We start from the raw sequence: 72,089 nt of genomic DNA, 5'->3' as shown, positions 1-72,089 counted from the left end.
ATTCTCTGAGTCACTTGGGATTTATATCTGGTGATCACTATGAAGAATCCGAAGGATCCAAAAACCAAAGTCTTGCCCTCAACTACGAGGGGAGGTAAGGAACTGCCATCTAGCTCTACACTTGATTCACCTTCGGTTATGAGTAAGGTTGCGACATCACCTCCTACTAGAAATCTTGATATGTAGCCTATGCTTGATGATGCTTATGATGCTACTGCTAGAGATGCTATGCTTGATACTATGCCTGATTCTATGCCTGATACTGCTAGAGATACTATGCCTGATACTGCTAGAGATGCTATGCTTGATACTGCCTTGCCTGATAATGCTAGAGATGCTATTTTGCCTGATGATGCTATGCTTGATACTGCCTTGCCTAATGATGCTAGAGATGCTATTTCGCCTGATGTGCCAGTAGGGGTATTCCTTGATGCTCATATTGCTAGAGTTACTGCCAATGCTCGTGATGCTTCTGAAACTGCCGATACTATTGAGATAGAACCTGCTTTTGCTCTTGCTAGATCTACATCTCCTAGATATGAATTGCCTGATATACCTGAGGGTTACGTTATGGAGGGAGAGATAGCTGAGGAGTTTCTTGCGTGTAAGGATGCCTATGATGCTGAGAAATTACTTCTCAAGTGGAAGGAAAAATCTCTAAAAGCTAGGATGAAATATGACCCAAAGTTTGCCACTTCACCTATCTTTATCACCGGTAAGGATTATGAATTCTCTGTCGATCCTGAGATAATATCTCTAGTCGAATCTGATCCTTTCCACGGTTATGAGTCTGAGACGGTCGTAGCCCATCTTACCAAACTACACGATATAGCCACCCTTTTCACTAGTGAGGAGAAGATTCGCCACTACTATATCCTTAAGTTGTTTCCTTTCTCTCTAAAGGATGACGCTAAAGCCTGGTTCGCTTCTCTTGCTCCTGGATGTGTGAGTAGTCCCCAGGATATGGTCTATTAGTTGTGTGAGAAATATTTCCCTGCCCATCAGAAGCAAGCTTCCCTGCAGGAAATATACAACTTTGCTCAACTCAAAGAAGAGAGTCCCCCACAAGCTTGGGGAAGGCTCGTCCATCTACAGAATGCTCTGCCTGATCACCCTCTTAAGAAGAACGAGATACTTGATATATTCTATAACGGACTTACCGATGCTTCTAGAGACCACCTAGATAATTGTGTCGGTTGTGTTTTTAGGGAACGAACCGTAAAACAAGCTGAGATTCTACTGAATAACATCTTGATCAACGATAATGCTTGGACTATTCCCGAACCACCTCCTAAGCCAACTCCGAAGAAAAGAGGTATCCTATTCCACAGTCCCGAAGATATGCAAGAAGCCAAGAAATCTATGCAAGAGAAAGGCATTAGATCCGAAGATGTCAAAAATCTACCACCTATCGAAGAGATCCATGGTCTCGATAACCCGATACAGGTAGTGGTAGTTAATTCTTTGTGTAGGTTTGATGAGAGTGATATTCCTTTTGATAAACCAGCTAGCCTATGCTTTGATGAATTTGACAACTTTGTTGCCAAACAACAGAGTTTCAACGATTATGTTAGCAGACATTTGGAACAAAGCACTTGTATGCTTAGCCATTTAAGTGCTTGTGTAGACAGAAATGTCAATGATCTGAAGCTCCTGAGTAAACATGCCTCTATGATTACTACTCAGGTAGAACAAGTACTTAAAGCTCAGAATGACCTTCTCAATGAATTAAATGACAACTCTATCAGAGTCATTACTAGAGGAGGCAAAATGACTCAGGAACCTTTGTATCTTGAAGGTCATCCTAAGAGAATTGATCAAGATTCTCAAGGAATTAATGCAGATGCACCCAGTCATCGTAAGGAGAAGAAGAAGGATGATAGAAACCTGCATGTTAGTTCACCAAATACTGTCACACTTGAAGAGCCAAATGATATTTGTGCGTCTGATACAGAAACACAATCTGGTGATGAACATGAACCTGGTGAAAATATGGAAAGTGATGTTCATAATAATGCCCAACCTACCAATGATGAGGATGTGGAGATTGAACCTACGGTTAATCCTGATAACCCACAACCTTAGAGATACTATAAGAATGACTTCACTGCTAGGAAGCATGGTAAAGAAAGGGAGCCATGGGTTCAGAGACCTATGCCCTTTCCTACGAAACCATCCAAGAAAAAGGATGATGAGGATTTTGAGCGCTTTATTGAAATAATAAGACCCGTCTTTCTGCAGACGCGGTTAGTTGGTATGCTCAAAATGTCTCCATATGACAAGTACATGAAAGATATCGTGACCAATAAACTGAAGATACCAGATCTTGAGATCTCCACCATGCTTGCCAATTACAGTTTCAAGGGTGGAACTCCAAAGAAACTTCGTGATCCTAGAGTGCCCACTATACCTTGCTCCATTAAAGGAAACTATGTAAGAACTGCGTTATGTGACCTTGGAGCCGGAGTTAGTGTTATGCCTCTCTCTCTTTATCGTAGACTTGAACTGGATAAGTTGACACCTACTGAAATCTCTCTGCAAATGGCCGACAAATCAACTACTTTCCTTGTCGTCATTTGCGAGGATGTGCCTGTTGTGGTTGCTAACACCACTATCTTAACAGACTTTGTTATCTTGGATATTCCCGAGGACGATGCCATGGCGGTCACCCTTGGAAGAACCTTTTTAAACACTTCAGGGGCTGTTATATATTGCAACAAAGGCAATGTCACTTTCCATGTCAACAGTAATGAGCATATCGTGCACTTTCCAAAGAAACGATATCAAGTACATTGCATCAATACTATCGAAAAAACTTCATCGATTCTTATTGGGAGCTTTGAATGCCCTATTCCTCGTGTCAAGATGAAGTATGAATTTGTTGTTGGGGAGATTCATATCCCCATTGAGGTGACTTAGTGGCTATTCAAAAATTCTCGGTTCTCTCTTGCGATTCGAGAAAGTTTTGTCATGAGGATTTGATCAACCCCATTGACGTATTTCTTTCGAAAACCATGAAATGGATGAATGGAAGAGTCACATACCTCTGTTTTAAGCTTTCACTTTATGTTGCTTAGAAGAAAAATGATAGGTTTAGTTTAGTTTTTCCTGTTTTCTGTTTTAGTGTCTCGGAGAAAAACACCTCGAAAATAAAAGTTCTCCGATGGTCCAGAAAATCTACTATGATTGTTTCTAGAATTTTTGAAAAATACTAGGACACAGAGCTAGCCTGGGGGCCACCCCAGTGGGCCACAAGCCCTGTCACCGCGGGCTACCCCCCCTGGCGGCGGGGAGCAAGCTTGTGGGGCCCATAGGGCCCACTCCAGTGGGCCACAAGCCCTGTCACCGCGGGCTACCCCCTGGCTGCGGGGAGCAAGCTTGTGGGGCCCACAGGGGCCCCCTCCACTCATTCCAGCTCCCATCCACTTCCTCTTCGTCTAGAAAAAATAGTTTCGCAGCTCAAACCCGTGTTTGTTGCTCATTTGGCTGTGATTTTCGATTTCCTTGCTCAAAGCATCATTCTCTGAACCGTTTTGGGGAAATTGCTCCTTGGTAAGTGACTCCTCCATTGGTCCAATTCGTTTTTCTCTAGTGCTTTATCCTTCGCGTATTCTTGCTACCTTGGTGACCTTGTTCTTGAGCTTGAAATGTTGATTTTAGCTGGTCCCAAGTAGTTTTAGCGCGTGATACGGTCTCTAGGCACTAGTAGGAGTAGTTGCTACGAGTTGGGTTAGTCCTTACTCACTTTTCTTTCGAAGTCACTAAAAATTTCAGAATTTTTCAGAGCTAGAAAAGGAAAAAGATGAGGAGGTTCTTGAGAGGATCTTCAAGCCGTAACCCCGAGGAGGATGAGAAGAACCTCCCCAAGTACGTGGTTCCTCGAGCCACAGAAGTTCGAGCGTGCGAGTGGCCAAGTGATCAATTTTTGTGCGCCGTCGGGCTTTATGAAGACTTTTATTACTTGGTGGAGAACGCAGGTCTTACCGCGTTGGTTGAAGATAAGTGCTCACAATACCTCCTCCTGACCAATATTTTCGTCCAAAGCTTCAAATTTTACCCGAGGAAGAATCTTCCCATGGTTGAGTTCATGTTGTATGATATCCCCTAGTGCATGACACTACAGGATTTTTGCAATGCATGCAAATTACCTTACGTTGGGAATATTCATGATCCTCGTCCACGGGACTTGGAGGACTTCATAGGTACTATTGCTGTTGGGGAGGAGAGAGGAGTGTCTCGCGCTAGAATTGCTAACATACATTTTCCTGTGCTTCATTACTTCTCATTATTTGTGGGGAATTGTTTGATTGGCCGTGGGGAGGGTGGATCACTGAGCTCTCCAAACCTTGCGGTTTTGCGCGAAGGCCTTCATAGCACTAACACTTATAGCCTAGGTGCTATAGTTGCTCAGCGGTTGAACACAAACCGTTCCAAAGGTGTCGTCTATGGAGGTATCTATGCTACTCATCTCGCTAGACACTTTGAGATACCCATTAGACTTTGCTAGGAAGAATAGATGCTTCTTCCTTAGAAATATCTGGATTATGACAGCATGCTTCGCCATTATTTTCTGGATAGAGATGCTAGTAGACGGATGATTTATAACCTGGTATTTAGTCAGGGTACTCGAGAGACTATTACTTTGCCCGCTCCTTCTTTGTTCGATCTTCATGCAGGCAGGTACACTATTATGCCCTTGGACATCTACGCATATTGGGGCTTAGCCCAACCACAGGTGCCCGTGCCCGAGCCGCCAGTCGAGTACCGGACACCAGTTTATCAGTGGGAGCCAGAGGAGCTCACACAGCAGTGGCATCCACAGTCTGCTCCGGAGTATCCCGGAGCTGGTTATTTCCCGCCTTGGGAGTAGACCAAGCTAGTCCAAGAGCCTAAGCCTGGGGGGTACGTGTTCTCACCGACTTTACATTCATGCTTATGATTTTACTTTGTTCGTCGGTGTTCACAGTTTGCCACTGTATTATCCATGCTAGTTTATTTTCGTTTTCTTGTTTTGTGTCCTTTTGAGAAAACCCAAAAAGATTTTCCTTTCTTCTTTTGCTTGTTGGGAGTTTTCCCATGTAAATAGTTTTCTTTTTTTCTTTGGGTCAAGGTAGAATATATTAGTTACAATGTTTAGTGGCTTTTGTATGCATTCCTGTTTAGCTTTCAAAGAGCCATATTACTTTGTCTTCTCCTTTGTGTTTGCCTACAGATTCAGCTCAGTCCATTGCACGACCACGCTTATTATGGTTCACATCGTTCGATTGTGCAAGTGAAAGGCAATAATGATGATATAGGATGAAGTGACTGAGACTAGAAAATATGGTATGAACTCTATCTATTTTGTTTTTGTAAATATGACTAGCTTATCGTCCCGGATTCAGCTTTGTTGTGAGAGAACCATGTTTGCAATGACAACTTAGAGATCATAGTTTCTGATGCCATGCTTATTTAGCTAGGAGCTTATAATGGTTTGTCTTGAATGCCAACATAGATTTTGAGATGACTATGATGTAGTATGATATGATGGTATTGTCCTTTGAATGATTCAAGTGGCTTGACTTGGCGCATGTTCATGCATGTAGTTGAAACAAAATCAACATAGCCACTATGATGTTCGTGTTCATGGTGATTTATATCATGTTCATGCTTGCATTCCATGTTAGTCAAACTCATTTCATCTTGATGACTGTTGTCGCTCTCTAGTTGGTCGCTTCCCAATCATTTGGTAGACTTCACATGTACTAAGCGGAATACTGCTTGTGCATCCACTTCCATAAACCCAAAAGTTTTTCCATGAGAGTCCACCATGCCTACCTATGTGCGGTATTTACCTGCCGTTCCAAGTAAATTTGCATCTGCCACTCTCTAAATCTTCAAGAAATAATCTGTTTTGCATGCCCGAACCGCTCATGTGGTGACAGGGAGCTATTGATATCTTCCATGTTAGGCGTGTTATCCTAGACATGTGTTTATTCACTCTCATTCACGACAAAGCGGTCGGTAATTGGAATGCCCAGTTCCACACTTAAATCGGAAACACAACTGTAAAACAAGACTCCCCCCGGATTGATGTTAGTATGGACGGTACCCGAGGATTCGGCTAGCCGTGGAGTGTGATTGATTGGTGGTGGGGGAGTTAAAACTTTACTTTTCTGTTTGGAAACCGCCTATAGCATGAGTAGCATGGAAGATATTGAGAAATCTTGGTCATTGCTTTGACAATGACAGCATGCCACCCAGAATTATTATCTCTGTTTTCAAAGCTTGAGCTCTGGCACCTCTGCAAATCAATGCTTCCCTCAGAGAAGGGCATGTCTATTTATTTTCCTGTTGAGTCATCCTCTTCTTATATAAGCACCAATTAGAGAGCACCTCTATCATTTTTATGCTTTGCTTTTGATTGATATTGAGTATGACTATGACTGGATCTTCGTTGCTATGAATTACAATGTTTAGTCAGCCCTTGATCTTTGAAAGTGATCTGCATTTATGTTTTGCGGTCTCAGAAAAAGTTAGCAAGATACCACCTATTCATATTGCTTCATGCTTGTTTTGATTGAATTGTTGGTATCTGAAACTCATTATTATTTGCGCCCTAGCTGATTATGCCATTGATATTAGTTTACCGTGAGACCTTTGTGTCACTTGCTTATGTCGTTAACTTGTGATCTTGCTGAAATTCTGGTTACGAGTTAGACATAGTTGCAACAACAAGATAAAAAATGTTTTTCAAAGTTTTTTTCTTTCTCTCTCAGTTTGTCAACTGAGTTGCTTGAGGACAAGCAAGGTTTTAAGCTTGGGGGAGTTGATACGTCTCCATCGTATGTACTTTTCCAAACTCTTTTGCCCTTGTTTTCGACTCTAATTTGCATGATTTGAATGGAACTAACCCAGACTATCGCCGTTTTCAACAGAAGTTCTCGGAACGTCCTGAAAATTTACGGAGAATTTTCCTGGAAAATATGAAAAGTACATGCGCGAAGATCCATCGGAGGGGATGGGCCAGTGGGCCACAAGCCCTGTTGCCGCGGCCACCCCCCTGGCCGCGGCAACCAAGCTTTGGGGCCCACGTGGCTCTGCCGCCCCCAAACTTAGCTCTATAAATTCACTTTCTCCCAGAAAAAAATAAGAAGTGAATATTTCGTCGCGTTTGTGATACGGAGGCGCCGCCACATCCTGTTCTTCATCTGGAGGACAGATCTGGAGTTCGTTTCGGGCTCTGGAGAGGGGAAATCGTCGCCATCGTCATCAACAACCTTCTTCCCTCTCCAATTCCATGAAGCTCTTCATCGTTCGTGAGTAATATATTCGTAGGCTTGCTGGGCGGTGATGAGTAGGATGATATCTATCATGTAATCGAGTTAATTTTTGACGGGGATTGATCCCTAGTATCCACTATGTTCTGAGATTGATGTTGCTACTACTTTGCCATGCTTAATGCTTGTCACTAGGGCCCGAGTGCCATGATTTCAGATCTGAAATTATTATGTTGTCACCAATATATGTGTCTTTTAGATCAGATCTTGCAAGTTGTAGTTACCTACTATGTGTTATGACCCGACAACCCCGGAGTGACAATAACCAGAACCACTCCCGGTGATGACCATAGTCTGAGGAGTTCATGTGTTCACCAAGTGCTAATGCGTTGTTCCGGTTCTTTATTAAAAGGAGAACCTTAAAATCCTATAGTATCCTTTTGGACCCCGCTGCCACGGGAGGGATGGACAATAGATGTCATGCAAGTTCTTTTCCCTAAGCACGTATGACTACACACGGAATGCATGCCTACATCACATTGACGAACGGGAGCTAGCCACATATTTCTCTGTGTTATAATTGTTGCATGATGAATATCATCCCAATGAATCACCAACCCATTGCCTACGAGTTTGTCCCACAGCTGCTGTTACTTGTTTTGCTCTGCTGCTGCTACTTGTTTTTCTCTGTTATTGTTAGTGTTGTTACTTGCTCTGCACTGCTGGTGTTACTGTTGTTGCTACTTGCTACTGTTGTTACTACTGTCGCTTGCTCTACTACTACTTGCTACTGTTGCTACTTGCTACTGCTGTCGCTACTGCTGTTCCTTGCCACTGCTGTTACTCGTTACACTGCTGCTACCTGCTACAATTCTAGTTCGCTCGTCATTGACGGGAAAAGACAATTTCCGTCAACGGGCAAGTTCTGGCGCCATTGATACGACAGTTAGGAATAGTCTGTCATCAACAGATTGTTTCTGACACCGTTGTTATCATACTACTTTGCTGCTGATACTTTGCTTGCAGATATTAATCTTTCAGGTGTGATTGAATCTGACACATTCAGCTGTTAATACTCGAGAGTATCCCCTCAGCTCCTGACCGGCGTACCAACAAATTTGGGTCGAATACTCTACCCTCGAAAACTGTCGCGAACCCAAGCGTTGGTGGGCCATTGCAAGACAATTGCTAACTGTTGAGCAACTGGGAGCAGTTCTGGCTCTGTTGTCGCGAAGGCATCAACTCAGGGACTCGTCATCAACATTATTCTAGTGTCGTTGCCAGGGACTGCTAAGCAGACTGCGTTTAAAATCCTTCTGTGAAAAGGGTCAAAAACACGGAAAAAATAGGAACTGGCACTTGGAACTTAGTTAATAAGTTAGTCCCAAAAAAGATATAAAAGGCATACAAAACGTCCAAAGTTTGACAAGATAATAGCATGAAACCAACAAAAATTATAGATATGTTGGAGACGTATCAAGCATCCCCAAGCTTAACTCCTGCTCGTCCTCGAGTAGGGAAGTGATGCAGACTGAATTTTTGATGTGGAATGCTACCTAGCATAGCTGTCCTTTGTAACTTCTTTCATGTGACATGAATGTTCAGATCCGTAAGATTCAAAACAATAATACTTCAAGCAAACTGGCAAACTAATCATGAACTTTCAAAATAACAAGGGCAAAGAAAGTTATCCTTACAAAATCATATAATCTGGCCATGCTCCATCATCCTCACACAACTAATTTAAATCATGCACAACCCCAATATTGGCCAAGTAATTGTTTTCGCACTCTTACTTTCTCAAACTTTTTATAACAGTCACGCAGTACATGAGCGTGACCCATGGATATAGCACTATAGGTGGAATAAAGTGTGGTGGTGGTTGTGAGACAAAAAAGGAGGAGATGGTCACATTGACTCGGCGTATCAAAGGGCTATGGAGATGCCCATTAATAGATATCAATGTGACTGAGTAAGGATTGTATACAAAGTATGCACTAGAGCTTTAACTATGTGAAAGTTCAAAAGGAGAACTAGTGGGTGTGCATCCAACTTGCTTGCTCACGAAGACCTAGGACAATTTTGAGGAAGCCCATCATTGGAATATACAAGCCAAGTTATATAATAAAGATTCCCACTAGCATATGGTGGTGACAAAACGAGAAGCTCTCAATCCTGAAGAACATGGTGCTATTATGAAGCACAAGTGTGGGAAAAGATAGTAGCATTGTCCCTTCTCTCTTTTCTCTCTTTTTTTTATTTGGGCTCTTGGCCTTTTTTTTTGGGCTCTTTGGCCTCTCTTTTTTCCTCACATGCGACAACGCTCCAATAATGATGATCATCACACTTTTATTTACTCACAGCTCAAAGCTTAGAACGATGATGACTCTATATAGGAAATGCCTCCGGTAGTGTACCGGGATGTGCAACGATCTAGCTTGGCGTATGACGTTGAAACATTTCGCTACCTATCTTACGATCATGCAATGGAAATATGAGAGTGACGGCATAAGTCATGAGACGGAACGGTGGAAGTTGCATGGCAATATATCTCGGAATGGCTATGAAAATGCCATACTAGGTAGGTATGGTGGCTGTTTTGAGGGAGGCATATGGTGGGTTTATGCACCGGCGAGAATTGCGCGGTACTAGAGAGGATATCAATGGTGGAAGGTGAAAGTGCATCTATACCATGGACTCACATTAGTCATGAACAAATCACATACTTGTTGCGAAAGTTTTTATTAGTAATCGAAACAAATTGCTAAACGCATACTCCTAGGGGAAGGGTTGGTAGGTGTTAACCATCGCGCGATCCCGACCTCAACACAAAGGATGAAAATCAATTGATCAATTATGCTCAGACTTCCTAACATAGCGGTTCACCATACGTGCGTGCTACGGGAATCACTAACTCCAACGCAAGTATTTCTAGATTCACAACACCCTACTAACATAACTCTTAATATTACCAAATCCATGTCTCAAAACTAGGAATCAAGACTTCTCTTTCTACTCAATGCACGTGAAGATGGAGGTTTTTGTATCCTCTTTGGGTACCTATCACCTTTTGGACTTCTTTCATAGCATAAGCAAACTACCAAGTCACGCACCGGCGTGCTCTAAAAGATGTAAGTGAAGCACGTAGAGAAAAATTATCTAGCTCAAAGGATATAGGTGAAGCACGGTGAGCATTCTAGCAAAATCACGATGAGTGCATGTCTCTCTCGCAAAAAGGTGTACAGCAAGGATGATTGTGACACAACAAAAATAAAAGACTCCTATGATACAAGACGCTCCAAGAAAAACACATATCATGTGGTAAATAAAAATATAGCTCCAAGTAATATTACCGATGGATTGAAGACGAAAGAGGGGATGCCTTCCCGGGGGATCCCAAGCTTAGGCTTTTTGGTGTCCTTGAATTTGGCTTGGGATTCCTTGGGCATCCCCAAGCTTGAGCTCTTTCCACTCTTTATCCTTTTTTCCATGAGAACGTCATCCAAAACATGAAAACTTCACAACACAAAACTTAAACAGAAACTCGTGATAACATTAGCACAAGAAAACAAACTACCACCTCTTTAGGTACTGTAGAAATCTTGATTTCTATTTATATTGTTGTTAGGCTACTGTATTCTCACTTTTCCATGGCTAGTACCCCCCGATACTATCCATAGTTTCGTCAAAACAAGCAACCAACTCAACAAAAATAGAATCTATAAAAAACAGACCAGTCTGTAGCAATCTGTATACTTCGTATACCTATGGTACCTCAACAATTCTGAACTATTACGACTGCCTGGGCAAAAGGAATATAAACCAGCAGAAAAAAGAATCAACTCAAAAGATCTTCCTGAATAAAAATGAAAAATAATCTCGTGAGCGAAAAGTTTCTATCTTTTTCCAGCAGGATCAAACAACCATCACCAAGACTAGTCATAAAGGTTTTGCTTGGCTCAAACACAAAAAGAAACACAAAAGACACAATCATAACCGAATTATGATGGTGTGGACGTAACCAAACAGAAAGAAAAAGATAAATTCATTGGGTTGTCTCCCAACAAGCGCTATTGTTTAACGCCCTTAGCTAGGGATTGATAATTAAATGATGCTCACACAAAAGACAAGAATTGAAGCACAACGAGAGCATCATAAAGAATGTGAAAATCACATCTAATTCTAACATAATTCCTATGCATAGGCATTTTATAGGAAAACAAATTGTCAAGACAACCAATAGTTGCCATATGGAAGGAGGAAGAAAGAGACAATAGCAATCTCCACATAACGAGAGGTAATTTGGTAACACGAAAGTTTCTACCACAATATTTTCCTCTCTCATAGCAATTATATGTAGGATCATAATCAAATTCAACAAAATAGCTACCACAAAGGATATTCTTTTCATTATCCACATGCATGCAAAGTTGACGCTCTTCAAAAATAGTGGGATTATCATCAACTAAAGTCATTACTTCTCCAAACCCACTTACCAATATTATTGCAAATATCATTGCAACAAGTAGTGGACATAACAGAACTAGCATCCCCAAGCTTAGGGTTTTGCATATTTTTTGCATGATTGTCATTAATAGAATTTATAATAAAATAATTGTAATGATGCTTTTCATTCTAGGAGCCCTCGTGAATCATTTCATAAATATCTTCATCACGATTTTTAGATTCACGCATCTCAAGCAAAACTCCATATAGAAAGTCAAGTGCACTCAACTCACTAGCAATTGGTTCCAGATAACTGAATCTCTTAAAGAGATTAGCAAGTGGGTGAGGATCCATATCACTAGATTTTCAGCAAGCGAAGATGCAAGCATATTGAAGGCACATAGCACACAACCAAAGGAAAGGCAAACGAAAAAGGCAAACAAAAAAAGGCAAAAAATTTTTGTAAATTTTTGTTTTTTCAGAAGTGGGGGAGAGGAAAACGAGACGCAAAAAAGTAAATGCAAGAGATGAGTTTGCGACACTTACTTGGACGAGTCCTTGACTTGATCCTCCCCGGCAACGGTGCCAGAAATCCTTCTGCTACGGCGACAGAAACCTTCTGTCGTCTCTTGAGGTTGCGTTGGTTTTTCCCTTGAAGAGAAAAAGGCGATGCCACACAGGAGAAGTAAGTATTTCCCTCAGTTTGAGAAGCAAGGTATCAATCCAGTAGGAGAATCGCGTCAAGTCCAAAGTACCTGCACAAACACAAAAGAGCTTGCACCCAACACTATAAAGGGGTTGTCAAACCCATCAAGATTGATTGCAAAGTGAGATCTGAAGGCGGAAAGTGCAACGAAGTAAAAGTGTAAGGCTGAAAATATAGTGTGGAGTAGACCCGGGGGCCATAGTGTTCACTAGAGGCTTCTCTCAAAATAGCAAATATTACGGTGGGTGAACAAATTACTGTCGAGCAATTGATAGAACCGCGCAAAGTCATGACGATATCTAAGATAATGATCATACATATAGGCATCACGTCCGAGACAAGTAGACCGATACTTTTTGCATCTAGTACTATTACTCCACACATCGACCGCTATCTAGCATGGATCTAGTGTATTGAGTTCATGGCGAACAGAGTAACGCCTTAAGCAAGATGACATGATGTAGAGGGATAATCTCAAACCTATGATGAAAACCCCATCTTTTTAAACTTGATGGCAACAACACGATGCATGCCACGCTACCCCGTCTGACGCTGGCTGAGGTCACCGCACGGTATGAACCCAAAACCAAGCACTTCTCCCATTGCAAGAATCATATATCAAGCTAGCCAAACAAAACCCACAACTCGAAGAGAATTACAAGGATACGAAATCATGCATAAGAGAGATCAGAAGAAACTCAAATAAGATTCATAGATAATCTGATCATAAATCCACAATTCATTGGATCTTGACAAACACAACGCAAAAGAAGATTACATCGGATAGATCTCCATGAAGATCATGGAGAACTTTGTATTGAAGATCCCAGAGAGAGAAGAAGCCATCTAGCATGGATAGCTACTAGCATCATCGAAGAGGTCATGGTGTTGATGAAGAAGCCCTCCGTATTCGAATCCCCCTCCGACAGGGCACCAGAACGTGCCCCAGATGGGATCTTTCGGAGACAGAAGCTTGCTGCGGTGGAAAAGTAATTTCGATGATCTCCTGATTTTTTCTGGGATTTTAGGGAATATATAGGTGAAAGACCTAGGGCAGGGGAGCCACGGGGAGCTCACAAGCCTGCTAGGCCCGCCGCCCCCTAGGCCGGGCCTCGTGAGCTTGTGACCTGCTCCGAGGTCCCCTGCCTTGGTTCTCAAGTCCCCCGCGTGTCTTCTGTTATGGAAAAAATCATTCCGCAGATTTTATTCCGTTTGGACTCCGTTTAAAATCCTTCTTTGAAAAGGGTAAAAAACACAGAAAAAACAGGAACTGGCACTTGGCACGGAGCTAATACGTTAATCCCAAAAAAGATATATAAGGCATACAACACGTCCAAAGTTTGACAAGATAATAGCATGAAACCATAAAAATTATAGATACGTTGGAGACGTATCACTCCTCCACGAGCCCGTTGTCGCCGTCATTGTCGCTCACGAGCCCATCGTCGCCCCGAGCCCATCATTGTCGCCGTCTCTCCCGAGCCCGTCGTCGTCGCCGTCACCCCCGAGCCCATCGTAATCGACACTGTCCCTGAACCCATCATCATCCCCGAGCCCATCGTCGTCGCCGTCGTCCTCGAGCCCATAGTCGTCGCCGTCCCCCCCCCCCCCCCCGCCCATCGCCGTCCTCGTCGTCGCTCATCGCCGCCCGTCGTTGCGGTCGCCTCCGAGCCCATCGTCGTCGTCGTCGTTGCCCATTGTCGCCGTCGTTGTCACCCCCGAGCCCATCGCTATCGTCGTCGTTGCCCGTCATCCGTCCTCGTTCCGAAGCCCACCGTCGTCGCCCGTCGACGCACCGGTAGCACGTCCATCGATCTCTCCATCTCCCTATTTGCGAATCCATGTGTGTGAGAAGACGTTGTCTAATTGTGAATCCATGTGCGTGTATTACAGTCATATTAGAATATGTTGGGTACATTTTTGAACTCCCCAATGTGACACAAGTTATTAAAATTGTAAAAATATTTAGATTAGATTCAGTTTCAATAGCAAATAAAGTTACGAAAATATTTAGATTAGATTAAGTTACAAATTAAGTTTTTATGTTAATATTTGGGATTATGTATAAAGGGCTTCCCCCACTTTGAAATATTTGCAGAAACAATGGATATTCCAAGAGACATGGAAAAAGAAGAAAGATGGGGGATATAATCCATGGCGACGGTAGTAATGTCGATTTTTTGCTGCGCGAACTCGGTGTCTACCGAATCCAGGAGGAAGGACATTATCATGATGGCTTCGCTGATCGAACAATGGAGGAGGAAGGACATTATCATGATGGCTTCGGTGACTAGCGTATCCCGGAGGAGGGAGACCATGATGACGGTTCCGGTGACCGAACGAAGGAGGGAGCTATTGAAAATCCCGGATCGAGCCAAACTTCGGCAATGAGACGAGGCCCGACGAGAAGGTTGGGCAAGCATGAAAAGTTCACAATCACAGAACTGTCGAACGATGGGCAACCGATTGAACCCAAGCGGACCAGGGACGCATTTTCTGCTAAGTGCGGAGCTATTGTGAGGGACAACATCCCGATTAGCATGAAGCAATGGAACAAGCCTAAGGGCGACAACATCCCTGAAGGTGATTATGTCACCGATAGGCTGAAAGATGATCTTTGGACCGCGTTGAAGGAAAATTTCACCCTACCGCGAGAGGAGGATCCGAATAAGCCAGTTATAGAGCCACTGGTCAAGGTGTGTGCTCTTAAGAAGATGGCAGAACTATTCAGGAGGTGGAAGAAAGAGTTGAAATCAGAGTATGTCGAGAAAGGGAAGACTCCAGAATTCGTCGGCCGATTTGAGAAGATTAGAGATCATTGGCCCGCATTTGTGGCCTACGAGTCATCAGACACAAACAACAACAATGCTGCAAAGAAGCAGTATCACCATCATACGGGGTCATATGGCTACCTCAAAGGCCGTCCGGTGTGGGATAAAGCTGAGAAGGACCTGATTGCTAAAGGGGCCAACCACAGACATGGAACTGGCCCGACCGTTCAAGGAATTGGTTCTTCGGAGTTGGGGGAACTTTGGACCCTGCAACAGGGGAGTTTCGCTGGACGGACGAGCAACTTGCAACACCCATCAATAAGCTTCCGCAGTGTATCACCGTAGCGCAGGAAGGGCGTTCTTTCCCGAAAGAGAGAAGGATGAGCTGACTGAGGCCCTAGGGAATGTTGAGCACCCTACACGAACACGAGGCACACCGGGCTCCGTTTTGTGGAAGGTTGGGTTTCCCAGTGCATCCGATTACAGAAGCTGAGCGAGAAAGAGGAAAACGGAGCTGAGCGACATGAGGAACTTCAAAGCCCGCTACTTGTCGACCAACCATCTCAGCGGCAAGAAACTACCCTAGAATTTACCCCGCCATCTCAGCGGAGAAGCAGCGTGGGTTCCACGGAGCTTGTTCGGCCTGACTTCACGGCTCATAGCTACCCCGTAGATACTATGACGGAGTCTCACCCTTGCGAGCTTTTGACGAAATGTCGAAACCTCATTTTCAAGGCTTCTATCAGCGTTGTTGCACCTCCTCAATCCAATGGAACTTTTCACCCCCGTCCGATTCCACGTGGTTTTACTCTTGTGACGGTGGATGAAGTAAATAAGGATTTTGAGCAGCTCGATCTTGACCACCCTACACGTGAAGATGAGAATAATAAGTTAGTTAATGCTTTGAGGAGTACATCTCTATGGCCGAAGGAGTACATCAATCTTCCAAACTGGACGCCTCCTCCTCCTCCTCCGGCGAGTGATCTGGGCACTCCTCATCCTCCTCCGGCGACTGATCAGGGCACTCCTCATCCTTCTCCAGCAAATGATCAGGGCACTACGGCTCCTCCGACGCATGAGGGCACTTCGCCTTCTTCTTCGGCTCCTCCTCCGGCGCATGAGGGCACTCCGCCTCCTTTTTCGAGACCTCCTCCGGCACGTTGGACCAGTCCGCCTCCTTCTTCGGCTCCTCCTCCGGTGCGTTGGAGCACTCCACCTCATTATTCGTCTCCTCCTCCAGGGCGTCGGAGCAGTCCTCCTCCTTCAGCTCCTCCTCCGGCGCGTCGGAGCACTCCCCCTCCTTCTTCGCCTCCTCCTCTAGCGCGTAGGAGCAGTCCACCTCGTTCTTCGGCTCTTCCTCCGGCGTGTCGGAGCACTCCACCTCCTTCTTCGGCTCCTCCTTCAGCGCGTCGGAGCAGTCCTCCTCCTTTGGCTCCTCCTCAGGCGCGTCGCAGCAGTCCGCCTCCTCCACAACAGCGGAAGACAAACATCGTCGTCGCTCCACCGAAAATTAAACAATTAAGAAAGATGCCGCCTCCTCCTCCTTTTCTCAAGCGGAAGACAGACACCGCCCCCGCTCTAGCGGCTAGCAGTGATGCAATGTTAGCAAAACGAAGAAGTGGAAAAACAATGCCCTAGCTCGGCCAACAGAAGAAGCAATCGTGCCGCCCCGCTCAAGGTGTCTAGCGATATCGTTGTCGCTAATGATTCGGGGTTGATGCCCGGTACAAATCCTTGTGATTACGTGAGCGATTCAGTAATTTTTAAGATGGCTGAGGTAACAAATGAAGAATAAAATAAATTCATGCTCGGAAAGCCTCTAGTCAAACCTGGTGATCCTCCTCTAACACCGAGGATGCACGAATTGCATGAGTGGTACATGAACATCTTCATGGAGAAAACATCTATGTATATGAGAGTGGAAAAAGATCATGAATTTATTAGAGCTGCAGTGCTGCTTGTTGAATTTGAGGAGTTATTTCAGTTATACAATGACCTCGCCCTCGATGAACAACTCCTGACTTCCTAATGTTTGTAAGTATTACTTCTATAGTTAAGTCTCTAGCTCAGCTCGTTCATTGCATGTATCTATAATTATTCTCACTATATATATTATGCAGATTGAAGATCGTCGAATTAAAAGAAGCAGGAATCTTCGACGTTGGGTTCATTAGCCCAGAATCGGTAAATGTATTGTCGATACGAAATGGAACCAAAGAGACCGAGGTTAAGTTGCTAAATTAGTTTCTTGTAAATCAAAGAAAAAGGGAAATACTCTTTCCTTACAACTTCAGGTGAGTGTTGTTGTCTTTTCTGTATAATCGGTTTCGCTTACTCAAGGTTAATTAGTAAATGTATTCTGCTATCCATTAAGCTTGACGCGGCAAAAGTAAGTGTCTTAGACTCGAGACATAAAGATCCCGAGGATTATGCTCACGTGACTGAAATGCTCAATAAGTAAGTTCAATCAATACCGGTACCATATCGGAATGCAACTTTCATTAATTTCCTGATATCAAGTAATCATTTTCTTTGCCTGGCAGGATTTGGAAGAAGTTCACCAATAAGGTTCGCGGTATACCCAAAGAGTTGCAATTTACGCACCCCAAGTAAGTAGTACTAGCTACCTAGTTCCGCGCATATCTAATATTGATTCAAATTTTCATCAATATATCATTACCATGCTTGCTTATCAGTTTGATTGAACTTTATATATTCTCGTAAAGTGCTTGTACCAGGTAGGTGGGACTGAAAAATGTGCATACTACGTATGCTAGTTAATTCGCTTCTCGACCACTCGGCGGGGCATCTGTGATGAACAATTTGAAGTACGTAAATAATATTCACAATTTCATTTTATATATTACCATCAATTCTGTTGAGTTTTATTCATATATATGCATGTATTGACCCCTTCCTTTAAGTTATATCTGAAGAAGCGGGATGAACCCCTATAAGATGATGGCATAACACTAATTAAAGAGGAATTGGCAGGATTCCTTCTTGACCACGTCATACCTAGTCACGGAGAATACCATGTGAGCTATTTCTGATTGGCTCTTAGGTAGATGATGTTAGGCATTGTAAAAGATGTTATATTGTGAAAGATGTTAAGTATTGTAAATGGTTTCCTTCATTTTCTTATTAGCTAGCGTCATGTTCTCTCTATATGTATAGTAGCTAGCGTCGACCAATCAAGGATAAAGAGAGGACACTTCTCTCTATTAGCTAACTAACCCAATATGAAACCACTAAATTAACCCTCCAACCACGCCCCCCCTCCCAAAAAAATCCCTGCTCTGGGAAGATGCTCACGCGTCGATGCCATCTTTTCCTGGTTGGTGTGACCAACCGGTACTAAAGAACCTCCTGCCGGGGCTCGCTGCAGCGGCCACGTTGAGAACATTCGGTCCCGGTTCGTAAGAGAACCGGGACTAAAGGTTTTGGGCTTTAGTCCCAACCATTTAGTCCCGGTTCAAGAACCGGGGCTAATGGGCCTCTGGAACCGGGACAAATGGGCCATTTTCTACTAGTGGTGACTGCTCGGTTGTCAGGTGAGGTGACGTGGGCGGCAATGCGCCTGCCGGCCCACCTCCCGGCACCCGAGGGGCTCGCAAAGCTCGTGTTCCCATGACGCTTGGTGGCCGCGGTTTGCCTATAAATCTGTCCCGCCCCTGGCAAGGGGGAGGCACTTCGATCTTGAGCTTCCTCTTTTCTTCGTTTGCTCCGCTGATAAAAACCTCTTCTCCCCTTTGTTTCTTTGTCTTCCATGGCGTCTCTAGGAGGAGATTGATACATCTCCATCGTATCTACTTTTCCAAACTCTTTTGCCCTTGTTTTGGACTATAATTTGCATGATTTGAATGGAACTAACCTGGACTGACGCTGTTTTCAGCAGAATTGCCTTGGTGTTATTTTTGTGGAGAAATCAAAGTTCTCCAAACGTCCTAAAAATTTACGGGGAGCAGTTTTGGGAAATATCAAAAATATCTGCGCCAAGTTCCACCTCAGGGGGTGGGCCAGTGGGCCACAAGCCCCTGCTCCGCCACCACCACCCGAGTGGCGGTGGGCAGGCTTGTGGGGCCCACAGGCACCTACCGCCCCCAACTCCAGCTCTATAAGTTGCCTTTCGTATCAGAAAAAAGAAAAAAGAGAAGATTTCGTCGCGTTTTCGATACGGAGGCGCCGCCACCACCTGTTCTTCATCTGGAGGGCAGATCTAGAGTCCGTCTTGGGCTCCAGAGAAGGGAAATCGTCGCCATCGTAATCATCAACCTTCTTCCCTCTCCAATGCCATGAAGCTCTTCGTCGTTCATGAGTAATCTATTCGTAGGCTCGCTGGGCGGTGATGAGTAGGATGAGATCTATCATGTAATCGAGTTAGTTTTGATGGGGATTGATCCCTAGTATCCACTATGTTCTGAGATTGATGTTGCTACTACTTTGCCTTGCTTAATGCTTGTCACTAGGGCCCGAGTGCCATGATTTCAGATCTGAAATTATTATGTTGTCACCAATATATGTGTGTTTTAGATCTGATCTTAAAAGTTGTAGTTACCTACTATGTGTTATGATCCGGCAACTCCGGAGTGACAATAACCGGAACCACTCCCGGTGATGACCATAGTTTGAGGAGTTCATGTGTTCACCAAGTGCTAATGCGTTTGCCCGGTTCTTTATTAAAAGGAGAACCTTAATATCCCGTAGTTTCCTTTTGGACCCCGCTGCCACGGGAGGGATGGACAATAGATGTCATGCAAGTTCTTTTCCCTAAGCACGTATGACGACACACGGAATACTTGCCTACATCACATTGACTAACGGGAACTAGCCACTTATCTCTTCGTGTTATAGCTGTTGCATGATGAATATCATCCAAAAAAATCACCGACCCATTGCCTACGAGTTTTTCCTACTGCTACTATTACTTGTCTTGCTCTGCTGCTGCTACTACTGTTGCTACTGTTGTTACTTGTCTTGCTCTGCTGCCGCTACTACTGTTGCTACTGTTGTTACTTGTTTTGCTCTGCTGCTGCTACTACTGTTGCTACTTGCTACTGCTGTCACGACTACTGTTCCTTGCCACTGCTATTGCTCGTTACACCACCGTTACTCGCTACTTTGTTGTTACTACTATGCTTGCAGATACAAATCTTTCAGGTGTGGTTGAATCCGACAAATTCAGCTGCTAATACTCGAGAGTATACTCTCACCTCCTGACTGGCTTATCAACAAATTGGGTCGAATACTCTACCCTCGAAAACTGTTAAGAACCCACGCGTTGGTGGGCCATCAACAACATTCTTATACTCTCATTACTGGGGAGTGCTTTCAGCATTCTTCTGGTGCCGTTGCAGGAGAAGGTTTGTTGTCATGAGGATTCGTCTAGCTAACGCCAGAGATTGCAGAATCAACATTTTTCTGGCGCCGTTGTCGGGGAGGTATTGCTATATTCTCTGAGTCACTTGGGATTTATATCTGCTAATCACTATGAAGAATCTGAAGGATCCTAAGACCAAAGTCTTCGCCTAAACTACGAGGGGAGGTAAGGAATTGCCATCTAGCTGTGCACTTGATTCTCCTTCAGTTATGAGTAAGTTGGCGACATCACCTCCTGCTAGAAATCTTGATATGTCGCATGTGCTTGATGATGCTTGTGATACTACTGCTAGAGATGCTATGATTGATACTAGGTCTGATACTGCTAGAGATGCTATGCTTGATACTATGTCTGATGATACTATGCCTGATGATGCTATGCTTGATACTGCTTTGCCTGATGATGCTAGAAATGCTATTTTGCCTGATGATGCTATGCTTGATACTGCCAGAGATACTCCTTTGCCTGATGTGCCACTAGAAGTGTTCCTTGATGCTCATATTGCTAGATTACTGCCAATGCTCGTGATGCTTCTGATACTGCCGATACTATTGAGATAGAACCTGCTTTTGCTCCTACTAGATCTAGCTCTCCTAGATATGAATTGCCTGATATACCTGAGGGTTACGTTATGGAGGGAGAGATAGCTGAGGATTTTCTTGCGTGCAAGGATGCCTATGACGCTGAGAAATTACTTCTCAAGTGGAAGGAAAAATCTCGGGAAGCTAGGATGAAAAATGACCCAAAGTTTGCCACTTCGCCTATCTTTGTCACCAATAAGGATTATGAATTCTCTGTCGACCCTGAGATAATCTCTCTAGTCGAATCTGATCCTTTTCATGGTTATGAGTCTGAGACAGTCATAGCCCATCTTGCCAAACTATCCGAAATAGCCAACCTCTTCACTAATGAGGAGAAGATCCGCCACTACTATATCCTTAAGCTGTTTCCTTTCTCTCTAAAGGATGATGCTAAAGCTTGGTTCACCTCTCTTGCTCCTGGATGTGTGCGTAGTCCCCAGGAGATGGTCTATTACCTCTGCGAGAAATATTTCCCTTCCCATAAGAAGCAAGCTGCCTTGCAGGAAATATACAACTTTGCTCAACTCCAAGAAGAGAGTCTTCCACAAGCTTGGGGGAGGCTCGTCCAGCTACAGAATGCTTTGCCTGATCACCCTCTTAAGAAGAACGAGATACTTGATATCCTCTACAACGGACTTACCAATGCCTCTAGAGACTACGTAGATAGTTGTGCCGGTTGTGTTTTTAGGGAACGAATTGTAGAACAAGCTGAGACCCTACTGAATCACATCTTGATCAATTATAATGCTTGGCATATTCCCGAACCACCTCCTAAGCCAACTCCTAAGCAAAGAGGTATTATATTCCTCATTCCCGAAGATATGCAAGATGCCAAGAAATCGATGCAAGAGAAAGGCATTAGATCTGAAGATGTCAAAAATCTACCACCTATCGAAGAGATCCACGGTCTCGGTAACCCGATACAGGTAGTGGAAGTGAATTCTCTGCGTAGGTTTGACGAGAGTGATATTCCTTTTGATAAACCTGCTAGCCTATGCTTTGATGAATTTGACAACTTTGTTGCCAAACAACAGAGTTTCAATGATTATGTTAGCAGACATTTGGAACAAAGTACTTGTATGCTTAGCCATTTATGTGCTTGCGTAGACAGAAATGTCAACGATCTGAAGCTTCTGAGTAAACATGCCTCTATGATTACTACTCAGGTAGAACAAGTACTTAAAGCTTAGAATGACCTGCTCAATGAATTAAATGAAAACTCTGTCAAAGTCATTACTAGAGGAGGCAAAATTACTCAGGAACCTTTGTATCCTGAAGGTCATCCTAAGGAGAAGAAGGATGATAGAAACCTACATGCCAGTTCACCAAATACTGTCACACCTGAAGAACCTAATGATATTTCTGCGTCTTATGCAGAAACACAATCCGGTGATGAACATGAACCTGGTGACAATATGGACAGTGATGTTAATAATAATGCTCAACCTAACCATGATGAGGATGTGGAGATTGAACCTATGGTTAAACCGGATAATCCACCACCTAAGTGATACGACAAGAATGACTTAACTGCTAGGAAGCATGGTAAAGAAAGAGAGCCATGGGTTCATAGACCTATGCCCTTTCCTCCTAAGCCATCCAAGAAAAAGGATGATGAGGATTTTGAGGGCTTCGTTGAGATGATAAGACCCGTCTATCTGCAGATGCGGTTAACTGATATGCTCAAGATGTCTCCGTATGCCAAGTACATTAAAGATATCGTGAGTAATAAACGGAAGATACCAGATCTTGTGATCTCCACCATGCTTGCCAACTACACTTTCAAAGGTGGAACTCCTATGAAACTTGGTGATCCCGGAGTGCCCACTATACCTTGCTCCATTAAAGGAAACTACATAAGAACTGCCTTATGTGACCTTGGAGTGGGTGTTAGTGTTATGCCGCTCTCTCTTTATCGTAGACTTGAATTGGATAAGTTGACACCCACTGAAATTTCTCTGCAAATGGCTGACAAATCAACTGCTTTCCCTACCGGCATTTGCGAGGATGTGACCGTTGTGGTTGCTAATACCACTATCTTAACAGACTTTGTTATCTTGGATATTCTCGAGGACGATGCCATGGATATCATCCTCGGAAGACCCTTTTTAAACACTTCAGGGGCTGTTATAGATTGCAATAAAGGCAATGTCACTTTCCATCTCAATGGTAATGAGCACACAGTGCACTTTCCGAAGAAACGATATCCAGTACATTTCATCAATGCTATCGAAAAGACTTCATCGATTCTCATTGGGAGCTTCGAATGCCCTATTCCTCGTGTCAAGATGAAGTATGATTTGCTTGTTGGGGAGATTCATATCCTCATTGAGGTGACTTAGTGGCTATTCGAAAATTCTCCGTTCTCTCTTGCGATTCGAGAAAGTTTTGTCATAAGGACTTGATCAACCCCATTGATGGATTTCTTTCAATGACCATGAGACAGATGAATCAGAGAGTCACATACCTCTGTTTTGAGTTTTCCTTTTCTGTTGCTTAGAAGAAAAATGATAGAATTAGTTTAGTTTTCCCTGTTTCCTGTTTTAGCGTCTCGGAGAAAAATACCTCAAAAATAAAAGTTCTCTGATGGTCTTGAAAATTTAGTATAATTTTTTTCTCAAATTTTTGAAAATTTCAGGGCCTGAGAGCTGGCCTCGGGGCCTGACCAGTGGGCCACAAGCCCCCCCACTGCCACCTACCCCCCTGGTGGTGGTGTGCAAGCTTGTGGGGCCCACAGGCACCCCCTCCACTCATTCCAGCTCCCAGCCTCTTCTTCCACCTCCAGAAAATTTTGTTTCGCAGCTCAAACCCGTGATCTTGCTCATTTGTCTGTGATTTTCAATCTCCTTGCTGAAAGCACCATACTACGAACTGTTTTGGGGAAATTACTCCTTGGTAAGTGACTCCTCCATTGGTGCAATTAGTTTTTGTTCTAGTGCTTTATCCTTCACGAATTCTTGCTACCTTGGTGACCCTGTTCTTGAGCTAGAAAAGTTGATTTTAGCTGGTCCCAAGTAGTTTTAGCGCGTGATACAGTCTCTAGGCACTAGTAGGAGTAGTTGCTACAAGGTATGGTTGGTCCTCATTCACTTTTCTCTAGAACTTCAAAAATTTCAGCAAAAGGAAATTATGTTCAGAAGGAAGTTTCATGGTGGTTCCTCAAGTAAGAAGAGTCCCCGTCTCTCTTTTCGGGAGCCCGAAACTTTTCAACTAAGGTACGCGCCGGTGCAACCATGTGAATGGCCTTCCGATGAGTACATGATCGAAGCAGGCTTCAGGGATGAGTTTGTTGCACTAGTCCGCAATGTCGAGTTAGAAGGATTCCTCTCAGATAAATGTGAACAGTATGTTATGCTCACTTCCTCCTTCGTGCGTAGATTTGAATTCTCAGTTGGCCGTAAATCATCCATACTGTTTGACCTGTACGATAAATCCTATACCGTGGATCTAGAGGATTTCAATAGGATCTGCAAGATACCTGATTGGGGTAGTGTTAATGATCCTCCTAAGTCTTCGGTCAGAGACTTTGTCTCCAGTATAACTATTGGAGAAACCAGAGATATCACGCAAGCCACCATAGGAAGCATCCATTTCCCTGCCTTGCACTACCTTGCCCTCTTCATAGGTAGATACATTAACGGCAAGGGTGCACATTGTCACCTATGCGCTTCCGACCTTAGTATCCTTAAGAGCGTAGTAACAGGTTACATGAGCTTCAATATGGGAGCTATTATAGCAAGGAGGCTGAATAAAAATGCTAGTGAGGGGGATTTATTTGGTGGAGTTTATGCTACATGCTTAGCAAATTTTCTTGGGGTATTCATCCGTCCACAAGACCCTCCTCTCCGTACAACCTAACTTGATCGTGTCGCTCTAACACGCTACCAGTTCCTTGAGAGAGATCATGGATCTCTTCAATACCGCTTGATATTTAACCGGCGGTGTGTTTTCCATATTACCCTTCCATCTCCTGCTTTCTCTGACTTTCAGGTTAAACGAAGATACTACATAACCATAGGAGAGGCAGAGGAGTATGAGAGGGAGGCGACGGCTGCTCGACTTTGTGAGGCAGCTATTCAGGCAGTGACTGCAGCACTCCCGTATAACACCCATTATGACTTTGGGTTTTGCCAGGATCATCCATGGGAGTAGACCAAGCTAGGCCAAATCCTAAGCTTGGGGGAGTACGTGTTCTCACAGACTTTACATTCATGCTTATGCTTTCACTTTGTTAGCCGGTGTTTACACTTTGCCACTGTATTATCCATGCTAGTTTCTTTTCGCTTTCTTGTTTTCTTATTTTGTGTCCTTTTGAGAAATCCCAAAAACATTTTTCTTTCTTATTTTGCTTGTTGGGACCTTTCCCGTGTAAATAGCTTTCTTTTTCTTTGTATCAAGGTAGAATATATTGGTTAAAATGCTTAGTGGTTCTTACATGCTTACCTGTTTAGCTGTCAAACATCCATATTATTTTGTCTTCTCCTTTGTGTTTGCCTACAGATTCAGGTTAGTCCAATGCGCTTATTATCGTTTTAATCGTTCGATCGTGCAAATGAAAGGCAACAATGATGATATATGATGAAGTGACTGAAACTGAAAAGCTGGTATGAACTCTATCTATTTTCTTTTTGTAAATATGACTAGCTTGTCAACCCAGATTTAGCTTTGTTGGGAGAGAACCATGTTTGCAATGACAACTTAGAGATCATAGTTTTTGATGCCATGCTTATTTAGCTGAGAGATTATAATGGTTTGTCTTGAATGCCAACATAGATTTTGAGATCACTATGATGTAGTATGATAGGATGGTATTCTCCTTTGAATGCTTCAAGTGGCTTGACTTGGCGCATGTTCATGCAGGTAGTTGAAACAAAATCAACATAGCCTCTATGATGTTCGTGTTCATGGTGATTTATATCCTGTTCATGCTTGCATTCAATGTTAGTCAAACTCATTGCATCTTGATGACTGTTGGCACTCTCTAGTTGGTCGCTTCCCAGTCTTTTGCTAGTCTTCACTTGTACTAAGCGGAATACTTCTTGTGCATCCACTTCCATAAACCCAAAACTTTTTCCATGAGAGTCCACCATACCTATCTATTTGTGGTATCTACCTGCCGATCCACGTAAATTTGCATGTGCCATTCTCTAAACCTTCAAGAAATAATCTGTTTTGCATGCCCGAACCGCTCACGTGGTGATAGAGGGCTATTGGTATCTTCCATGCTAGGAGTTTTAATCTTGACATGTGTTTATTCACAGTCATTCACGAGAAGGGTCCGGTATTTGGGATGCCCAGTTCCACGCTTAAATCAAAAACATAACTGTAAAACAAAACTCCCCCCGGATTGACGTTAGTATGGACGGTACCCGAGGATTCGGCTAGCCGTGGAGTGTGATTGATTGGTGGTGGGTGAGTTAAAACTTTACTTTTCTGTTTGGGAACCGCCTATAGCATGAGTAGCATGGAAGATATTGAGAACTCTTGGTCATTGCATTGACAATCAAAGCATGCCACCCAAAATTATTATCTCTGTTTTCAAAGCTTCAGCTCTAGCGCCTCTGCAAATCAATGCTTCCCTCTGCGAAGGGCCTGTCTATTTATTTTCATGTCGAGTCATCCTCCTCTTATATAAGCACCAATTAGAGAGCACCTCTGTCATTTTTATGCTTTGCTTTTGATTGATATTGAGTATGACTATGACCGGATCTTCGTTGCTATGAATTACAATGTTTAGTCAGCCCTTGATCTTTGAAAGTGCTCTGCATTTATGTTTTGCGGTCTCAGAAAGAGCTAGCGAGATACCACCTATTCATATTGCTTCATGCTTGTGTTGATTGAAGTGTTGGTATTTGAAACTCATTATTATTTGGTCGTTAGCTGATTATGCCATTGATATCAGTTTACCGTGAGACCTTTGTGTCATGTGCTTATGTGGTTAACTTGTGATCTTGCTGAAATTCTGGTTATGAGTTAGACATAGTTGCAACAACAAGATCAAACAGAGTTTGTCAAAGTTTTTTTTCTCTCTCAGTTTGTCAACTGAGTTCCTTGAGGACAAGCAAGGTTTTAAGCTTGGGGGAGTTGATACGTCTCCATCGTATCTACTTTTCCGAACTCTTTTGCCCTTGTTTTGGACTATAATTGGCATGATTTGAATGGAACTAACCTGGACTGATGCTGTTTTCAGCAAAATTGCCTTGGTGTTATTTTTGTGCAGAAATCAAAGTTCTCCAAACGTCCTGAAAACTTACGGGGAGCAGTTTTGGAAAATATAAAAAATATCTGCGCCAAGTTCCACCTCAGGGGGTGGGCGAGTGGGCCACAAGCTCCTGCTCTGCCACCACCCCCCTGGTGGTGGTGGGAAGGCTTGTGTGGCCCACAGGCACCTGCCGCCCCCAACTCTTGCTCTATAAGTTGCCTTTCGTCCCAGAAAAAATAAAAAAGAGAAGTTATCGTCGCGTTTTCGATACGGAGGCGCCGCCACCACCTGTTCTTCATCTGGAGGGCAGATCCGGAGTCCGTCTTGGGCTACGGAGAAGGGAAATCGTCGCCATCGTCATCATCAACCTTCTTCCCACTCCAATTCCATGAATCTCTTCGTCGTTCGTGAGTAATCTATTCGTAGGCTCGCTGGCGGTGACGAGTAGGATGAGATCTATCATCTAATCGAGTTAGTTTTGATGGGGATTGATCCCTGGTATCCACTATGTTCTGAGATTGATGTTTCTACTACTTTGCCATGCTTAGTGCTTGTCACTAGGGCCTGATTGCCATGATTTCATATCTGAAATTATTATGTTGTCACGAATATATGTGTGTTTTAGATCCGATCTTGCAAGTTGTAGTTACGTACTATGTGTTATGATCCGGCAACCCTGGAGTGACAATAACCGGAACCACTCCCGGTGATGACCGTAGTTTGAGGAGTTCATGTGTTCACCAAGTGCTAATGCGTTGGTCCGGTTCTTTATTAAAAGGAGAACCTTAATATCCCGTAGTTTCCTTTTGGACCCTGCTGCCATGGGAGGGATGGACAATAGATGTCATGCAAGTTCTTTTCCCTAAGCACGTATGACGACACACGGAATGCATGCCTACATCACATTGACGAACGGGAGCTAGCCACTTATCTGTCCGTGTTATAGCTGATGCATGATGAATATCATCCAAACAAATCACCGACCCATTGCCTACGAGTTTGTCCTACTGCTGTTGTTACTTGTCTTGCTCTGCTGCTGCTACTATTGTTGCTACTGCTGTTACTTGTCTTGCTCTGCTGTCGCTACTACTGGTGCTACTGCTGTTACTTGTCTTGCTCTACGGCTGCTACTACTGTTGCTACTACTGTCGCTTGCTACTGTTGCTACTTGCTATCGCTGTCACTACTACTGTTCCTTGCCACTGCTATTGCTCGTTACACTGCCGTTACTCGCTACTTTGTTGTTACTACTGTGCTTGCAGATACTAATCGTTCAGGTGTGGTTGAATCCGACAAATTTAGCTGCTAATACTCGAGAGTATACTCTCACCTCCTGGCTTATCAACAAATTGGGTTGAATACTCTACCCTTGAAAACTGTTGTGAACCCACGCGCTGGTGGGCCATCAACAACATTCTTCTAGTCTCATTACTGGGGAGTGCTTTCGGCATTCTTCTGGTGCCGTTGCAGGAGAAGGTTTGTTCTCATAAGCATTCGTCTAGCTAATGCCAGAGATTGCAGGATGAGAGATCATGGCAGGGGGAAATGCACGGCCCCGTCCGCTCCCTCGTCCACCCCCGGGAGCAGCGGCGGAGGGCCCTCAGGGTCGCCACGCGTCGCCGCCGCTGGGCTCTAGTTGATGAGTAAGTCCCTCGTTTGCACCCCCTTTCATTGTTGTCCCGTACGCTGCCTGGTGGTTGATCTTTCCTTTCCTCCAAAGTGTCTGTAGCCAAGAAGCTCAAGCTTGATGACCTTCATGAGGAGGCGGAGAGGCTGCGGGCTCAGCTCAAGAGTGTCGAGGTCGCCCTCCAAGCAGCCCGCCAGGGCGAAGCGGAGTTGGTTTCGCTGTAGAGACATGTTTAGGAGGGGCCAACGCCATTCAGTTCGCCTAGGACGAGCCGGCGTACGCCCGGATGATGGAGTCCCAGCGTGCCAAGAAGTTCGAGAGCATCGCCGGCCGTGCGGCACGTGCGACACACCGATTCATGGGGGATGCCTCGGCGCTGCCAAGGGTGAGCGGAGACGGGGGCTACCTCGCCTTCTTCTAGAAGGTGGTGGAGATGCTGGAGGCCGGCGTCTCCCGCATTTAGGAGGAGAACGCGTCCAACGTGCGCGAGATTCTGGGCCTTGCCTTGATGCTCATCTTCTCCAACATGTGCCGCATCGTCCCCTAGCTTGATCTCCAGTGCGTCGTCGAGTCGGTGCCCGCTGAATTCCGGCGTCCTCTCCGGGATGCAGTGCACCTGCGCGTGGACGCCCTGCTCGAGAGGTACGTCCGGGTGCCCATCTCTAGTGAGGAGGAGGGCTCCAACGCCGAGCCTGTCGGCGCCAAGGGCGGTGTCTGCGGCCTCTCCCCTAGGTGTCCCCCAGCTTCTGTTTTCCTGTTCCTGTAATGTTGGACCGTGAACTCTGCCCTGTCTGGCGTTAGACTTTTGTATGTTACCTTCGCCGTTCTCCCTTTTCCTTTCGCTCTTGAATCAATGGCTTGTTCGCTGGTAGTCGTTGCGGCTTGACTTCCTTGCATAGGGCCCGTCGATGACCCAGCCGTTGCTTGGGGGCAACGGCGGCCAGGGCCCTCAGGAGGTCCCATCGTTCCGAGGCATCGTTTGTGCCGCCGCACAATCGGTCAATGGCCTCATTCCTTGCCGCGTCTTAGTCCTTAGGCCCTGCATCCTTTCGTTACTATGCGTGTTTTTAATTCGCTCTTGGTTCAACACGAAACTAGATGGCTCCCATCTAGGCCTGCGGGTAACTTAGCTCATTGGTTGGCGCCGGTCTCTTCCGCAGCTCCTCCTGAGTAGCTCCTGCTTTGTCGGTGGGACGGGGTGGAGACCCTTTCGGCAATCTATGTGTGTGGGTCCCGGTCCCGCACATTTCCATACCGCCGTGAGGATCAACCCGTTACCAAGGTTGTTCCTCACGGGGAAAGCCTCGGCGCCCAGGGTGCCGTCATAGGTGACACCTGGGTGGCCGAGTGGCTTTGCGACCAGTAAGGCCCTGAGGCATGTTGCTCAGGAGCCCCCCTTGACACTCAAGCCTCTCTATGGCGACAGGCTCCGGTCTCGCACATTTCCCCACCGCTGTTAGGTTCGACGCACTTCACGGGGCGGGGCCCTGCCGCCCCCGACACCGACCGGAGCTCCAGAATGGCACTAGAGGTTGCAAGTGCCTTTATGACCGGTATGGCTCCTAAAGCGGTGCCCACGAGCCCCCTTTGGCGCTCGAGAGATTCCCCATTCCTTCCCTTTGGTAACCGCCCCACGGCGCCCCGAGGCCTGCCGAGACTCTTTGTGGTGGTATCGTGCTTCGATCCGGGACCCCGAGCTGGGGCCGACCGCTGAACATGTTCGCCCCTGGGACGACAATTCCTTGCTTTCACGCTCCTTGGCACCTAGGGGCAGTGCAGAGCATTTAGCTCCTCAGAAAATGTCATCCAGAAAAGGAGGCTTAAAAGACGGCAAAAAGAGAAAGCGAAGAGAAAATCTCCCCCTTTTGTTTTTCAAACATCAACTTTTGAAATCGACAAATTTAAGTCCAGCAGAGGATAATTCAATCTCCACGAAGAAGTAAGATAATACCGCGTCCGGCACCTAGGCTAATCGCCCCCGCCATCTCCCCCCAACACGGAGCATTGGGCTTCCACTATGCGTAGGAGGGACCCCTCCGCGTCCTCGGGGGCCCCCGGACGTATAGGGACCCCTCCGCGTCCTCGGGGGGCCAAGGGCGTATACACCCGCAACTCGTTATTATGTGAGATTGTCACGGGATGAAGTAGGTTCCGGAAGGATTGAAGGACGATACACAGGAGCCACGTGTTGATGTAGGTCCCACCAGGACTGTAGGGTGAACGCGAGGGCGCTCCGGCCTCGTGATGTTTCCTCCTTGGGGCGGTTTGCCCCTGGACCCATTTGTAGATGGGGCCCATCGAGGCCACGCCCTCTCCTTCTCATGAGACTGGTTGAGGGCTTTTCTACTGCTTTACGTCGGCAGGTTCCAGTGCCACGCATTTCTTGACCGCCCTTGTATACGGCCGAATGACGGACGTAGCTATGGGGTCAAGCCCTGCCACCCCTAATGACGACTGAATGTTCGTGGATGGAATCAAGGGTGGCAGGTGGCCTTATGACTCGTAAGGCTCTCGAGGCTCGATGCTCAGGAGCCCCCTTTGACGTTCGAGCGGCTCTGCGTTGCCAAGACCCGGTCCCGAACATTTCCCAACTACTGTTGCTTGCGACCGAATGGTCGAATGCAGCTACGGGGTCAACCCTTGCCACCCCCGATAACGACCGAATGTCCGTGGACGACATCAAGGGTGGCAGGTGGCCTTATGGTTGGTAAGGCCCCTGAGGCTCTGTAAGGACTAAGATGCGGTCCTTTCCGATTTAGGGAACGAGGCCACAAAATGGAAAGTAGCGCATCTTAGCATTTCGCAAGCACGGTAACATAGCACATACATAATAATAGAATGACAAAATAGGGAATCATCTGCCATCTCATAGATAATATCAGAGTTTACATCACACATTATTCAAACAAGGTAGTTCCGCTACGGACTACATAACATGAGAAAAGGCTATGCTACCCTGCATGATTGCCCACGATCACGACCACGCCTCAGTCTTCTGGATAGTTCACGTGCAGGCGGTCGTTCTCCTCATCGTACTACCATGCCAGCTGCGTGCCGTCGGGATCACCTATGTCGGGCGTACCTGTAACTGTTGGTGTGTTGAAGTAATCTGTGAGCCACGGGGACTCAGCAATCTATGACCTCGGTGCCAGAACTAGTCAAGTTATTAGGTAAGGAAGGTTCAATGTTTTAGGTTGCAGCATCCTAAGCATGTATGGTGGCTAACTTATGTAGAACAAGTTATTGATGGTGGTCTATACTAGCGGGCCAACACTAGCTGTGATCACTAAGTGATCCTGAACACCTACTTTCATCAATCATAACCCCACCGTGTTCCCGATCGAAGAGAGGTCTTCGAAGGGGACATTCACGGTTACGCACACAGTTGGCAATTTTATTATAATTAGTTCAAGTTATCTAGAACCGGATGTTAACAAATATTCCAAGTTGCCACATAACCGTGGGTAGGGCTTTCCGAAAGATTAAACCCTGCAGGGGTGCTCTAACTAGTCCGTCACAAACGGTCATGGGCCACAAAGTAATCCTCTATCACGAATCTCGTGATCTCGTCGGATTCCTTAGAGGAAAACCTCAACTCGGGGAGAACCAAAGCTTCACCGGGATTCCTATACGCAAGATATATCACTAAGGTAAGACAATACTAGAAGGACCTCCCATCGTGTAGACGACCCCGATAAGAGCTACATATCTCAGTCGACACGACGGATGAGCGATGGTTACCACGCCAAAACATCGAGTTGCCCCGGGGAGCGTAATAAGCTGCTCTGGGTTGGACTAACACTCATGAGGAGCACTGGCCCGGGTTGTTGATTAATTCCTCGGGGTAGCTATTCCCTATGCAGATTATTATTAAGTGATTAGCAAATTAACACCAATGTTGGGTCCTGGCAGACAAGTCTTAACACTACACGATTTATCAAGGGGTCCCCATAACAACCCCGAACGTGTTAGGAGCGATCAGTTATGGAATCAAACACCGGTAGCCGGAAACTATGGCGGCAATAACGGAACAAAACACCCGGCATGAGGCTAGGCCCTCCGTTATTTACCAAGTATATAGGCACATTAATTAAATATCAGATTTAACATAATGATATCAAACTCATGTTATCACACGAGACAATTGCACCTGCAACTAGCAACGCTAACATTAGTAGCTGAGCAAGCCTACTTAGCCATTCAATGTTTGCTAGGAGGGGAAAAGTGTTTGGGTTTCATGGCAATATCAGGATGCAATTATTTCAGTGGTAGGCAGCGAGCATATGATGAAGGAAATGTGAATCTAGCATAACAAGTCTAGAGATGGAATCAAGGTCCTATCATCTTTCTTGTGATGTCCTCATGTTGGAACTGTCTTGTTCGTCCCGCACGTACTCTCCCGGATCCACGTACTCGTTCTCCGATCCCCATGATACCCAACATAAAGATAGCATCCAATGAACAAGAGCACCACAAGATACAACAAACACAAGATGCATGAGATGAAAAGTAGCATGCAACTCTATTTTAGGCACTTGCACATGCATGAGAAGAAAATACAACTTCTGGACAGAACTGCACTCTAAGCTATCTTGACATGCATGAAAATGAAATAAACAGATGCATGAGGCGAAAATGATGCAAATACATATACCATAGCGCCAGCGCATCCCTCATGCCCCAGCACAACACCCAGGTGTCCAAACACCTGGGTACGTGTCAATATCACACTGATGCGGGCCAGGAGACTGGTGAGGCATTTACTGCCCAAACACCACGGTAGATAGATAGCAGTGAACCCTATTCACTGTGGAGACCTTGAACCTCTATTGAGCACTGTTGGTGACCCCTTCAAATATAAGAGGAGGCACAAGGCTCACTTCTATGGGGTTAGACCCTTTGGGCATTGGCCAACAGACAATCACTATAGCAAGTAAATCTATAGTAAGCACCTAATACAACAAACACACCAGGAGTAGGGTTTTACGCACTAAGCGGCCCAAACCTGGGTAAAAACGTTCCCGGTGCTGATCGCTAGCTCTGCTCTTGGCGCCCCTTCTCTCCCCGCCGAACGAGCAAGGGATCCTTGGAAGTTAGGTGTAATTTTTTCCGACATCAAGCTCATGACCAAGCTACTCAAAAAGGAAAAGAAGTTTGAATGGACTGAAGCCTGTGAGAATAGCTTTCAAGAGCTGAAGAAGAGACTGACCACGGCACCCGTATTAGTTATTCCAGACTTACACAAAAAATTTGAGGTATATTGTGATGCCTCAAGGAAAGGCCTCGGATGCGTACTTATGCAGGAAGGGAAGGTCGTGGCTTACGCCTCAAGACAACTATGGGGCCACGAAGAAAATTACCCCACTCACGATTTGGAATTGGCCGCCATGATACACGCTCTCAAGGAATGGAGACATTTTGTGATTGGAAATCGCTGTGAGATATAGACGGATCATAAGAGTCTCAAATATATCTTCACGCAGCCCGATCTCAACCTACGACAATGACCTTGGTTGGAGTTAATTAAAGATTGTGATGTGGGCATTCATTACCATCCAGGTAAGGCTAACATGGTAGCATATGCTCTCAGCTGGAACCCCACCTCAGGCAGAGGCCTTGTACCAAAGCTATGGCCTGAGATTGCCACAGAGTTCGCTGTGCTAAACCTGCTTCTTGTTTCAGAAGGTGCAGTGACACAACGAGAAACACAACCGAATCTGGAAGAGAATATCAAGAAGTCTCAGAAGGAGCACCACAGCATTGAAGACATAAAGAAAATGGTAAACCTTTGGAAAGCCCCCTAAATTAATATTGATGAACAGGGGATATTACGGTACAGAGACCGTCTCTGTGTACCATACCAAGAGGACCTCAAAGCTTAGACTTTGGAAGAAGCTCACAATGTGCCATACTCAATCCATCCCGGAGGTACAAAAATGTTCAAGGTTCTATAGGAAAAATATTGGTGGCACAGGATGAAAAGAGATATTGCCTCTTTCATTGCCCACTGTGATCGATGCCAACGAATCAAGGGGGAACACCATAAGCCAGCAGGATTATTGTAGCCTTTCGAAGTGGCCAAGTGGAAGTGGGATGTGGTAGGCATGGACTTCATTGTCGGACTACCCCAGTCACGACACGGACACGATGCTATATGGGTTATCACAGATCGACTCACAAAGGTGGCTCACTTCATTTCAGTAAAGACAACATACTCCACTCAGAAGCTAGCAACGTTATACCTAGCCCGTATTGTCTGCTTGCATGGGATACCTACAACTATTGTATCCGATAGAGGCACCTAGTTTACATCAAGGTTTTGGGATTATTTGCAACAAGCTTTGGGAACCCAGTTAGTGTTCATCACAACATATCACCCTCAAACTTCAGGACACATCGAACGTGTAAATCAGATTCTCAAAGACATACTCAGGGCTTGTGTTCTCACATATGGAATTAGTTGGGAGGATAGTTTTCCTTACGTCGAATTCTCGTACAATAGTAGTTATCTGGCAAGCCTACAAATGTCACCTTTTGAAGCCTTATATGGAAGAAGATGTCGTATGCCTCTAAATTGGTCAGAAACCAAAGATGGCCGTATCTTCGGCCCGCAACTACTTCAATCAGCAGAGGACAAGGTAAAACTCATAAGGGACAGACTGAAGACAACCCAAAGCCGTCAAAAGAGCTACTATGATCAAAAACATCGTGACGTCGGCTTCAACCCAAATGATTATGTATATCTAATGGTATCACCCATGAGGGGACTACAAACATTCAAGGTCAAGGGCAAGCTTGCACCCCGCTTCATCGGACCATTCCGCACAATTGCTTGATGAGGCCAAGTTGCCTATCAACTTGATCTACTAGTAGAACTGTCATACGTGCACGACATGTTCCATATTTCTCAACTAAGGAAGTGTGTAAGGAACCCCGGTCATTAGGTAGCCCATGACAGTATAGAAGTCCCACCCGGCCTATCCTATCAGAAACACCCTGTGAGAATATTAGAGGAGACAGAAAGGAGAACACGACAGAAGGTCACCAAACTATTCAAGATATACTGGAGCCACCATTCACAGGATGAGACCACTTGGGAAAGAGAGGATTTCCTGTAGAAAGAGTAATCGCAAGTTCTGGAGGACTGGCTGAAATCTCACGGACGAGATTTTTCTTAAGGGGGTAGGTGTTGAAACACCCAAAAAAATTTAATTTCAATTTCTTGATTTTTGAACTATTTTTAAATGTGGCTTTGATAAAAAGCTTTGAAGCTCTTTGAGAATCTCTTTAAGATAAGTTTTAGAGCTTTCTTTTCTTGATTTTTGAACTATTTCTTGATTATACAAGTTTTCGGAGAAGCTTGTATTCACAAGAAAGTGAGTGGGAGCTCTATAGAGTTTCCAATATTATATGAGGATGACATATTTCTGATTGGAAGCAATATGGAACTTTTGGGAACCATAAAGGATTACTTGACTAAAAGCTTTTCAATGAAGGACCTCGGAGAAGCTGCTTACATATTAGGCATTAAGATCTATAGAGATATATCAAGGCGCCTGCTAGGACTTCCACAAAGCACATACCTTGATAAGATTTTGAAGAAGTTAAAAGTGGAACAATCCAAGAAATGGTTCTTGCCTATGTTATAAGGTATAAAGTTGAGTAAGACGCAATGCCCAGCGACTGTTGAAGATAGAGAAATGATGAGTGTCGTCCCTATGCTTCAGCCATAGGGTCTATCATGTATGCAATGTTGTGCACAGGATGTGATGTCAGCCTTGCCATAAGTATGGCGGGAAGGATATGTATTTATTCTCAATGGGGGTGCGGTAAGCTGGTGCAGTTCCAAGTGCACTGGATCCAATAAATATGTTATGTGGCAACACTCGTGCCATTGCTCTAGCCAAGGAACCTAGGTTTCATAAGAGGACCAGACACATAAAGCGACGCTTCAATGCCATCCGTGATTACATCAAGGAGGAGGACATAAATTTTTGGAAAAGTGCACATGAATCTGAATGTAGTAGATCCGCTGACTAAGCTTCTTCCACGAGCAAAACATGATCAACACCAGAACTGTATGGGTGTTAGATTTGTTAAATTGTAAATCACATAGAGATGTGAAGGTAGACTATTGACTCTAGTGCAAGTGGGAGTTTGTTGGAAATATGCCCTAGAGGCAATAATAAAATATTTATTATTATATTTCCTATTTCAAAATAATCCTTTATTATCCATGCTAGAATTGTATTGAGTGGAAATGCAAATACATGTGTGGATATATAGACAAAACTATGTCCCTAGTGAGCCTTTTGTTGACTAGCTCATTGATCAAAGATGGTTAAGGTTTCCTAGCCATAGACAAGTGTTTTCACTTGATAATGAGATCACATCATTAGGAGAATGATGTGATGGACAAGACCCAAACTGTAAATGTAGCATTTGATCGTGTTATTTTATTGCTATTGTTTTCTACATGTCAGGTATACATTCCAATGACCATGAGATCATGTAACTCGCTCACATCGTAGAAATGCCTTGTGTGTATCAAACATCGCAACGTAACTGGGTGACTATAAAGGTGCTCTACATGTATCACCGATGGTGTGCCTTCAGTTAGCATGGATAAATACTAGGATTTTTCATAAAGGTATCTCGGGGCGCACTTGGTAATACAACATCACAATCAAGCCATGCAAACAATGTGACTAAATATTTAGCCACTGGATCTCGTATTACGGAACGAGTAAATAGACTTGCCGCTAATGAGATTGTAATAGGTATAGAGATACCGACGATCGAATCTCGGGCAAGTAACATACCGAAGGATAAAGGGAATGTTATACGGGATTAACTGAATCCTTGACATAGTGGTTCAAACGTTAATATCTTCGTAGAATATGTAGGATCCAATATGGGCATCCAGGTCCCTCTATAGGATAATGACCTTGGAGTGTCTTGGTCATGTCTACATGGTTCTTGAACCCGCAAGGTGTGCACACTTATGGTTCGGTGACTTTTCGGTATAGTTGAGTTATTGATCTTGGTAACCGAAGGTTGCTCGGAGTCCCGGATGAGATCTTGGATGTCACGAGGGTTTCCGGAATGGTCTGGAGATGAAGATTGATATATAGGAAGTACCGATTTGGCTTTTAAAGAGTTTTCAGGCATTATCTATAAAGTACCGAGAGGGACGAATGGGTTCCGGAGTTCCACCGGGAGAGGCCACCCACCCGGGAGAGAACTAAAGAGGACCAAGGGTGACGCACCCGCCCCTAGTGGGCTGGTGGCCAGCCCAAGAAGGGCCAATTCGACTGAAGTAGGAGAAAGGAAAGGAGAGGTGGGCCAAACCGAATTGGGGAAGGAGGACTTCACCTACCAAGTTGTCTTGGAGGAGGACTCCTCTCTTGTGCTAGCCGAAACGCTAGTGATTTTTCCCTAGTGCGCCACCCCTCCCTCTAACCTATATATAGTGGAGGTGAGAGAGGCTTTTGGTACTCAAGCCATAGCGCAGCCCTCTCTCCTTCTACCACTTAGTGACACCACGTAGCTAGTTCGGTACGGTACGACAAATCCCTGCCGGAGTAGCTCTACCACCATCGCCGCCACGCCGTCGTGCCGCCGGAGAATTAAGATACCTCTTCATCTGTCTTGCTATATCAAGAAGGAGAATATCGTCATCGATATGCATGTGTGCTGAACGCCGAGGTGTCCTCCGTTTAGCGCTAGATCGGGATAGAGTTCATGGGACGACTAGCGATTTGGATCGCGGAGACGTTCCACTACATCAACCGCGTTGCTTAAAGCTTCAGGCTTAGCGATGTACAAGGGTATGCGGATTCGATCTCGCCTTTCGTAGATGATCATCACCATGGTTGGGTCTTCCGTGTGCGTAGGAAATTGTTTGTTTCCCATGCAACATTCACCAACAGGGTTGCTGCGCTCTTGTACATGGAGACATATAATCCAAAAATATAGGACGTAGGGTTTTACCCTCCCGAGTGGCCCGAACCTATCTAAATCCCGAGCACATATGAGGTTGGCGATGGTCTTTGTGCATCGGTTCTCCCACCACTGGACCTGCAAAAGGGGCCTCCTAGGCCCCATTGATCGTCGCCCTCACATACCGACACACGAATATGACCGGCATCCTAAAATTTGAAAAAAAAGCAGAGTTCAATTTGCATTTCTATACATTAAGTTAGTTTCTACAAATTTAATGGCCATACACTACTAGAATCAGATGATATTCCATCACTAAGTTCTTTGTCCTCTGCTAACACACGTCAAAGAAGGTCTTTGCCGTCAGCTCCCAAAAACAGATGACATCTTTGCCATCAGTGCATTCTTTGCCGTCCGCACAAAGACGACAAAGAGACAACATACACACGGCAAAGAGCATAACCTAGCCCGACCAGTAGCTAGGCTCTTTGTCGTCTACCTGCAGACTCTCTGCCGTTTGGTAGCGGATGACAAAGAGGTTATACCCACAACGGTCATTACCACATGTCCCTATCTCTCTTTCCCCCACTCGACCCCCTCTCTCCCCCCCACACTACGCCACACCGCTGGCGCCACCCTCGTCCAACCACCTCCTCCTCCGCCCCGGCCCACCATCGCCCCACCGCCTCCTCCTCCGCCCCGGCCCATCATCGCCCCGCCGCCTCCTACCCTAACCCTTGCCATATAGCCGTTACGCCCACCCCCAGCCCTGACGTGCCGCCGCCGGGCAGCCCCGACGCTCGACCGCCTTAGCTCCCTGTTTCCCCCGCCGCCCTGTTGCCCCGGCCCCCGATAATATTTTTCTTTGTTTTTTTAAATATTCTCTCTTAATTAGGTTATTAGGTTGTTATGTTAGCTAGTTTAGTTAGGTTAGTTAGGTTAGAAAAAAGGAAAAAGAAGAAGAAGAAGAAGAAGAAGAAGAAGAAGAAGAAAGAAGGAGAAGAAGACCAGAAGAAAAGAAGAAGGAAAAGAAGAAGATAATAAGAAGGGAAAAAGGAATAGAAGAAAAGAAGAAGAGGATGAATAATAATAAGAAGAAGAAGAAGAATAAGAGTAGAAGAATAAAAGGACAAAAGGAGGATAAGAAGAAGAAGGGAAGAAAAAGAGAAGAAGAAGAAGAAGAAGAAGAGGAGGAGAAGAATAAGAGGAGAAGAAAAGAAGAAGAAGAAGAAATGAAGAAGAAGTAAAGAAGAAGAAGAAGAAGAAAAAGAGGAGAAGAAGAAGAATAGGAGAAGAAATGAAGAAGGAGAAAAAAGAAGATGATGATGAAGAAGAAGAAGAAGAAGAAGAAGAAGAAGAAGAAGCGGCGAAAAGAAGAAGAAGAAGAAAATAATAATAAGAAGAAGTAGTAGAAGAAGAGAAAAAAAGGAAGAAGAAGAGGATAAGAAAAAGATATAAAAGATAAAAAGAATAAAATAGAAGTGGAAAATTATTATGATTGAGCAATATTGAGAAAACTATTGAATAAAATAGAGAAAAACAAAAATAGAGAATTGTTGCTATCGAGACTGAATATTCGTGTTGATTGTGTGGATTTAAATGTGTAGTTGTTTTGTTGCTGCAACAGTCTGGTGTTCGATGACGTCCCCTTGCATTCGACAATCTCCGCACCTACGTTCGTCGGTGAGCACAAATGACATCGCGTGCTCCCCCTTAATTTGCTTTGTTCCGTTCTTCGTGTCGATGAAACTTGCTAGCTATATGAATAATACATCATCAGTATGCATGACCAGTATGTGTCTCCCGTTCGAAAGGGTTACAATTATAAATATGTATGCATTTGTATATATTTACAACCGTAAATCTTTCGAATTGTCCAACGTTATCAATGGACAGCCCGATTGTGTCTAGATTGGGTTGTTTTCCCATATGCTCTTCTTCGGATCCGATGCATAATTTTGTCGGTGCCCCTGGTACACATCGTCTGCGGTTTTGTCGAGATGTTTATCAGGACAGCAACAGTGAGGCGGTGCCGAAATTTTGCATCGGGTCTGGAGCAGAGCATGGGAAAATGACACCAATCTACACATATTCGGGTCAGATTAGAACCTATCTTTACCTATTAACGTATAGGTTGCATGGACGTAATAAAACTGGCAAACTTGATTAACTGATGAATATATATATGTTGAATTATATATATATATATTTTTTGTTTTTAGTAGCCTGGCAAGATGAGTGATCATGCGTCGATGTACACCGGTCACACTTGTCAGAAAGAGAGCACCAAAGAATGTCTAACAAAATCCAAGGGGTTTGTGAAAGCCGCATTTGCAAATGGACAGAGAAAAACTTGTTGCCGCTGTCCTGGGTGTGACAAATTTAAGAATACGACACAGTGTGAAATGGGTAAACACCTATAGAAGAGGGGTTTTACCTCTAATTATACGGTGTGAACATTTCATGGTTAGTCTGCCCAATGTACCAGAGGTGAGGTGGTTTGTCGTTGGACCTAAGAGCATGGTACCGGGATCGAAGACATGGTGGAAGACTTTGATTATGCTCGGGATTCGTACGATGAGATGGAGGAATCTACAAAGGCCTTCTATGAAATGTTAGAGTCTTCAAAACCTCCTCTCCACAAGCACACTGAGCTTTGTCAGCTGGATGCCATTATACAAGTAATGGCTGTGAAGGCTCAATTCAACTTGGGCAGAGAATGCTATGACACGATGATGACACTATTTGGTCCCTTTCTACCCAAAAGCCATGTGATGCCCGCAAACGTGTACCAGCCAGACAAAGTACTTTGTATACTTAAGATGCCCTATGAGAAGATAGGTGCATGTGAGAAAGGATGTGCCTTCCTTAGGCTTGAGTATGTGGACTTAAACTATTTTCCCATTTGCAAGTCTTCCAGATACGTTGTGGTATAGAAAGGTATGGTGAGAAGAAGCAGACCAAAATCCCAGTTAATGTCTTTGGTATATGCCAAACATACCAACACTTCAACGTCTTTTCATGGTCGAAGAGACGTCCAAATAGATGACATGGCACAAATTGGGAAAAAGAACCGAACTAGATGCAGATGGGTATAAGATGTTGGTACACACATCGGATGAGGAAGCATGGAAGCACTTTGATGCACTACATCCAGATAAAGCGGTAGATCCAAGGCATCATTGAGTATGCATCGCCACAGATGGCTTCAATCCTTTTGGTGTGACGGCAACCCAATACAGTAGTTGGCCTATATTTGTCATTCCACTCAATCACCCCCCCCCCTGGACAGATTATGCAAAGGAAGAACATATTCCCGACGTTGATAATTTCAGGGCCCAACTATGCGGGGAAGAATATGAATGTGTACATGGGGCCTCTTAAGGATGAATTGCAAGAAGCTCGGGATAATGGGTTTAAGACATACGACGCCGCTAGAAAAAAGAACTTCAAAGTGCATGTCTGGTACATGTACTCGATGCATTACTTGCCAGCCTATGTGCTATTCACTGGATGGTGTGTGCATGGAAGGTTCCCGTTCCCCACATGCAAGGCATCTCTTCAGTTTCATTTGCTGCAGGCGGGTTGGAAGTATATTTGCTAGCCAATTCATGGATCCTTGCCATGGATACGACCCAAACGTATCTATAATTTCTGCTTGTTCCTTGAACTTTGGGGTGACATTGTTATATGTTTTACTACACTTTTGTATCATTTTACACATATTTGGACTAACCTACTAACTCAGTGCACCCAGTTCCAGTTTTTGTCTGCTGATGTCTATTTTGCAGGGGCTTTTACCCAATTTTCCAAAGCCTGAAAAATCCCGAGAAAAATATATAAAAATTAGCGCACCAGAAGCTTCACGAAGCACGAAAGGGGGACCATATGGGTGCCAGGGGCCGCCCAGGCGACCTATGGGTGCGACCCACCCCTAGGTCGCGTCGGGAAGCCACCTGGGTGGGTCCCACGCCCTCCGATGCCCTCCTTACGCCTATATTTACCCATTGACGAGGAAAACCCTATACAGTATCCAGAATCGGGAGCGTCAGGAGACCTCTTCCCGGCACCCTACCGGAGTGAGGATTGACCTCCGGGAGCATCTCCGCCGCCATGTACGCTTCCCAGACGTGATGTGAGTACACCTCCTTGGACCATGAGTCCATGACCAGTATCTATGTGATGTGTTCTCTCCAATCTTGTGCTTCAATGGTTAGTCCTTGTGAGCTGCCCTACTTGATCAAGGCATCTATGTAATTCTCTTGCTATGGCTATGCTCGGTTTGTTGGGATCTGATGGATTATGAGATTATGTTTAGATAGTTATGAGTTGTATAATTGATAATCCATTTATATTATGTTCCTTAGTGATTCATGCATGTTCTCTGTTGCTATTTATTGCTTTGGCCGAGTATTAGATTGTAACTCCAAGAGGGAGCGTTATGCATGATTTTGGTTCATGCCCCTTGTTGTCTAGCTTGAGTGACAGAACCATGAGACTGCGGGATGTGATGTTGCCACGAGGGAGAAAACAACGCTGCTTGTGACCACAGTTGCAAGCATTGTTTACCTTACACATACTTCGTTAATGCAGTTGTCCGTTGCTTTGAGTTTACACTTTGGGTGGAGCTCGCAACTTTATACCAGTGAGATTTTCTGTATAGATATCTCAAGGTGGATGATTAGTAAATAGATGTTGATGAATAAACAGTCTACTTGTCTTGGCGTATTGCCCATTACTACTGAACTCTAACTATCAAGTAGCATAATTAGCATTGCGGTGCATTGATAATTCTGTCAATTGCCCAACTGTAATTTGTTTACCCAAGCATAGTTGTTTATCATCTTTTGGGAGAGAGACATCACTAGTAAACATCATGTGACTCCGGTCCATATCATCATCATTGTTTACACCTCCATTATTTACCATTTTCATTTACTTTTCCATTGCTATCACTATTACTTTCCCGCTTGTGTTTTGATCGTTTGCAAACTACAAGGCCGGTGAGATTGACAACCTCTCTGTACTCGTTGGGAGAAAATTTATTTGTTCTGTGTGCAGGTCCACGTCTTCTGCTAGCGCCAGGGTGGGAGACACCTAATTGTTGATCCTAGGAGTCCTCCTGGATGGATAAACCTTAGATTCTTCGTGTGAGAGAAAACTTGCTGCAAACTACATCTCAACCTTCCACTTAGGGTAACCAACGAGGTGCAACAACTATATACATCATCTCGTTATCAATCAAAGTTTTATGGGGCCGTTGCCGGGGACTCCAGTCTTCAAGATACAGGAGTTGCACGCTATCTTTTACCTTTGTTTTTTAGTCTTGTTAGTTTGCTTTTTAGTTTTTGCTTTAGAGTCTTATACCAAAAACCACAAAAAAATAGTTGCTTTGTTCTTGCCTGTTGCTATGGGTTCCACTGAGAACACCAAGTTGAGTGACTTCACTAGTCACAACAACAATGATTATACCTTCTCTTCTGTTGCTCAAGTTACCACTAAGGGTCTTTTTACAAATAAACCTTGTGACTATACTAGTCATTCTGGAGAATTATGCCCTTGGCATGGTTGCCCCGGGAAGCCACTGGATCTTTGTTTGGAGTTGCTCCTAAACGTCCCCAAACATGGTAAGACATCCAAACTCTTATAATAGAGAGCAAATCAAACATACATGATGATACTACAATTCTACTTAATAGCAATGATATTGATTTTCACAACTGTAGTCTTTCCAAAGTGATTACCTTTTTGCAAAGAATGGCTAAAGACACCCACACTTGTACACTCAATATTGCCTTCACCGAGCAAATTACCAATGCTCTTATCAAATCTAGGGAGGTTGGGATCCTATGGTTAAAATCAAATTTCATAATATCTCTTGATTTGCTTTATGTGATGTTGGAGCAAGTCCATCCGTTATGCCCAAAAGAATGTATGATATGCTTGATTTGAAACGTTTTGATCAATGTTCTTTTGGTGTTCATCTTGTTGATTCTTCTATAAAGAAACCCTTTAGGGAGAATTGATGTTGTTCTTATTGTTGTCAATAATAATTATGTGCTCGATGATTTTCTTATTATGGACATTGAGTGTGATCCCTCATGTCCAATTATTTTGGGTCGTCCTATTCTCCGCATCGTTGGTGCTATCATTGACATTAAAGAGGGGATCATTAAATTCCAATTCCCCGTTAAAAAGGGAATGATACACTTCCCTCGAAAGAATACGAAGTTACCTTATGAGTCCGTTACTCGAGCAAGTTATTCTTTTGGATTTTATAATACTTGATCTTCTTGCACTATGCCTAGCTCTAAGGCATAAAACAAAGCGCTTGTTGGGAGGGAACCCAATTTATTTTTTACTTTAAGTTTTAGTGGTCTTGATGCTTGTTAATACTTTGGCAACATCATTATATCTTTATTTTTAATCTTGGCACCAAGTTTAGCCTCCGATTGGAAGAAAGTTCAAAAGTTGTGACATGTTGTCCAGAAACAGATTTTTTCTGCATGACAGAAAAATTCTCCAAAAATCACCAGCTCATCTTTTTGATCTGAGTATTTTTTTACAGCATGCTATATATCATTGTCTTTCTGGCATCTGTTCTTAGTTTTTTTATTTGAGTTGCAGAAGTGCCCCGAAATAATTATTTAGTACCCATTGTTCTGTTTTTCACAGATTCTACCACATTTTGCGTTTTCATCATTTTGCAAATCCTAAGCTTACTTTTTATTTGCAAAAACCTTTTGTCAATCATGAGAACCAATAGATTTTCATGAAAATCTTTATTTCCAGCAGGTAATAAGTTAATTTATTAAGGGTACTAACCACTCTAATCAGCTTATGATGACTTTCGTATGAAGGGAGTTTTCAAATATGCGATGGTAGATGATGAAATAAGATAGAGGAGTGTCAAGTGCTCAAGCTTGGGGATGCCCCCATGAATCCCAAGAAATATTCAAGGAGACTCAAGCGTCTAAGCTTGGGGATGCCCCCGTGCATCGCCTTCTCTATCAACAATCATCAGTTCGTCCATCTCCGTGCTATATTTTTATCACTTCATATGTTATGTGCTATGCTTGGAGCGTCCCGCTATTTACTTTTTAGTTTGTTTTAGTTTTTCTTGCTGGTCATAACAAGTCGGAACCTAGCCTACCTTGTTTGGGAGAGAATCACACTCCATTCCACTCTAGAACACAACATAGGTTTTCGTGCTTATCCTTTTTTGTGTGTTCTTTATCTTTCCATAGCTACTATCATGCTTAGCTCTTAGTTTTCATGCTTAGCTTTTTAAGAGATTTTATTTAGGTTGCTTTTGAAACTCTCTTGAGATATCATTCTTATATTATTTAGAGAGTTGGCCTGTTGCACTGAGTTGTGTGTCTTGCATGAGTAGGTAATTGAGGTTGCTATTTAAGTATAGTAGTAACTTGCAATAGTTTTGAGGTATTGATTTGAGTAATGTTTGGATTATTGGTGCAAAGAGCTTGATCCTATTAGTGATAGGTGTCGTATTTTGGTAAATCCGTGTGCTTTTCAAAAATTAAAATTAGTTGAGAATTCTAACTACTTAACTAATCTCTAACCTCTGGAGGGGTTGGAATATATAGAGTACCCTCACGTTACCATGAGTCGAGGATGCAAAAGGATAGCCAAACCCCCAAACACTCCTCCTCGGGGTACTTGTCTCTTTGTGAGTTACAGATAATAAGTGTATGAGTTCTTCGGACTAATGTGAGTATTTGATTGTTGGCACTTCCACCATCCATATTTTGCTATCCTCTTCGGTACCGTGCCTTGCCCTTTCTCACATTGAGAATTGGTGCAAACTTCACCGGTGCATCCAAACCCATGACATGATACGCTCTATCATCCATAAGCTTCATTATTCTTTCCTCAAAACTGCCACCATACCTTCCTATTAAGGAATTTACATAGCCTTTCCAAGTTACATTGCCATGCAACATCCACCATCTCATGACTTCATCTTCATGTCATACATGCTTTTGCTTGATCGAGAAGCCGCATGATAGTTGGGCCTTGCCCAAATTATTGCTACATGATGCGCTAGTATCATTGCATATCCTATTACACTGGCAGAGGCATACATTTGCATACATCATGATTGTTTTCACTTGTCTTTATGTTGATTACTTCTTATAAAGTGTGATGATCTTCTTTTTATTCATGTAAAACATACAGTGTTTCCCTTAAGTGAGGGAAAGATCCCAAAGAGGACAAAAGAAAAGATCCCAAAGAGGACAAATGAGAGATAAAAAGAAAGAGCCAAAGAGGCCACAAAAAAAGAAATAAAGAGAAAAAATAAATAAAAAGAGAGAAGGGGGCAACACTACTATTCCATTTGAAAGATCCACACTCGTAAGCCATTGCTATATTTGTACTATATAGAGATTATCATTCATGCATAACTATGTGGGGACCCTTACACAATAGAACTTGGTTTTCATATTTCAATGATGAGCCTCCTCAAATGAGATCTAGATCTTCAGGAGCAAACAAGTTGGATGCACCCCCACATGTTCCATTAGAGAGCTTACCTTAGCTCATATGTGCATCCGTTACATGGCAAACCCTACTCCTCACATCATATCTATCATTTGGCTTTCTCTCGCCTATGGTTGTCGTCATTGATGTGAGCCTTTCACACCTTTTTGTCTTCCTTCCCCATCATTATTGTATTTTCCATCCTAAGTGCCAGAATATCTTGCTTACTCTCATCCATTGCATGAGTGCTCAAAGTCGAAAGGGAGAGGATCATTTTGACTTGTGCGTGACTGGTGGTCTGGGGATGAGTCAAAATAAGATTTCGAAGGAGACCAACTGTGAGATTTTAGTAGATTGAGTTCTCAATTAAAAAATATATTATAGTCTCAACCCATCTCCCACTTCTTGCACGCAAACACCATATGGAGACATTCGAGTCATGGACAGCGAGAGCTCACGCACCATTATGTTCTTACTTTGCTAAATTCAATACTAGATATAGACTCTTGCTTTTTATTGTCTTGACTTGAATTACATATCTCACTTGCTTTACTTTGAAGTTCTTTTATGTGTGGTAGCACGTCACCACATAAAATATTTGTGTTATTATTTATCTACTCGAGGACGAGTAGAAATTAAGCTTGGGGATGTTGGTACGTCCCAAACGTATCTACAATTTCTGCATGTTCCATGGTCTTTTGGGTGACATTGCTATATGTTTTGCTACACTTCTATATCATTTTACACATATTTGGACTAACCTACTAACTCAGTGCACCCAGTGCCAGTTTCTGTCTGCTGATGTCTATTTTGCACAGGCTTTTACCCAATTTTTGGAAGCCCGAAAAATCCCAAGACAAATATATAAAAATCAGCGCACGACAAGCTTCACGAAGCACGAACGGGGGTCAGAGGGGTGCAAGGGGCCGCCCAGGCAACTTGTGGGCGTGGCCTACCCCTAGCTCGTGCCAGGAGGCCGCCTAGGTAGGTCCCATGCCCTCCGGTGCCCTCCTTTCGCCTATGTTTACCCCTTGACGAGGAAAACCCTATACGGGATCCAGGATCATGAATTTCTCCATCGTTCCGCCGCCGCAGCGCTTCCGAGATTGGGAGCGTCAAGAGACCACTTCCCGGCACCCTGCCAGAGGGAGGATTGACCTCCGAGATCTTCTCCACCGCCATGGATGCTTCCCGAACGTGCCGTGAGTAGTCCTCCTTGGACCATGAGTCCATGACCAGTAGCTATGTGATGTCTTCTCTCCAATCTTGTGCTTCAATGGTTAGTCCTTGTGAGTTGCCCCACACGATCAACGCATCTATGTAATTAATGTTCTATTTCTATGCTCGGTTTGTTGGGATCCGATGGATTATGAGATTGTGTTCAGATTGTTATGAGTTATATATTTGATTATCCTTTTATATTATGTTCCTTAGTGATTCATGCATGTTATCTGTTGGTATTTATTGCTTTGTCCGAGTAGTAGATTCTAACTCCAAGAGGGAGCGTTATGCATGATTGTGGGTTCATGCCCCTCGATGTCTAGCTTGAGTGATAGAAACATGAGACTAGGGGATGTGTTGTTGCCACCAGGGAGAAAAAAATTGTTCTTGTGACCATGGTTGCAAGGATTGTTTACCTTACACATAGTTCGTTAATGCAGTTTTCCGCTGCTTTGAGTTCACACTTTGGGTGGGGCTCACAACTTAATACCAGCGAGATGTTCTGGATAAATATCTCAAGGTTGATGATTAGTAAGTAGATGTTGAGGAATAAACTGTCTAAATGTCTTGGCGTACTGCCCATTACTATTGAACCTCTAACTATCAAGTAGCATAATTAGCATTGTTGTGCATTCATAATTATGTCAATTGCTGTAATTTGTTTTGCCTAAGCATAGTTGTTTATCATCTTTTGGGAGAGAGTCATCACTAGTGGACATCATGTGACTCCGGTAATGCCCATTACTATAGTGCCCATTATTGTAGTTGTTTATCGTCTTTTGGGAGAGGTCAAAATGCAATTGTTGTTCCTTGATGGGTATGCAGAGAATCGAAAGAGGGGAGCGAGTCTTGAAAAATTGAAAATATTTGGTCTCAAGAGTCATGATTTGCACTTATGGCTTGAGCCGGTAATGCCGGTGATGTTGCGTGGCTTTATTCCTGAGAATGAATGGCTAGTACTGGCACATATGATCTATTTCATCTGTGTTCTTTGTGTGAAAGAACTATTGCCTGGCTTGGTAGATGACATGGAGGAGTTGGCATCAGAGTTGCTCTGCAAGTTAGAGAAGATCTTCGCACTTGGCTTCTTTAATCCAATGCAACATTTGATTTTACATCTCCCGGTAGAGGCAAGATTTGGTGGGCCCATGAAATATTGCTAGTGCTTTGTAATTGAGAGGATGCATAAGATGCTTCGAGAAAAATATAAAATAAACGTAGAATTGAAGCATCGATGGCCAAGGCATTCATTACTGAGGAGGTAGCAAACTTCGTGAAAGCACACTACAAAGCCAAAAATCGTCATTCACATAATCCGACGCCTCAGTACAATGATGGCAACCCTAAAAAGGTGGATCCAATCTCAGCCTATTCAAAGGGAAGGTCGCACCAGCTGGTGATTCAAAACCAATAACATTGGTTGTCGAAGAATGCTGGACCATTTCATTGTATATCTTCAACAACCTAACAAAAGTGTGGCCGCACATCGAGTATGTTCTCAATACATTTTTCTACAACTTCTAATTCCTTTGAACTTCTCTTATTCCTGGATATTTGATACATCGATACATTGCCAAAATCTCAAATGGAGCGGTGATCCAAAAGAATTTTGTCGAAGAGTATGAGCTTGTGGCAAAGCATGGACACAGCTATCGTGGTTTCATCTCTTGGTTCAGAAAAATGGTAATTATCAATATCTGACCATTTAATTGTTTTCTCTAATTTGCGGCCAATGCAACAATTGTTTCATATTAAACTTGTAGAGTATTTCAGAGTCTATGCACACCGAACTAAGACAAGCCGTTAAGGGTTTTGACTATAAGGTCCGTTAATTTGGGATATACAACATCAACGGTATCACTTTCGTACCTTTGACAAAGATCTATCTATTCCCGACCGGAAATCTAGAAATTATGGTGTCTCCGCTATCGGTGAAGGAGGTATCGAGTATTATTTAAGAGTGAAAACAATTTATGAACTTCAATACTATGGTGAAAACAAACCAAATGTCGTAGTCTTCAAATGTTATTGGTTCCACTCAAAGGAGTCTAGAAGGACTCATGAAAATATAGGGCTAGTTGAAATCAAACAAAGCAAACATTTAGATGTTCCACATGTCTATATTACGACTCTACACGCGACCCAAGTTTTCTATCTACCGTGGGCTTCCCAAATTGATGAGAATCTGAATGGTTCTGACGTTGTTTATGAAGTGCCGCGACATGCTAGACCACCTCGCCCCAGTGAAGAGGATTATGAACCTCACATTAACCCAGACACATATGATGAAGAATTCTCCCAAGAAACACGTCTTTCCAATAAACGTTTCATGAACCCCTCCACTTCACCCTAGAACATGGAAGTAGATAGCTACAGTGAATCCTACTTCACCCCTGAGCCCGAACCAGTAGAGGCGTAACTAGAATAGGTTACTGCAGCAGATGACCTCTCAATGCTTAAGCGATTACAGAAAGTCCTTCCACATGTTGATTCCACTGAACCCGATGAGCACGTCATTTATGACGACACGCGTCATAATGATGATGATGATGCATTTATTGATCCTGAAGCATCTATCGACGATCCAGACTATTATTAGTTTGTATGCACCCCAACTTAAATTATATATGTAAATATTATTATTCATGTTAGATATTTAATTTTTTTATGTTGTACTAATTTATTTTACTCTTTGTCATGACAGGTATTGAAAGATGGTGGGCGTGGGTCCCGATCACTCCGCAGGTACTTCTTCGTCGGCAGCATGCGGTAGGTTACTTCCATTCCACCCCAATCTATCCGTAGAGCGTTGGTAGAAAGTCCGAGGACACCCGCGGGCACTTCTTCGTCGGTGTCGTTGCCCACCGGGAGAGGAGGTAGGGTAGGGAAGAAGGCAAAGGGTATAGGATGTGGCTGAGGGAGAGGTAGGTGGACTGCTACGCGGTCCTCGCCGCCATCCCCAGCTCATTCACCCAAGCACAAGACTACTAGGGTGGATCCGTTTTAAGGTGAAGGCTATGGGGACTCCCAACCAGGAGCCTCGGTCAACGGGACTTCGACCCACGAGACTCCTGTACCAGGGGCTATCTCCGAGGAGACTCCGGTCTCACAGGCTTCAGCCAACGAGACTCCAGATCTATGGGCTATGTCCTAGGAGACGTACAAATGGGGTACCTGGCCGGATTGAACCGAGGGTCCGGGTGGCCAAGCTGATGGTGGTCAAGATGAGTCTACTGATAGTGAGGGTGAGGAGGTTGAGGTGGTCACCGCTTACCAGCATGGTGGTACATGTCTCCTACCCGGCCGACGACCCACAAGCACAGGCCAGTGATTAGGCCTAGTGGGGAGAAGTAAGTTCATTTACTCTTTTTTTACCTTTTGCCTTCACATTTCATCAAATATCTAATGCGTTGACCTTGTCATAATGCAGGGGTTGGGATCACTCCCATGGAGTCCACAAGCCGAACACCATCCTTGGTATGCTTTGCCGGCAAAATTTCCCGTGGTTTGTCACTTGCCTGGTGAGGGTCATGTTCCTCAACTAGGATTTATCTTGGAGTAGTACAAGGCTTCCCAGGCCCCGCTGAAGGAGATGATCGATGGTGTGTTGTGCCACATGAGGGCCGAGCTGGTGATCAACAGATTTGGGTAATTTCTCCTTTTGCACAATCTAAAATTAACAATATACTAGTTATTGTACTAATCAGTGTTGTCTTGTTTGATTGTAGACCTTATAAAGGTGTCATGAGGGATATAAGGAGGAGGTTCTCAAGGTTATCGATACCGAGTACAAGCACCTATTACAAAACGTACGCCACGAGGCTCGAGTGCAGGTTGTTCGAGCATACTACACATCGCATAGTATTAACAAGATCAAGCCGTCGTGCCGTGAAAACTTTCTAAGAAATGAGAAGTACATGAAGGTAATTTCTTATTCTTAAGGACTTGCACTTAGATTCGTTGATTTTATTCGTAGGTGTACCTCTCAAATTTCTCTTTACTAACTTATAGGTACCACAAAGATGGTGTGCGGATAAGACGGATCGTTGGGAGGCATTGGTGGATGAGTGGTGCACAGGCCAATGGCGAGCCGTCCACGACATTGCAAACGACCGGCGTGCCCAAATTGTTGGTGTGCCACACCATCAAGGGAGAGCCAACTTATTCTAGTTTTGCCGGAACAAGGTATGTGGTTTGCTTCATGATTCAGGCAATTCATTCTTCATGCTAGCTTGAGCCCTTTACTAATACTATGTTAATCTTTGTTAGGCGCATCACAATAACACGGAGCTGCCAGAGGTGTACGACCTCTATGCCATGGTGCATACTACCTCCTACAAGAAGGCCTAGGCATTCTGTGAGTCTGACCTCGATTGTCCACAGAAGTTCACCAGCATCTCCTCCAGCCAGAAGCTTGTGAGTTACAAGGAGTTGGGGAAGGTGCGGAAAGGGAAGGACTTTAACCCGAGCCAGCAACCTTTGGATCCATAGCTGGTGATGATATCTAGAAGAACGAGGCCCCATGGCTTGATAGCCATTGTAGATGGGCTGATACGTTGTCCTCTCACCTTCTCAGAGATCAAGGCATGCCAAACGAGCTCATGTCCTTATATAAGGCCACATCCACGGCTAGTCAATCTCGCCATCGAGGTTACTTGTATGGACTCAGAAAACATTCCTCCATTACATTGTGTGTGTGGCCATCGATGATTACAATGGTAACAAGGAGTGGTGTAGTAGGCTGCTCTTCAGGGAGAGAGCGACAACCCAGTCTGCTCTTCAGGAGCTTCTGCAAGAGAGAGATCGGGTGGCGACAGGGACGGCTCAGGCCGCGGAGGAGAAGACAACTCGATTGTTGGAGGAGGAGAGGGCACGAAATGAGGCGGCTCATCGGGCCATGGATGATGTGATGCCCTGGATTGGATCGTACGCTAATCTTACACGCAAATGAGTACGACCAAGCTCAAGGACTCATGGGATGATATCACAACACAACTCTAGACACAAATGAAACATACAAGCTTCCTATTACCAGCCAGGGGCCTCGAGGGCTAGAATACAGAAGCTCAATAAGCACAGGAGTCAGCAGAGGCAACAAATATCTGAGTACAAACATTAAACATGAGGTACCTTAGAGAAGGCTAGCACAAAAGATACTTCGATCGAACAAGGCGAGGCCTCTTGCCTGGGAGCCTCTGAACTACTCCTGGTCTTCATCGGCCTCCGCGTAGTAGTAGGCACCGTCGGGGTAGCAGTCATCGGCGGCGGGATACGTCATCTCCTGGGCTCCATCATCTTGTCGCAGCAACAGATCAAGGGGAAAACGGGGAGCAAAGCAACGGTGAGTACTCATCCAAAGTACTCACAAGACTGACATCAGAACTATGCTAAGTTATGCATCAATATCAAAGGAAGGGGTGTACGTGGACTGGCTGCTGCAATGCGAGAATAGAGAGAGAAGGCCTAGTCCTATCAAGGACTAGCATCTTCGAGGGTCTTGCAGCAATAGACGAGAGTAGAACATGTTACACAACTAATAGTCATATTGTTGCAGCAATATTAATTAAAGTCACCCCGAGAGATTCTTCCGCGTCTACCAGCAAGGAAGCAATCCTAGAGCAAACCTTCTAGTTAAGTAACAGTTGTAGTTGTGTAAGATCGGGGCACAACTCCAAGTCGTCGCGTAATCATGGACACGACTATCTGAATATTTAATTTTCATCCCTGCAGGGGTGCACCAAGTTTCCCGTCACGCTCGATAAACTCTGGTCGGACACACTTTTCTAGGTCATTCCCGACCTTGGAACATTGACACGTCGCAGCCCCACCGAGACTCAACAGAGAGGCCAGCCCGCAGGTCTAAATCATAGGCACGCAGGGGTCATGGGCCCATCACCCTTTCCCCTCCTACACGATGCGAGGGTGACCGTTGTCAATCCTGGCACCTCTTATAGAAGAACGGTGATAATCCAGACCACTCGGGCGCACGGCGCTCCACTGCTGACGTCTGAAGAGCTTCGGTTGATACCACGACGTCCAATACCCATAACTTCTCTGACGTAGCCGGTTAGTGCGAAAAGGTCTCCGAGCAACCCAGATCAAATACCCAAATACATTGACATTTTAATTAATTTATCAACACATCGATGCGGGAATCCACCCGCCTAACATTCATTCATCAATGTTCCCTATAACACGGTCAAGTAACTGTGTTGTTGTAACATCAAGGGAATCCGAGTTATCACCCTTGTTGTATTCCGAACAATGTAACCGTCAAGGTGGCCAGGGAGGAATCACCCTCGATAGGCCACGCTTGATGGGTTGTACGACAGAGTCATTTTCGGAACTGGTGAACGACGAATCAGCCTCCGAGAACCACCGCAGGACAACTACACTACAACGCTAACATTGGAGTACGTAACGAGGTGTCACCCTTAGTACTCGATTGTATCTCTACAGTGTCGCACAACTAAAGGGGGGTGAGTGATGTGTCGGTCTTGGCGATAAAGCGGGGCAATTGGACTAAGGGGGCAAAGGGGATGACTGCTCCACCAATACTAAGCAGTTTAGATTGTGGTACAGTAAAGTAGCAGTTCATCAAAAACAGGCTATGCATCAGAATAGGATTTATCTACAACAGTAGCAAAATTCTAATGCAAGCATGACGGAGAAAGAAATAGGCGATATAGGGATAATCAACGGGGTTTGCTTGCCTTGTTGCTCTCCGACAAACAGCTGGTCGTCAGGAGGGTAGTCGTAACCGGCAACAATGTCAGTCTCCGTGTGTACCGGTAAGAAGAGGGGGGAGAAACAACAAATATAAACACACATGCAATCACTAAGCATGGCATGGCAATATGTAGGTCTAGGCATGAGCTAACGCAGTATCATCCGTCGTAGACGGGTCGGAAAAATATCGGATGATATTTCCCGGGTCTCTGGCTACTACTGGTCACACGAAACGGATGGAAAAGTTCCATGTTCGCTATTCTGGGGAAGCGTGACAAACGAAAGGATAGCGTATCCTGGTTCTTCTCCTTTTTCTAATCAACTTTCATGTACAAAATATTTTCATCTGACTTACGGTTGAATTAATATTATTTTTTAAAGTTTTATTCATTATTCAAAAATTTAAACAAATTTAACTTAATTCAATAATTGTATTTTTAATTAATATTAATTTTTAAAGTTTTATTCATTATTTGGAAATTAAAACAAACTAAAACAGGGGGGTGCAGGGCTGGCGCGGGAGGGTCGGGGGGAGAGGCATGGCGCCGGTCCAGGGAGGCGGAACGGGGCCGCGGTGACTAGAGCTGGTCGGAGAGGTGGCCGAAGCCGGGGGAGAAGAGGGAGGAGGGGAGGAGTCGGAGCCCGGTGGCTCACCACCGTTGTAGAGGAAGACGCGGCTCGGTGTGGAGGTCTAGGGAGGGCCGGCGTGATGGAGGAGGGCGGACCCGGTGAGGATGGGGGCACCGACGATGGGGGTGACGGCTGGGCGGAGCGGAGGGCCGGCGGGGGGGGCATAGGTGGACTTAGGGGGCCGGCGAGGGGGTGGCGTAGGTGGCCAGAGGTGGCTGGCGGGGCACCGGCCCATGCCTCCCAACCCGATCCCTCCTGGATCGGGAGGGACAGGGAGCGAGCGAGGTGGGGTGTCATGGTCCTTTGGTGGTGGCAGCGGGGGGGGGGTGAGGGAGAGAGTGGTGGGTTAGGTGGTTTAGGGTTTGTGGGAGGTGTTATATACTCCGTGGGTAATGGGCCGGTTGGTTGGGGTGAGCCGGCATGCTGGACTGGTGGCCAAGTTGGGCCCGGGGAGAGGGGGCTTTTTCCTTTCCTTTTTTATTTGATTTTATTTATTTTCAGTTTCAGTTTTAGTTTTATTCTAATCTTTTGTTTATTTACTTCCTTTTAAACACTTTACACAAATGTGGTTTCTTCACCAATATTAATCATGATTTATTTGCTTCGACATGAACATTTTAGTTCCGATATTTGAAAACTTTTAGTGTTTTACTTTATTTTAAATATGAATTGGAATCGGTTGTGAACTAACGTGAGATTAACAACAATAATTGTGATGACGTGGCATCATTAGCATAGGATTACTTTTGGTTAATTACAAAGATTATTGTTGCAAAAGCTAAGGATGTCACATACGACCTCCTTATGGTACGTTGATTTTTCATATTAGTCAAATCATGCATGTAATGTTCGTTTCATTACTAACTAATATGACATTCGTCAAAACGAAATGTGCAGTCTATGTGCGAGAAGACTGGTCAAATCCCTCCGCCAATGCCTATCATTTCTGCGGTTGGAAGAGTGAGTTTCATTTGAATGGTCATTAGTTACTAGTATTAACATTTTAGTTTCATCATGTTAACGAGAGATTGCAAATGTTCTTTGGTGTAGAAGAACTCCCGAGACGTATCACACGACCCTTCTCTAGGGCAACCTTCTCCAGGTGAAACCGCCCCTTGGAACCCTAGTGCTTGATATCCGTCATGAGGACGATGACAAGTTTTCTCTGGTCATCTGCTTAACTAGTCCATACTTAGCTTTGTACATGCTAGCTAGCCTTACTATGCTACATACTTAGCTTTTTTACCAAGAAAAACATACCTAGCTAATTATCCTCCAAAATGACATAAGTAGCTTATTTAGTTCATTTATGACATAATTAGCTTAGTTAGGTAAAAATTGACATAATAACGTTGGTTAGCTCATAAATGTCATACACTTGGCTTATTTTCCTCCAAAATGAAAGAATAAGCTCAAAAATAGCATAAACAGAAAAGAACGAAAACAAGAGGAAAGAGGAGAAAAAGAAAGAATATAAGAAGAAGAATGAGCTTATTCTTTCTTTCTTCTTATTATTTTCCTTTTCTTTGTTCTTTTTCTTCGTCTTCTTCTTCTTATTATTCTTCTTCTTCTTCTTCTTCGTCTTCTTCTTCTTCTTCATCTTGTTCATCATCATCATCATCACCTTCTTCTTCTTCTTCATCACCACTATCATCATCGTCATCTTCTTCTTCTGCATCACCACTATCATCATCATCTTCTTCTTCTTCTCCTTCATCGTCATCATCATCTTCTTCTGCTTCTCCTCCTTCTCCTTCTCCTTTTTCTTCTTCTTCTAGTCCTCTTCTTCTTCTTCCTCTTCTTCTTCTTAGCTAATTATCCTCCAAAATAACTTAATTTTCTTATGTAGTTCAGTTATGACATAATGAGCTTAGTTGGGTCACAAATGGCATCACAACCTTTGTTAGCTCATAAATGGTATATGCTTAGCTTGTTTTCGTGTAAAATGACATAATAAGCTCAAAATTAACATAAAAATTAAAATAAAGAATAGAAGAGGAAATAGGGGAAAAGAAATAATATAAGAAGAGTGAGCTTCTTCTTTCTTTCTTCTTATTATTTTCCTTCTCTTTTTTCTTCTATTTATTCTTCTTCTACTACTACTTCTTCATCTTGTTCATCATCATTATCTTCTTCTTGTTCATCATCATCATCATCACCATCATCATATTCTTCTTCTTCTTCTTCATCATCATCTTCTTCAGCATCTTTTTCTTCTTCTCCTTCTCTTTCTCCCTCTCCTTCTCCTTCTCCTTCTCCTTCTTCTTCTTCTTCTTCTTCTTCGTGTCTTCTTCTTCTTGTTTTCTTCTTCTTAGCTAATTGTCCTCCAAAATGAGACAATTAGCTTATGTAGTTCATTTATGAGATAATTAGCTTAGTTAGGTCAGAAATGGAATAAGAACCTTGGTTAGCTCATGAGTGTTATTTACTTAGCTTGTTTTCATCTAAAATGAAATAATTACGTTAGTTAGGTCAAAATGGCAAAATAACCTTGGTTACCTCATAAATGTCATATACTTAGATTATTTTCCTCCAAAATGACATAATTACCTTAGTTATGTCAATAATGCCATAATAACCTTGATCAGCTAAAAAATGACGTATCCTCCCTTCGTCCTGAATTAAGTGACGTGATGATGTATTTGCAAAAAAGCCCTTGCCGTTTTATTTAACCACAAACAAGTCCTCCCACCTCCCAAGTCACTCCTCTCCTCCCTGCAATCACTCCTCTTCCCTCGTCCTCCTTGTCGCCGTCCTCTTCCCCGCCGTCCTCCCGTCCTCGTCGTCGTTGTCCTCCTCTGTGCATTCTCCCCTCCTGGCTCTATGGAGCTGCACCTCGCCCCCACCTCACCTTGCCTCGCCTCACGCTTCACCTCCAGCGCTCGGTGGTAGAAAAAGCATCGATTTTTTAATGCATCGGGTGGCAGAAGTGCCGGATCTGTTGGTGGCATTGTAGAACTGGTGGCGGGGAAGCTTGATCCGGTGGCGAAGGCGGTCATGGCCGTGGAGGCGAAGAGGCCTGAGATGGCGTGGCGCATGCGGCGGTGTGAGCCGTGGGAGGTATAGAGGAGGCGGTGGTCACTGAGCAGGTCAGCGACGGTGCGCACGTACCGGTTGGTGGAGTGCGGCGGGTCGTGGCGAGGAGGCGTGCAGAGGCGGAGCACGCGGGCGCAAAGGAGGAAGACGTGGGTGCGGCCGAAGAGCACGGTGTGGAAGCACGTGTCGAGCCAGCCCGTGTGCGTGGACGAAGTGGTAGAAGGTCCTGCCGCTGCTGGTGTCCGCTAGGAAGGACATGGTGTCGGTCCGGTTCGCGCCGCGACACCAACCGCCGACTCATCTCGGCGGCGGGCTGACGCCTTCTGGCTAGAGTGGGGAGGCACGTAGAGCATGGAGGAGGAGGTACTTGAGGCTGCCGACGGTCCCTGTCCATGCGTTGTAGGTGTTCGGAGTGTCCGTGGACCGGCCTTGCACCGACAAGAAGGCCCGTGAAGACTGCTGCACCACCGTCCACTAGCCCACCAGCCACGAGGTGCGTGCTTTCATCAAGTCTGGACCAACAACTGGGACGCACTAGTCAACAGATCCGTTCTAGATTTTTTTGTCCCAAAGTAGCTAGTCAGCAGATTCATTTGTCTCATGTTTTTGTTTTTTGTGGAAGTGTGGCGAGGGAACCACGTTTAGTTAACCTCGTGCACTAGCTTTTCAAGAAGAACTTCAGTTAACCTCAAGAAAGTGAACTTAATGTTTCTTTGTTGCAAACTGTTTTTCTGAATCCTGAACAAGCTGATGTTATGGTTAAGTAAAACAACTGGGTATTTTGTGTGAGGTTATACTGCTGGTTCATGGACACACATCACTCACAATAATCCATTCTAGTCAAAGACTGTGAAATAATCCCTTAGAAGTCTATGTAATCGGGATTTGGGCATAGATTTTTGAGTTGGTTGCATACTAGTGGTCACCATCAAGAACAATGATCATCTTTGTTCACAATAGATGTAGAGTAGAACTGTCCATGAGTAGATGTAGAGTAGCACTGTCCATGAGTAGATGATCATGTTAAGGCTATGTTAAGCATCTATTCTCCATGTGGAGTAGCGTTGTCCATGAGTAGATCATCATGTTTAAGTAGATACTGAAATTTCCCTAAATTCCACATTACTCAAATTATTTAAACAAAAAATACACAATATAAAGCTCCTCTCTCTCTTTTCCTCACTCCCATCTCTCTCTCTCCTTCCTCTATATGGACATTGGTCTCCGCAACTAACTGTCGGGGAAAAACCAACACCTATGGGAAATTCGAGGAGTCCCTTGATTGTTCGGTTGGGGAGAGGGAGGTATGGCGTCGAGAGCGGAACTAGCAGTCAACACCAGCAAGGTTCTTTTTACCCAAGTTCGGGCCGCTTGGCACGTAAAACCCTACTCCTACTTAGTTTGTATTGTGGGCTTACTATTGGGTGATTTTGATACAGTAACTTAGTACATGATTAGGAAGTTTGTGATCCTCAAAAAGTACAACCCCTAACAATGAGCTTTGGGCCTCCTTTTATAGGCAAAGGGGTCACCAACAGTGTGCTCACGGGATGCACAGTGAATAGTGTTCACCGTTCTACTTCTTTGGTGGCGTAAGGGGCAGTAAATGCCTTGTCTGGCCCCTGACTAGCCGCAAGATGGTTGCGAAAAGTAACGAGGTGAATTGACACCTGGGCCTTGCGCTGGCACACGAGGGGTGTGCTGGAGCGGTCGGATTGTGGTAGAAACTTGTGGGGACACCTGGTGAGTGAACAGGGACTTGCTGGTATGGAGACTCCGTCGGGCGACTTGGTCACCTTCCCAGCAAAGAAGGCTTGCCGGGGGCTTGAATACTTACCCGGCAAGGAGGGCTTGCCGGGGGCCTCGCTAGCCTATGTGAGTCTTCCCGACAAGGGAAGCTTGCCGGGGTCTTGCTAATCTTCGGGTAGTCTTCCCGGTGAAGTGGAGTTGTCGGGGCCTTGTGAATCTTCCCGGCAAGGAGGGCTTGTCGGGTCCTTGCGTTGGAGACCTTGTATCCCACCCCCACTTGGTGAGTGGAAGGGCGTGGCCTAGGTGTGTATCAGATTGCTTTCCTGCTGCTCTTCCCGGCACACTGCTGTCGGGGGCGTTGCCGATGCCCGTGCACAAGTCTGGGGCACAAGGGACCCCAGTCTCTAGTGCACCGACAGGAGCCCACGGGCATGGGCCACACACGCGCACAGGGCGTTGCTGGCCAGGCCCAAAGTAGTGCACGGGCTTCCCTAGTAGGGAACTCCCTAGTTTTGGAGCCATTGCAGGCGACCCTTCCCCACTTCGTGCATCAAATGCGCGAGGTGGAGATGTGCGCGTGTAATAGCCTCCCCACATCCTGACGCGTTACTGCCACGCGTGAAGCATGCGCAGTAAAGGTTGGGCAACTGGCGCTCGCGGCCATAATGGCCACAGTCGTGGCAGGGCCTGCCCCACATGTATTGGTGCAGCAGGGCGGTTCCCTGTTCGCCCCTGATCATGGGTGATCGGGCGGAAGGGGTGGTGGTTTCTAGAGTGAGGGGTGTTATCCCCCGCGCCTTACCCTATAAATTAGGGAGTTCGTGTGGGGGTTTTGCTCATCCATCAGCTCCTGGAACATCACCACCCCTAGCTTTGGATCTGTAGAATATTTTCAAACTTCAGGTGGCACTCGCCCCTAACCATGGCTAGGCGACGAGGGAGGCCACCATCGGCCGCCAGGGTGGCAAGGGGATCCCACTCAGATCGTGCCACAGCTTCAGGGGGTGCAGCTGCGGATGGCGGCACGAGCGCCGTGGTGGAGGAAGGGCCAGGAGCCGCGGTCGCTGCGGAGACCATGGCCGGGGAGGCATAGTGCTACTCCAACACTTCCGTCTTCTCCCGTGCTTGGCATTCACTCGGACGGGACGGTGCTGGAGTTCATCGTGGAATTGCATGGCATCCTGAAGGGCCATTTGCATCTCCCTCGCCCCTTTGCTAGGGCGATGGAGGCTGCCAAGCCTCCTTTCCTGTGGTTGCGGGCGTACAGCTGCTCCCACGACGCTATGGAAGTGCGCGTGGAGTACCCGAAGCGCCGCTCCATGTTGCTCGAGCGGGACTGGAAAGCCTTCGCCCGGGCAGACAGCCTCGAGGATGGGCATATTCTCTGCTTGAAGATAGGAGAGGATAATATGCTATCCGTCACGTTTTACGGGCGCTCAGGTGTGTGTCTCGGCTGCTACGAAGAGAGCTCTAGCGGCGCTGAATGTTCCTCCTCGAGCGATAGCGACAAGGAGGACAGCGACGATAGTGGGGCTCTTGGCAGGTCAGGATCTCGGGGGGTCAGCTTGGAGTATGACTCCCCGAGCTCCAACTGACTGTTGGGCCTACCGTCAGGGCCCGCTCACGCCTCTCCCCCGCCCGGCGGGGTTACCTTGCCGGAGCCCGCATCGACGCCTCGTCTTCAAGGAGGTGCAATCACGGGGTCTGGTTGCTTCATACCCACGGGTCGCCCTGTCTTCCGCCCCCTTCTCGTCCGTGCAGTGCTGGTCCAGGAGGAACCAGCCTGGGTTGGGCTAGGGGTTGTCCCGCCTTTTGTCTTCTTGAACTTCTGTCCAGCAAATGTGTCCCTTGCGAAAAGACATTGTAATAGGTTAGAGTAGAAAAGATCATTCATGTAATATGTCTGAGTTTCTTTCAAACAAATGAATGAAAGTTTCCCTTGCATCTGGTTCTTCTCCTTGTCTGATAAGCCTTTTGCGTTTTCCGGAAGCTTAACGGCGTGACTGGTCCTGGCACTAGTGCTTTGAGGAACGGATCCTTAGCAGTTCGCTTGAGGGGTCGTTACCGGCAAGGCTCCTTGCCGCACTCGGTGCAACCATTAGATCGTCGAGTGCAGCTCGAGGCGAAATAAGGTGCTAGGCAGCCACTTAGACTGTTGAACAGGTTCGAAACAATGTGAAGGCGCTCTATGGCTGTTCAGGTCATTGAACTAGTTCAAAACAGAACTAAGGCGCACTGATCCTGACAAGGTTCCATCAACGCGCAGGTTTCTCAAACAAGATTCGGGATCTTTCAGAAAGGGAACAACCTAACTACTCTAAAATCTCAATCTGAAATATTTATCATTTACCTCTCATGCCGCGGCAGTTATCCCTCCGGCGCTGAGTCCTATGTCGGGGCTCAGATCCTCGGCAAGAAATATACTATAGTCTTCCGGCAACTTTCCTTCCACCAAGGTATTTGCCGACAGTTTCTCAACTATCGTATAGAAGGGGGGTTGCCGGAGTATAAATCCTTTTCCTGTTTTTCCTGGCCGTGTTGACGAAGCCCCCGAGTGCACCTTTCGTGAAGATGTGGTGCTTCCGGGGGAAAGCATTCGGCTGGAGCACGTGCTTGGGTTCCGGGACCTGTAGGCGCTTTCTCGATGGTTATGCACCTCTCCATGGAGGTGCGTCGGCCGGAGTATGCGTCGGAGGCCTCGCCGGAGCACCAGGCACACCCTCGACAGCAGCGCCCTGTCCATGAGCGGTGGGTCAGCCTGGCGCTTTCGAGCTCGAGGTCTCAGTACCTCCTATCATGTGTTCGCGCAGCAGGGCGCTCGCACATATGTCAGGAGGCCGTTGGCGAAGTAGAGAAACCACCATTGCGCCCTACTTCGAGGGACCACAGTGGTGCGCTCAACCTCCCAAGATCTAACGCGGAACTTGCTTGAATCTGCGACAAAGCTCTCAACCATCATCGTTCCCCTACCTGACGTGCCAAAGATGTCGAAGAAAAACCGACACCTATGGGAAACTCGAGAAGTCCCTTGATTATTTGGCACGGAGAGGGAGGTATGGCGTCGAGAGCGGAACTAGCAGTCAACACCGACAAGGTTCTTTTTACCCAGGTTCCGGCCGCTTGGCGCGTAAAACCCTACTCCTGCTTAGTTTGTATCGTGGGATTTCTGTAGGGTGATTTTGCTACAGCAACTTAGTAGATAATTAGGGAGTCTCTGATCCCCAGAAAGTCCAACCCCTAGGAATGAGCTTTGGGCCTCCTTTTATTGGGAAAGGGGTCACCAACAGTGCACTCACGGGATGCACAGTGAACAGTGTTCACCGCTCTACTTCTTCGGTGGTGTTAGGGGCAGTAAATGCCTTGTCAGGCCCCTGACCTGCCACAAGATGGTTGTGACATGTACCCAGGTGAATCGACACCTGAGCCTTGCGCTGGAACACGAGGGTAGAATCTTGTGGGGACACCTGGCGAGCAAACAGGGACTTGCTGGCCTGGAGTCTCCGTCAGGTTACTTGGTCACCTTCCCGACAAGGAAGGCTTATCGGGGGCTTGAATACTTTACCGGCAAGGATGGCCTATCGGGGGCCTCGCCAGCCCGTGCGAGTCTTCCCGGCAAGGGAAGCTTGCGGGGGTCTTGCTAATCTTCGGGTAGTCTTCCCGACGAAGTGGTCTTGCCGGGGCCTTGGGAATCTTCCCGGCAAGGAGGTCTTGTCGGGGCCTTGCGTCTGGAGCCCTTGTATCCCACCCCCCACTTGGTGAGGGGAACATCGTGGCCTTGGTGGCTCTCGGATTGCTTTCCTTCTTCTCTTCCCGGCACGCTGCTCTCGGGGGCGTTGTCGATGCCCGTGCACTGACACTAACCGAGCATTGCAAGATAGAAAGATTGTCGGCCTTCCTTCATTTTGATGGCGATCTTTATGCAAATGCGGAAGTGTAAATTCATTGCCTCCTATATTTTTCATCACCTCAATCATAACTGCCTATAGTGTCACGAAGCTTCGAAACAACTACTCAACCTCATAGTTCTCTAACTCGTCCTCCACACCCTCTACCAATTCCTGGATATTTTTAGGTGATAAGAAATCAGTTAGGGACTAAAGTGAGTTCTGCAAGGAAAGGTCTATAACATTCATATCGGGGTTATTGGGTGGTTGTTGCAATAACCAAATGTCAAGATTTGTTTGTGCTATAGCCTCTTGAAAAACCACGTCATTAGGTACGACATGTGGATTGGCGTTATCTTCTTGTATGAATATGGTTCTTCCAATATCTTCGTCGGACCATTTATCTTGTATAGCAGGGATCACCTTGTTGCATAGATAGTCCCTCATCACATTTCTTGTCACCTTCACATTTTTCAGTTCTATGGTTCCACTAGCTTTGTATTTACTCGTTCTAACTGCTGCTATCTCTTGAACGAAGGCCAAAGTGCCGATCTTGCCATCAAATATGACCTCTACGTCATCATTATATCTTGGCTTGGTCATAGCGGTCAAGAACATGACCTTGCCAATGCAGTTCGAATTCGTCACGGGTCGCTCAGGTATTGGTTCTTGTGGGAGTAGATAGTATGTATTCTTCACCCTTGTGATATCAAACCACTTTTCATCTATATCTATCATATATGTCATCGGCTTAAAAAGGGGACGGGCAGTTGAGATCCAAAGCTCATCAAGCATTGAGATGCAAAACTTCTGTATTGCAATCCTACTTTTAGCTTCAAGTAAGGCTTCATGATGCTACCGACACGCTTCAGCTCACCTAACTTAAGTCACCTGTGTAGGGTCGAACGAGGAATACCAAGAGACCTTGCTATAGCTCGAACTATTCTCCTTTTGTTGAGTGGGATTGTCGATGCCCTTGACAGATCCAAATCTTTTCCCTTCCTTCCAACTCTACCTTTCCATTTGTTGGCAACACCCACCTCATGGACTTCTGCAATTTGTTTATTTACATATCTCCATATTCTTTCAACCGTTCTTGTGCGAGTATTCAACAGGCTTGCACTAAGTATCTTGTCCTCTTTCTAAATAACTCCATCTCTTCTTTTGATCACTTTCAAAGAAAAATAGACACCAAATGTTTCCCGTCTGATAAGTTAATTGAAGTTCTTCTTATTGCTTCCTAATGAATTGCTTCTTCGTCATCTAGCAACATCTCATCTTCTGATAAATAAGGAGCAAAGGGTAAGTCATCTAGCTATTGCAAGAAGATCTTAAATCATGAGATAGAGAACATGCAAAGGGTAACTCTAGTGAATTTATCTAGGTTCATGTGTGCTTCCCCATTTTTACTGAATTTTGACAGTAAATTTAATTGAATGCTTTGAAATATTACCTACAAGTCTGTGCTAGTTAATGTTGTTGTTGGTGTTGTTGCTGCTGCTTGTGTTGCTGGTGGTGGTTGTGGTGTTCATGGGTGCTGCTACTATTACAGGTATGTGTTTTTGCTGTTGCTGCATCAAACTGCTGGTTAAACTTGAGTAGATTAACATACCTACAAAAGGAATTTGATTACATTCAACAAGTTTCAAAAGACCTTACGTGAAAAGAAAGTTGATTACTCACGCTAAATAGGTAGAGTTGATTACTGTATCTTAATACATGCTCCATGGAATCTAGGGAGAGAAAATTAGTTTTATCTTGGAGATATATTTATGATTTGCAAATTTTGCTCTAGTTTGTACGTTGTAGTTTTAACTTGAATCTAGGGAGCAAATCTTGGCATACGCACACACTTTGGCAGTCTAGCATGTTCCGTATTTTCTGCTGGTTTGGAGTACTTTCCACATGGATCTGAAGTACAGTTAATTTAGTACAGTTATAAAGTCACCATTTAATCTTCAGTACAGTTAATTCCTCTAAAGTACAAATGCATTTTTAGTCCATGTGATGTACCCAAAGTGGTCGGCAGTCGTAGCCGTTATTCGGAATAAATTCAAATGCAATTGAAAAATATGCCCCAAGGTTCATTTGCGTTTGCATAGTTAAGCATTAGATATATTGGCTATTTGGAGTACTATCAATTTCTTCATAAATAGATAGCATAGATAGATTCTTGCTAACCATTTTTGACAACTCAATTTATTGACCATTTTTTCATGTGAGTTAAAGTTTGAGTACCTCTAGAATTGAGCAGCAACTGCATAATATGAATTGCAAGTGATGTGGAGGAGAAGCAACAAAAGCCTGAAGCCTTGATCCAGCGAGTAGGGATCGTGGGGCAGGGGGAAGTAGCTCCAGCAGCGGCAAGGGTAGAAGGACATTCAGGAAGCAGGGCCTGGAGTTCGATCAAGAGTTTGGCGGGGAGGGGCTGTAGTGAGCAGAGCCTCAAGTGGGAATGAGAGCTTGACGATAGGAGCTTGAGGAGGGAGCTCCACTAGAAATAGGGGGAGAAGGAGCTCCAGCGACCAAATCTTGGAGTCTGAGCAGGAGCCCGGCGAGGAGGTTCTCCAACGAGGAGAGTCTCAAGCCTGAGCTTTAGGACCTTGAGCGTCTCGAGCGCGAGCAGGGAGATACTACCCAGGAACTCGGGATAGTGCAGGAGCGCCAGGAGGAGCTTGATGGAAGCAAGCGCAAGATCCTGAAGCCAACGCCAGAAGGAGCTTGTGGACCAGCTGGCGAGATCCTACCCTAGCGAGGCACTCCGTGCGAGCGGGTTGAGGGGGATCATGAGGTGCTGCCGTGCTGGGGCTTCTAGTCAGAATTTGAAATGTATTGGACTGTACTGTAAAATTGACATTAGTGCTATTTTTTCTCTCTCGTGTCACTTAATTTGGGACAGAGGGAGTACTTAGATTATTTTCCTCCAAAATGACATTGTAAGCTCAAAAATGGCAGAAAAATAAGAAAAAAAGAGTAGAAGAGGAAACATGTGAAAAAGAAAGAATATAACAAGAAGAATGAGCTTTTTCTTTCTTTCTTGTTATTATTTTCCGTCTCTTTCTTCTTCTTTTTCTTCTTCTTCTTCAGCTACTTCTTCAACTTGTTCATCATCATCATATTCTTCATCATCATCATCATCATCATCATTATCATCATCGTATTCTTCTTCATCATCATGATGATCATCATCATCATCTTATTCTTCTACATCATCATCATCATCATCATCATCATCATCATTATCATCATATTCTTCTTCTTCTTCTCCTTCTCCTTCTCCTTCTCCTTCTACCTTTCGTTCTCCTTCTCCTTCTCCTTCTCCTTCTCCTTCTTCTTCTTCTTTTAATATTCTTCTTATTCTTCTTCTTCTAAACTAATGATCCTCCAAAATGTCATAATTGGGCTATGTAGTTCACTTATGACATAATTAGCTAAGTTAGGCCAGAAATGGCATACGAACCTTCGTTAGCCCATAAATGTTATATACTTAGCTCGATTTCCATTAAAATGACATTATTAGCTTAGTTGGGTCAAAACTAGCATACTAACCTTCGTTACCTCATAAATGTCATATACTAAGCTTATTTTCCTCCAAAATGACATAATCAGCTTAGTTAGATCAAAAATGGAATAATAGCCTTCGTTAGCTCAAAAATGACATATACTTAGCTTATTTACCACCAAAATGACATAATAAGCTAAAAAATGCCATATACTGTTCTTCTTCTTGTTCTTCTAGTATTCTTTTTCTTCTTCTAACTTTCTTATTGCCATTTTGCAGATTTGATTTACTACATGGAAGGTGGAATTGATGGAGTGCTTTACTTTTGTTTTGATTTCTGATGATGAACAATGTGGAAATATTTGTATGTATATATGGATGAACCTTCTTAAACATTGTATGGTGAAGGTTCTTTTAATATGTATTGCTTCTTTTGAGTTGTCCTATCTAACTATATACCATATATGTGGTGTGAACTATATATATTATATATCTGCTGTGAAAATGCAGAGAAATAATAGAAAACAAATAAAACAATGGTAATATAGGCATTTTTCCGTCAACCAGCCTATGGCAAAGGCCTTTGGCATCTACTCGCTGATGGGAAATGTGCCACGTGGCAGCTACCTGTGCAACCTCGGAGCACTAGGGCTGACTCATTTGGTCAGTTTTCCGTCAGCGAACGGCAGGAGGACGACAAAGGAACCAGCAGGTAGACGACAAAGCACCACCCAGGCAGATGGCAAAGAACCACTTAGGCAAACGACAAAGGACATGGCAAGAAGCTGGCTAGCGAACTAGGGGTGACGTCAGTTGGCACACGACAAAGGCTGCCGTCAGTTGGCGGATGGCAAAGGCTGTCGTTAGCCACCTAACGGGGATCGCAACTATCCGATGTTGTATAGCCCCTTTGTCGTTAGCTACTCAAGAAAGACCGATGACAAAGATCTTTGTCGTCCGCTTCCTCCCGGCACATAGCAGAGAAAGTCTTTTCCACGACTTTTAGTGCCGAAATTTTTGTCGTCTGCCAATGGACGACAAAGACCTTTGTAGTTTGTGGACTCGTCCTTTGCCGTCCACTATGGAGAATGGCAAAGAAGCTGATTCTGTAGTGATATTTCAAAACTAAAACACATCAACATGCAAGATGAAATTAAAACTACTAGAAAAATCATATTTATGTACCACTTGCTTATGTATATATGCCCCACACAATAAATTTAAAGTATTTCCAAACATCTTTAGTAACGGTTTGGACACAAGCATTGAGCATCTAGGTTTCTAAATTAGAAAAATAAAAAATGCTCTAAACTACATGAAAATCTACATGATTTCCCGACACAAGGCTATGATGTTGTGCTTAAAGTATCACACTTTCTTCTGAAACAAGATAATCATCTTAACTAATATAGGTTTTGAAATTTGAGATAATAGAAAATGATCTAAAATGCATGGCACGAAGATGACATGGCATTTTTTCTTCATATTTGTGTCACACGAAACTATTATTTATTAGATTTTGCAAAATTATCAAAGTATAGTAAGTTAGCAGTAACACAAATGGCACACATGCATTACATTTGTATAGAAAATGTAAATATTTGGCAAGACAACCGGGTCCCATATGATTGGCACTCTCTTTCACATTTCGAGGTTTGGAAGCAAATTATCGTGGGATATTAACTCCATGCGGTCATGCACCGGGAACTGTTTGTGATGTTATGTTACACATGGATGTTGACTTAGTAATCGAGTGCAATTGAGCCTTAAATTCCGGCGACCGGCGCATCCATTGTAGTCTTCCCCCGCCCCCTATTTTTTTTGCTAGTGACGATCAAGATTCCTCTCGCCTATAAATGATTCCCATCAAGATGCATGCTGGATAGCGGTCAATGGGTGGAGTAATAATAATAGTTGCAGGTAGGAGTTAGCCTAATTTCTTATGGACGTGATTCCTATATACACGTGATCATTACCATGAATAAAGATTACATAACTATGCGCTTTTTTATCAATTTCCCAATAGTATTTGTTTACCCACTGTATGCCTACTTTATGAGAGATGCCACTCGAGAAAACTGTGCCCCCCGGTTCTATCCACTTGTATATTTAAAATACCTTTATTTCCTTGTTCCACTTATTTATGTTTTATTTTTTAATTTATATTTATCAACTATCTTCTACACACTTCATTTGCTTGCAAGTAAGGAGTCCAAAGCGATTAACAACCCTCTTGCCCGCGTTGGATGCAAGTGGTTACCTCTTTGTGTGCAGTCGTTGACGATGGGGGTTGTGTGCTACTCCTATTTTTTCGATAACCTTGGTTCCCATTGAGGGAAATACTTATCTATACTATGCTGCATCACACACTCCTCTTCGCGGAAAACCCAACGCAGAACACAAGCACGAACAAGGATTTTTGACGCCATTGCCGTGAAGTATCACCAACCTACTATTGAGTACCTTCGCACAATTTTTTTTCACTTCTTATAATTTTTATTTATTGTTATATTTTGTTTTCTTCAGAAAAATAAAAATTACAAAAATATTTATCTTTGCTAGTTGCTAGTTTACTTCTTTGCTTGCTTTACTTGCTAGTTCACACGTTCTCCTGTTACTTTGCTTATTAGGAACCATGGCTCAAGGTACTACTAAGTTGTGTGACTTCTCCAATACTATTAACAATGATTTTATTGGTACTCCTTTACAACCTGCCACTAGTGTGGATTTTTATGTTATAAAGGTTGCTTCGCTGAATCTGGTGATGAAAGAACAATTTTCGAGAAGTCCTAATGAGCTTTCCGCTGCTCTTCTTAATACCTTTGTTGAATTATGTGATATGCAAAAGAAAAAGGACATGGACAATGATGTGGTGAAATCAAAATTATTTCCTTTTTCTCTACGAGATAAAGCTAAGACTTGGTTTTTATCGTTATCACGTAATAGCATTGCAACATGGGATTAGTGTAAATATCCTTTTATTGCCAAGTATTTTCCTTGTTGTAGGATCATGTCCCTTAGAAATAAAATATGAATTTTAAGCAACATCACAAAGAATATGTTGCACACGCTTGCGAGAGGATGAAATTGATGATTAAAAATTGCCCTACTCATGGTTGGAACTTTAGGATGATTATCCAAAAAATTGATGCTGGACTAAACTTTGTATCTAGAAATCTTCTAGATTCTGCCATAGGTTGTACCTTCATGGAGGTTACACTAGGAGAGCCCACAGAAATTCTGGAAAACAACATGACAAACTATTCTCAATGGCATACCGAAAGAGCTCCAACTGGTAAAAAGGTAAATTCTATTGAGGAAATCGCAACTTTGAGTAACAAAGTGGGTGTACATATTGGTTTGGTTGCTAGTATAAATTATCATGTTGATCCCATTGATATGCATTTTTCTACTTTGATTTAGGAGAATTATAATGCCATTGTTGTGAATTTTATCTTGCAATTTTTCTTCAATAATAATGTTTATAGAGGTAATATCAGTGCTAGGTCGTATCCCGGTAACTCCTCTAATAGTCATGGCAACTCCAATAGTAATTCTTATGGAAATCCTTCTACCACTAAAAATAATTTATCCTCACATCTTGAGAACACCATCAGAGAATATATTAGTTCTCAAAAAACATCAATACCATGGTAGAGGAAAAGTTGCATAAAGTTGAAGATATGGCTAGGAAGATGGATATAATTGTTCTTGATGTGGAAATGCTTAAAAGAATTCCACCAAAGTATGATATCAATGAGTCCATTAAATACATTCAAATATCTATTAATGATAGTAAGGAGAGGACCGCAAGGTTGAGAGATGAATGAGAATTCTTGGGAAAGGCTCTTCCACCCGATTTTTATCGTAATCATGATGAAAATCTTAAGATGATTGGTAAGCATCCTATTGATTCTTGGGA

This window comes from Hordeum vulgare, chromosome 4H (genome assembly GCF_904849725.1).
Source record: "Hordeum vulgare subsp. vulgare chromosome 4H, MorexV3_pseudomolecules_assembly, whole genome shotgun sequence".
NCBI lineage: Eukaryota > Viridiplantae > Streptophyta > Magnoliopsida > Poales > Poaceae > Hordeum > Hordeum vulgare.
Note: the sequence above shows the minus strand (reverse complement) of the source record.